Source organism: Tyto alba, unplaced genomic scaffold (assembly GCF_018691265.1).
Source record: "Tyto alba isolate M040663 unplaced genomic scaffold, T.alba_DEE_v4.0 Super-Scaffold_9, whole genome shotgun sequence".
Lineage (NCBI taxonomy): Eukaryota > Metazoa > Chordata > Aves > Strigiformes > Tytonidae > Tyto > Tyto alba.
This window is the reverse complement of record NW_024881330.1, coordinates 43,641,689-43,713,777: the sequence shown is the minus strand read 5'-3', so window position 1 is coordinate 43,713,777 and position 72,089 is coordinate 43,641,689. Positions and strand designations below refer to the sequence as shown.

Sequence of the window (72,089 nt, the reverse complement as noted above, 5' to 3'; positions counted from 1 at the left end):
CAACTGGGATCATACTGGGAGCAACTGGAATCATACTGGAAGTAGCTGGGACCATTCTGGGAGCAACTGGGAGTGATTGGGGGGCATGCTGGGGCAACTGGGATATACTAGGAGCAACTGGAACTGCGCTATGGGCAACTGAGATCATGCTGGGGCAACTGAAATCATACTGGGAGTGAGTGGAAGTGCTTAGGAGCATGTTAGGTGTAACTGGAATCATATTGGGAGCAACTGGGACTATGCTGGGGGCAACTGTGGTCACACTGGGAGCAGCTGGGCTCATGCTGGGAGCAACTGGAATTACATGGAACCAGACTGGGGGGAACTGGGATCACACTGAGGGAACTGGGAGCGACTAGGAGCACACTGGGGGCAACTGGGATACAGTGGGAGGAGCTGGGAGCACACTGCTGGCTGCCAGGATCGTACTGGGAGTGACTGGGAGCAACTGGGGTCACACTGGGGGCAAGTAGGAGTGACTGGAAGCACGCTAGGGGTGACTGAGAGCAACTGGGGTCACACCGGGAGCAACTGGGAGTGAGCAGGACCATGCTGGGAGCAACTGGGAGTGACTGGGGAAGAGTGAGTCCATTCAGGAGGTGACTGGGATCGTACTGGGAGCAAGTGGGACCACAGCGGGGGCAAACAGATGCGGCTGGGGAATCACACTGGTAATGACTGGGAGCATGTTGGGTGTAACTGGGGTCATACTGGGAACAAGTGCCTCCCCCCTTCCCCCGGGAAACGCTGAGCCAGCGCTCACCGTGGTGGGGGCGCGGATATGCAAATTTATGCTAATGTCCCCTCTGTCTCTTCCCGCTCCGCGGCCGCCGAGTCACCATCGAGACGCGGCCTCCGACAGCGCAGAACGGCCGAGCGGCCGCCTATTGGTCGGGCCGTGGGAGCGGCGGGCGGAAGTGGCGTCAGGGGCCGGGAAGTTTGAATCCATCCGAGCGGCAGCGACAGGTTTAGGGGGAGGCTCGGGGGGGGGGCTCGGCCGTGACGTCACGGCGCGGGGATGTCATAGAGGGGGCAGGAAGGGGGAGCGGTGGGGAGTGACGTAGGCTGGGGGGGGGGGGGCTTAGGGGCGGTTGGGAGGGGGGCACCGCGGGCCGGACCCCTCATTCTCCCCACCCCTCCCCCCCAAGGTGGGTGGAGCCTCGCCATGCCCCGCTCCAAGCCCGCCGCGCCCCGGCGCCGCCGCGTCCCCGAGACCCCGCCTCCGGCCCCGCCTCCGGCCCCGACCCCGGCCCGCCGGCCCCGTCGTGAGTGGAAGGGGAGGGGTTGGGACCCCCCCTATGGAACCCCCCTGTAGATCGCCCTGATCCTTCCCTGACCCCCTCCCCGGCCCTATAGAACCCCCCCAACCCCTATAGAACCCCCCTGACCCTATAGACCCTTCCCTGACATCCCCCCCAGCCCTATAGAGCCCCCCCCGACCCTATAGACCCTTTCCTGACCACCCCCCCCGGCCCTATAGAACCGCCCCCCCACCCGGCCAATAAACCCTTCCCTGACCGCCCACCCACCCCAGCCCTATAGAACCTTCCCTGATCACACCCCCCCGCCCTATAGACTCCCTCTGGACCCTATAGATCCTTCCCTAACCCCCCCCACCCTCCGGGCCCTATAGACCCCCCCCTGGACCTTATACATCCCTCTCTAAATCCCCCCTGGACACTACAGACCCTTCCCTGACCCCCCTCCACGGCCTTATAGACCCCTCTTGGACCCAATGGATCACTCCCTACCACCAGACCCTATAGATCTCCACACACCCTATAGATCCCTCCCCCTATAGATCCCCCCAACCCTATAAATTCCCCGATCCCCAGCCCTATAGATCCCTCCTACACCCTATGGGTCCCTCCCTACCACCCTGCATCCTATAGACTCCCCCAAACCCTATAGGTCCCTCCCAGACCCTATAGGTCCCTCCCTTTCCACCCTGGACCCTGTAGGTTCCCCCCCCGACCTTATAGTTCTCTCTCTTTCCCCAAACCCAGCCCCTATAGATTCCCCCGGGCCCCGTTGATCCCACCACCCCCTCCAGACCCTATAGATCTCTCCCAGCCCCTATAGAACTCCCGGGGAGAGGGACCCTATGGATCCCTGCCTCCCCCCAACCCTGGACTGGATGGATCCCTCTGTTATTCCCTGCCCTGGGCCATATAGATCTCTTTGGATCCTATAGTTCCCCCTGTCATCCTCCCTGGCCCTATGGATCCCTCCCAGACCCTATAGGTTCCCCCGTCCTCCCCCCCCAGCCCCTACAGATCCCTCTGTATCCCCCATGCAGCCCCTATAGATCCCTCCCAGCCGCGTCCCCTCACGCTGAGACCTAGAGATCCCCCGGCCCTGTGCCCTGAGTCCCCCCTGCCCCCCCCCTCCGTGTCCCCTTGGTGTCACCCCCTGTCATAGCCCTCCCCCAGTGCCAGCCCCACTGACGCTGTCCCTGTCCCCCCCCCATACCCCATTGGTGTCCCCCCCAACACTGTCCCTGTCACACCTGTCCCCCTCCATGTCCCACTGTTGTGACCCCCCCAACACTGTCCCTGTCCCCCCCCGTCCCACCCGCCCTGTCACCCCCCAATGCTGTCCCTGTTCCCCCATGTCCCCCCTGTCCCCCCCGACGCTGTCCCTGTCTCCCCCTGTCCCCCCCGTCCCCCCTCCATCCCCCCCGCCCCCCCCGAAGCTGTCCCTGTCCCCCCATGTCCTCCCCCTCCCCCCAACACTGTCCCTGTCCACCCATGTCCCCCCATTTCCCCTCCCATCCCCCCTGACCCTGTCCCTGTCCCCCCATTTCCCCTCCCCATCCCCCCTGACCCTGTCCCTGTCCCCCCATTTCCCCTCCCCATCCCCCTGACCCTGTCCCTGTCCCCCATGTCCCGAGGGCTTCGCCCCAGCCAGCGGGTGCTGCAGGAGATCCGCAGGTACCAGAGCAGCACCCACCTGCTCCTGCGCCCCGGGCCCTTCGCCCGCCTGGTGAGCCCCAACACCCACCCCGGGGGGGACGTGGCTTCATTGGGGCGGGGCTTGGGGTGCCCCCCCAATATAGGGGCTCCTCCGGGGTGCACACACCCACCCCCCCTCCCAGCGATGGCGGCCGCGCTGGTGCTGGCGGGGCTGGGGGCGGGGCGAGGCGCGGGAGGCGGGGCCGAGGGGCAGGGCCTGGCGCATGGGGCTGCTGCACCTCGCGCTCCAGCGCGGGCCCGTCCTGCGCATGCGCATGGGGGGCGCGGTGAGGTTGGGGGGGGGGGGGGACACGACGACACCACCCCAAAACGGCCCCCCACCCCCCTGCCAGACCCTGACACCTCCCCCGAACCCCCAAAACCTCCCGTTGGGAGACCCCAAAATCCGCCCCCAGACCCTTCAAGAAACACTCCATCCATCCGCTTCCCTCCATCCATCCACCCACTGAGCCAGCCAACCAGTCAAACCTCTGCCCATCCATCCGCAGCTCCATTCGTTCAACCAAAGAGTCCCTTGATCAAACCCTCCTGCCACCAATCTGTCCTTCCAATCCTCCAAACGCTCCCACGCAAACATCTGGCCAGCCCCCACTCAGCACACAAGAGGAACCCATTTCACAACCGTCCCAAGCACCAGCACAGGCCCGGTCCCAGCTCCTGCCGTGACCCAAACCCAGAGCCCAAAGGGGACGGGGATGGGATGGGACCTGCAGGTGCCCCCTCACCTGTGACGGCGTCAGTGGAGACGGGGCCCAGACGTTTCCGACCCCACGCCCCGTACAGGTTGAACTTGTAGCGGCGCGACGGGGACAGCCCCGGCACGGTCACCGTGCGGGAACCCCCATCCACGGGCAGCACCTGCGGCTGGCCTTGGGCATCCCGGTACTGCACCGTGAAGGAGTCAAAGGTGCCCTTGGGGATGCTCCACTCCAGCTCCACGGACTCAGGGGGGACGTGGGAGGCCTTGAGCTCACCCAGGGTTGGCTGCAATGGTGGTTCCTCTGGCTCGGCTGGAGCTGTAATAGAGAGGTGACAAAGCAGGAGATAAACATCCATCCATCCATCCCTCCGTCCATCCACCCATCCATCTGTCCAACCATCCATCCGTCCATCTGTCCAACCATCCATCAATCCAGCCAGTCACCAAGTCACCCAGCCTTCAACCAATCCAACCAACCATCAAATCACACATCCATCTCTCCGGCTCTTTCTCCACTCATCCACGCAGGCCAACATCCCTTCACCATACATTTTGCATGAACAATCTTCCACCCCTGAGGCAACGCATTCAGCCAGCCAACCAACCATTAAGAAGGCCAGATCCCAGCACAACATTCTGTCCAGTCATCCATGTATTTATCAACCCATTCATCCCTCCACCAAATTCTCTAGTCATTCATGTGTCTGTCTGTCTGTCCATCCATCCATCCATCCATCCATCCATCCATCCATCCATCCATCCATCCATCCATCCATCCATCCATCCATCCATCCATCCATCCATCCATCCATCCATCCATCCATCCATCCATCCATCCATCCATCCACCTCATCATCCCTCTTTCCACATTTCTGGACCATTCATTCCTGCACCCTCCACCCAGTCATCTCTCCATCACTCTGCGAAAGCAGTCATCTGCCCATTTCACCATCGTCTATCCAGCATTCCATTCTTTCGGTGAGAAGTTTTTGCTGTGGGCCTAAAAGTGCTATTCTGGCTCTGCTGAAGATTTGTGTGTTCCCAGTGAAAGGAAGCAGCTAGACAGGGATTGCCATGTGCAGCATGGTAGTTTGGAGGAAACAGTGCTGCACAGCGACGATCGTCCATGTAGGTGCTTTCTGTGAGAAGTTTTCGCTGTGGGCCTAAAAACGCTTATTCTGGCTCTGATTAGTGTTTTTGTGTTCCCAGTGAAAGGAAGCAGAGATAGGCGGATTGATATACCAGTGGAAAGGTAATATTTTTATTGAAACCCTTTCTGCTGCTTTTGGGGGGAATTTGGAAGGGAGTATTAGAAGGAAAAGTAGCCTTTTTTTTTTTTTTTTTTTTGTATTTCAAATGAGAGATTGTTATCTATGCAGGTAACATTTTTAAAGAACTTTTTGTTTAAAAGAAAGCTATTAATAAAGAGGACTTTTCTTCCTCTTGGAAGACAAAAGAAATAAAAGGTTTATTATTTCATAGCGCCCAGACATCTGGAGAGGAATGTGAATAGCGTTAAAAGTACCTGGTGCAGTCTGCAGTGTGCGTAGTGTTTCTTTATACAGTATTAGGCCTGGCAGGATGAGAAACTGCTAATTGTCCTGGGCATATGACCTGTGTTTTGATATATTTTCAAAAGCAGACACATCAGGAAGCACACACCTTTTTATACTTGAAAAGGTGGCATGAACTGGAACTTGAAGCACTGGAGTTTCATGGGCTTTTTAGGTATGTGATGGGGTAATGAGATGGTTATTATGTGACAGAAATTACTGCTGAAGAGTTAAGTAAAAAGCAAGATTTTGTGCAGAATTTTTTTAAAAATAAGAATGGATGAAGAACAGTTTTCTCTGGTGCATCGAAATATTTTTTGTCCTCTTCTAGAAGAGAGTGTCTTTGGGTGCGGAATTACGAACAATCCCCCAGGAAGAAGCATTCAATTGAAGAGCTAAAATAGCCTTTCCACACATGTTAATTCCCTCTTCGGTAGGGAATGCAGGACAGGGATCACTTTAGAAGAAACTTCTATTTACAAGCTCTAACAGCTTTGTACATGATGATTTCTTTCATGAGATATCTCAACCACTTATAATGTATTCTTACATTTTCAAATATCAAACAAACGTAGTGACAGATGCTGCAGAGCAGCTGAGGAGATAGCTCTCTCCCTGTGATTGAGTTATTACGTATTCCATTAGATAGTGCTGCTCAGCTGAGCTTTTGAAGGCGGAAGGTATGATTAACAGAGGAGGAAAGGCTTCTTATTAGTTACAGTAATGCACTGCCAATTGTAGGGGTGATCAAATATTGGTTCAGTCTTACCGCTGTTGCTTACTTTTAATTGGTATGAGTATATTTGATAAAGATGACGGAACTGCCCAGCAGAACAGAGGCCGTATGCAAAGTCACAGCCTCACTGCTCCTCTCGTTTAAGATCAGATTTATGCAGACGGACAAGACAAAGACGTATGAGAAAAACAGTTCAACAAGTGCCACGAGGTCATGATATTGAACCTGAAAAATGAATCTGTTCATTACTTGAACAATGTAACAAGGCAGTTTATAAGGAATATGCTTATTTATTGTAAATGCTACAGCTAAGCAAATGATTTTTGGTTTAGCTGGATTTCAAATTCTCACTTTCATCAGCATTATCTTGCCAAATATGCTCCCAAGCATATTTTAAATTAGGATTTCACACTAGTGATTGCCTTTTTTTTCCCCTCAAAGGATGAATTAGTTCACAATAAAAGATGCATATTAAGCAATTTATTATGCTAATGACTGTCCTGGGTTGAATGAGTGGTGGAGTTTTTTGGTGGCAGGGGAGGGGGCTATCGGGGCAGCCCCCTGTGAGAAGCTTCTTGAAGCTCCCCCAGCTCCACGTCAGCTCCACTTCTGTTTGGGAAATTGAGCCCATCAGCTGCGCCTCTGCGATAACGTATTTAAGAAGGAATGTGGTGACGGGCAGTCAGACTTGTGAGGAGGAGTTGCTGCAGCTGCATGAACACCAAGGTCAGTGGAGGAACGGAGGAAGAAAGGAGGGGGGAGGTGTGCCGGAGCAGAGACCCCCCTGTATCCTGTGGTGAGACGGCAGGGTGGCCCCCCCCGCCACCCATGGAGATCTACGGTGGAGCAGACACTGATTTATGGCCTGTGGCTTCTGCTTGGTATAATCAAGGTGCTGTGCCCGAAGAAGGCCGGGGTCTCATGGGAAAAGGCAGCCCCGCTGCTGTAATTCAGTGCTGGGAGGATTGCAGCATGCGGGGGAGTCCCACACTGGAGCAGCTCGGGAAGGGCTGCAGCCGTGGGAGGGAATCCAGTCGGAGGTAGTTAGTGACCCATGATGGAGCAGTGTGGGGAACGCTGCGGCCCATGGGAGGAGCTCATGTTGGAGAAAGTTTGTGGAGGACTGTCTCCTGTGAGAGGGGGGGACCACGATGGAGCAGGAGGAACAAGTTTCGGACACTCCCCTCACTGAAGTGGCATCCCTGCCTGCACCCCCCATTCCCTGCCCCTGAGCCACTGGGGGAGGACGTAGAGATATTGGGAGCAGAGCTGAGCCCGGGGAGAAGGGAGGGGTGGGGGGAAGGTGTTCTCAAGATGTGGCAATGCTTCTACTATCCTACTCTGTTATGTGTTGTTAGTGTCTGTAATAAATGTCTGTTCTTTTTTTCCTCTCCTAACGAGTCTGCCTTTTGCTCGTGATCATAAAGGGGAATTTTCCCCCATCCCAGTCCTATCTCGAACCCCAAGCCTGGCTCTCTGCCCCTTCCCATTGCTGGAGGAGAAGGGAGAGAGAGCTGTTGCGTTGTGGTTGGCTGCCAACCAGGCCCAAACCACGACAATGACTTGCAGAAAAAAAGCCAAATTACCTTGATGGTAGATTATATTGAACAATCGAAAAACACACTCATCGGAATTCTCAGTGAATGCATAGTTTAGCTGTAGTTTGCTACAGGAAGTTTCCTGTTAATAGTATCCACATTATAGACAAATAGTCGTGCATTAGCAGTAACCACCTTCATAGTGAAACAGTGCAGACAGCTCTCACTCAGATTTGTAATTATGTCTCATTATCCTTCAGCAGTCATTTTTAGCTCAGTTTGGAAGCAAAGCTTGTGTGATCATGGCGTATGGTGCATGCCCTGGCATTTCCTACCTGCTTATCTTAAAATCTGTCATCTGATTCCAACCAGACTGAAAGAGAAGTTGAGACTCAAATGATGCTAAAGTTTGTACAAATTTTACACTAACAGGGAGTCAGGTAGAAGAAAAAGCTGACAATAATGGATACAGAAGCTTTGCCTAAAAATATGAATTCATAGGAAACAAAGTGTCCTGACTTGCTCCCAGAACGGTTTCTCCCTCTGAGCTGTGAAACATTTCCTATGGCATGCTGTGTGCCCGGCCACTTTTGCTGACCTCCCTGGCACCTGGGGACATCCGCAGTTTGGGGCACGGGGCTATTAGTCAACTGGAAAAGTAGGAGAGAGAGTTGCTGCAGTGTAGTAGCTACACATCATTAAGGTTACATAGGGATAAGGATATAGGTGGAGAGAAACACTTTCAATGCAATCTTGAAATGACACATGGATTAACATTCCTAACTTCAGTCAAAGAAAGATTATACAAAATACATAGACTATCAAAATTATTCTTTCAAGTTGGATCAATAACAAGATTCAGTCAGAGAAAAAGCTGTTCTGTGATAATGGCAGGAGATAAAATAATCAGTCTTAAGTGAGCAAGAAAATAACGAAATCAGTGTAATTGGAGGAGAAACAGTTGCCTGAACACTCATCCTGCACCAACTCTATCAAACATCTTGTTATAATTGACTGAAGTCCAATCTCATAACAAGCATACAATTTTATTTGGGTTCAATCAACTTAGGGTGAGAAGCAATAAGCAAAGCAGCGCTGGGCGCGTGGGGAGTCTCAGCTCTGCCACACGCACCCCGAGTTCTAACAGCAGTGCCTTTTATACTCCTGTACCTGCGTCTTGACCAATCCCCATTTACCAGACAGTCGTCCTGCTCTTCCTCCGTTGGATCATTCGAGTTGCTGGGGTACATGTCCGTCCCTTGTTGGGTCCTTTGAAAGTCTGGAGGTCTCTGCCTCTTGGCGCGCTGTTGTACTATTGGATCTTTTGGAAGTGGCGGGATTTTGTCTTTCAGCGGGCTGTTCTCAGCAGAGGTTGCATCAGCTCAAGGCGGAGTTTCTAAGAAGTGGTTACATTGTTCCGAGCAAGAAGCACACTCATCTATATTTTATTCTTGCATATTCTCGATTTGATTCCAACATTCATCACAATTATTATACAGGTTATAGTGATCACACATCATTTCAGACCCACACAGGGTACAATAATTACATTTATCACACCGTATTTTATTTTGGCACGAATCATGCCTATGTTTTCCACAATCTGAACAACCTAAATCAGAGGGAAGCAGCTCAAACACAGAGAATCTTCCAGATTCTCCAGCTCTAAGAAAAGTCAGCAGTAGTGTCAAAAAGCTACAGTGTAATGAGTTTTGACCACACACAAAATGAAAACAAGTCATTTTTAGCAGATGATTATTACCAATACGAATAAAAGCAAATGCCACTTCAGAATCTGGTCAGTTGAGACTTCTCAGTGCACATAATCATGGATTTTTCTTCTCCAATCACTGCAACTGTTACCTAGTACCTCTGAGTTAATGGCCCTGGCATAAACATTGTGCTTATTTTCAAGTGCCTAATTACAACTCACTTTGTCTTTGCACTTAAGTAATCTGCACAACTGAAATTAAGCTTTTATATATTTAATTGGTATTCATTTCCCTTTTTGTGAAAAAAAAACAAAACAAAACAAAACAAACCCAAAAGATTGGTTAAAGCCTGCAACTTCCTCCACTGGTTATCGTGCACACACAGACCTTATATCTATGAGTGGAAAGGCAATGCCATCACGCAAAAACCAAGGACAGTGCCCTGGAGTTGAGTTAGTGACAAAGGTTTGTGTTAGCAGTGAAAGTTCAGCATCACTGTAATAACATCAAAAGATGGAGCTGCAACTTATTGGTTCTGAATTATCATATTATGAAAATGAGCATTTTCAATGTGTTCTGTAGCAGGAAATATTTTATCTGCTATAAACCCAACAGCTTTTGTAAATGATTAAACTCTCAAGCTTCTTTTCAGCATTTAACAAGCTGTGAAAGTTGTTTGCAGTGTTGGACATACAGCACCACTGCTTTTATCCTCCAAAGTAGTGACAAAGGTACAACATAAATGAAACACTATCTGCTTTTCCTCTGTATCATTGTTCTGTGCTTTGTTAAAGCATGCCATATGAAAAAAACCCTGTTATATAAATAACTACTCAGGACCAATTTAGTGTTCAACATCAGTTTGTAGGAAGAACTACCTCTTGCTTTCACGACTATCATTAGTTGAAGCTGAAACCACTTAGAAAGCAGCTGCAGCACCAGAGCGAGCAGCATCTGGGGAAAGCTGCTCCAAAATGCAGTCTCTGTATAAAGCTAAGGCCCGGCCTGCACGGGGTAGGTGCATTTTCCAACACAGCATATGAGTTAAGAGGGATGACTTTTTCGCTGCCTGAACATGAGTACGAACCTTTTGACACCAACACAGCAGCGCTGGCGTGGAAGGAACCTGCCCAGCTAGCACACGTACTCCGTATTAGCAAAGTACTCTTTGGCCATGTGAGGGATTTATGCATGGAGATTTTGCCTTTATGGGCAAACACATCCAGTTTGCGTACACTCAAAGAAATATTTTCCAGTCCAGAAAGGATGACATCGTTGAAAAAACTTCGTTTTCTGCTTCATGATAAAAAACAGCAACTGATAAATTCCTGATTTCCCTAAATCCTATTCCATCCCCCTGTTTCAATACCTGATCTAGTTACTTATGAAACGATGAGTAATTTTATTATTCATGGATGTGTGCATATCATTCACATGAAAAACCACAACATAGGCTGAAGCAATACTGCAAAGAAAAAAACCACTAATGTTTAAAAAATTCAAACAAAACCCACAAAATTACTAAGAAGAAGCTGTGACTAAGACAACAGGCATAGATTCAAGTCCTCAGCTTCCTGCTATTAATACTGCATGACACCAAGCATGTCATTTGAGCATGCTGTGCCTGGTTTCCGATCTCTAAAACAAACACAACAGGCACTAAGATGCTGCAAGTGTATGTGGAGAGATTATTTTGAACCCAACTTCATTTTCCACTCGTTTCCATGGAAAATTAGCATCTCCCCCTGCTCATGGTGCTCATTTTGGTTAGAGCAGGCAAGCCCAGTGAAAAACACAAGGAAGTTTAGGCAATGGTCATTTTTCTGTGTACAAAAATCATAGTGTGTGGGGTACAGAGGAAAAAGGCAACAGTAAGTTTGACAGGGCAGCCTAGGGGAGGGGAAAGACATTTGGCTGCGGCCTGCGAGGGGTGGAAAGCCTCTCTCACGCTTCCCTGCTCATCTGCATTTCAACACTGGCACTCAGCTCTTCCTCACCTTGGGTGAGCTGCTTGCTGCCCACAGCTCCGACCACTGCCATGCACCCCTGCGCCCAGCAGTGGAGGAGGAGGAGGTTCTGTTTCCATGCTGAAGTGATGCCAGTGGGACTTTCCTTTTTTTACTGGTTCCTGAAACAGAAAAGGCCCAAACAATAGGCCTCAAACCAAGGTTGACTTCTGAGTGAATTCCCCGACCAGCAATCAGCATCTTATCATCAGAATGAAGCAACCAGCATCTTACCAGCATGAAAATGCTGCAACCCTGGGAACAATCCCTGGGAACTATAAGTAAACAATAGGAAGTAACTATAAATCCCAAATGTAAAGAAAAACAGAAACTCCTCAGACGTGCCCGGATCCTGGCCAGATCCGGACATGCCTGACTGAGGCATATCAATCTACCAGCTATCTCCCGTGCGTTTTGTTTAGACTTGTTAGTTAAACTGTACAAAAGCCAGGCCCCCTCTCAGCACAGACGCAGACCTCCCCTACGAGCAGACGCCCTGCGTGGGACTTCCCAGCTGCCGGGAAAGGCTCTGCGACCCTTCGCTGGGACGGGGCTCCCCAGCTGGTGCACAGGGCGGGGGGATGGTAAAGTAGGAGGGCAACTGGTGATGGATCTTTCTTAATCACTATAGCTAGCTTTATGCAGTAATGACGAGGTGCGTTACCTTGCTTATTCTTTCTGCTGCTTTAAACTAAAGTAAAATAAGCCCATTTCTTTAGCTTGGTGTCTGTGTCCTTTGTGTTAACCCCGTCGATTGGCAAAACAGTTCCCCAGTCACTATCAAGGGTCAACATTTGCCCAGAAAGAGGTGTTCAAGGATTCAATTGCATACTCTTATGAATTTCACTCCTTTCCATAAGCAGATCCATTCTGTCTTACTTTAGCCATCTATGGATTAAACCATCAGTCAAAACCACTCACTCGGACTTGCTCACTTCTGGATGGAAAGGGCAACTTGACTCACCTGACTTAGAGAGAACAATTTTAATGTGGGATAAATTGTCCTTTAGAACAGCTATCCTTCCACCACCTAGGGAGGCTGCCTAGAGACTAATTTAAGACTGTATGTTTAATGCAGGTGATGTGGAGTACCAAACGATTTTCTGGCCCTGTATTTATTGCCCTTTTGTGTCAGAGATACAACATATTTACCTTAGGCAACTAGGGAAAAGATTATTCAATTAAATGTACAAAACTTGGTTATTTAGAAAGTTAAATTATGACGGCACACCACGGCAGCCGCACAGTGCTATTGTCAACAATGGTCCTCAGTTTTGGTAAAAGAGTGCTGAAGCTGTGCTTAAATGTACCTGTAAGGAAGAAGGAGCAGAAATACAATTACTATACAACATCTGTTAAGAAAGTAAGAACACAAGAGCAGCTGTATTTAGTGAGGCTGTGGGCTATCTGACCCAGTGACACATTCAGAGGGAACTTGGGAGGTCTTTGTATTTTAAGAAAACATGCCTGTCTCATCTGCCCATCTGTATTTCCTCTCAGATCTTGCTTCATTCTCTTCCAAAGGACTCGTCATTCAATTTAGGAACACCCATTAATAGTCTGATAGGAGTAGATCCCTGTTAAGAAGTTCTAACTACAGCTAAAAATAGTAACATGCTACACTGTTCATTTAGTGTGAAGTGTATGCCATGATGACCACTGATGAATTTGCATTTTAATATAAAACAAGCCCTTTATTTCACGCATGCAGGCAGACTTTCTCAGGGCGACATGCAGAACAACCAAGCACTTTAGAGGTGAAAGGCCTCAAAGACAGCCAAAATCCAAGCATTTAGCTGACAATTTAGATCATGACAACTATGAATGGTTTGAACTTTCTGAGCTTTTCCTCTGTCACCACTAGGACCAGGGAAACAGGGAGCTACCAACAGGAGACATGAAGGCTTTGCAAAGTGTCCACTTCGGTAGCATTGGTTGGTGTGGCATGTATTGCCACATGGCAGGACGCTGCCACATCCCCATGGCTGCACAGCACGCTTTCCCTCCCTGGCATTTAATTCAGAGCAGTATCCACCTGAATCAGAGAGGCCCGTCTGCTTAAAAAGAAAGTTGACGTTTTCATGAAACCAAATACACCCAGGAATGGCAGATGGTGTGTGTGTGCAGGGAGGGAGGTGGAGGAAGGAGAGCGTGGTTTAAAAAAAGTACCTGCCCCAAATACAGTGCAAACTACAATCAAATTACAAGTATTGGTAAAGTGAAGGGAAGAGAAAGGAAGGAAATAATCATCTGACAAAGGTATAGGGAGAATGCTGGAATGTAACCAATGTGATTGGTGTGTAACTCTGTGGATCCAGCAAGCAAAAAAGAAGGAGAGCACCAGGTCAAAGGGAGTACCCGGGGATTACGCACTTCATGGTTCATATCCATCAGAGAAAACGTGCATGAGCTGCACTCGCCAAAAAAATCTCCATGCAGATTTGTAGCAGAGCCTTCAGCAGGACAAGTTACAGTTGATAAGCCCAGAGGCAGCAGTCACCAGATGACATGTATGCCTGGTGAAAGCCTACCTCAGAGAGATCGCCTTCCTCTCTCTCTATTTACATACCCACACCATTAAGCAGACAAAACCCTTTGGCTGTCATGATGTCCAGGATACACTCAAAAATACTGACAGTGTTCATAGATCCTGGTAGTTAAGCTGATTTTTTTTTTTGGAACATGTTATATAACCACAGCAAATCCCTCAGTGTCTTGGAGATCACCACAGAAACAGGCTGACAACTCTCCGTGCAGGAGGAAGAAGCCCTGATCTCAGCTTGGAAAAGATGCTGATGTGCCTGGTCCAGCACACGGGCCGCCCTCCCTCCTTCCCAGCATCGCGGGCTCCTGGTGCTCGCTCGCTGTCGGCCTTTTGGCTGCAGGATTGCGTGAAGGGTTTCCCACTCCACGGAGCAACACATAAGACATTGAATCATTTTCTACCAAAGAGAATAAGACATTGAGGCTCTATTCCAAATTAAAGATCACAAAGCAACAATAGCAAATTTGATAATTCAGTAAGAAAAAAAGACTGCTTTAACTGTCTGAATTGCTGAACACTGGGGTTTCTGTGCACATGAAGGTGCAGTGGTTGGTGCCATTAGCCCTTTTTTGGAGCTGCCTCGTCCATCTTCTCGATGACCTGGGCCGCAAGAGTAGAGAGAAATCACATAATCTATGAGGTCTCAAGGTAGAATTACTCTGCTGAAGGGTGAAAAAGGGGGTAAAAGGAAAGCTTAATATTATTCAAGGGGACAGGTACTAGGGTCTTCTCTCAGCTCCTCCATTTCTTTATTTGTGGTCTTGAACTAGAAAAGTTTCCATGGGCTTTGTTCCTTGCTGAAGTATTTTCCTTGACAAGTACACACTCTTCAGTGGCCTTCGCATCATGGGAAGTAAGAAATGTGTGTGTTTCCACATAATTCTTCAAATTAATACACAACAAATGAATTGATTGAATTAATAATTCATAAATACTAACTGTACTTGAATGGAGAAGTATCCAACCATTTCCCTGTTCATTGGCCTGAAGATATATTCCTCAACTTAAAATATTTCTCTAAATTTTGATGACAGCAAATCTTTTAATCACTCTCTCATAATTTTACGACTTCAACTTAAAACCATTCCAATCCTTCAAAAAGAATTGACATTTAGTCAAACAAAATGACGAATTTCTTTGCACTGCAGTAAGCACTCATATGCTCAATTTATCTCAAGCTTGAAGATTTCTTAGCCAAAGCTTGTCCCAAAGTTAATTCAGCTTAAATATGCATTTACACAGTAATTATGTCTCAGTACAATTTAAACTCTAGTGAAAAACACAAAATGGGTGGTACTAAATGCTACAAAAAAAAAAAAAAAATTTCCTTTTGTTTCATGTTAATGTCCATGTTTCAATGTGTGGTCACAAGCTCAGTTTAACTGTATTTCAAACCGCTATACTTGAAATGTTTATTTTCTGTACATTTAGTTCTGTAATCTCAAATTTAAGCATGTTTTAGAACAGTTACTAATCCATGATGTTAACTATAGCAGAAGTCCACAGAATTCTTCAGCATTCTTTTATTGTCATTCTATTCTATCCTACGATTATGCTTATTGTGCTTAATGATATATTAATATTACAATGCAAACACAGTGGTATTTTTTACTTAAGTATTTTGCTATGTTTGATTTCTTTTAGTGAATTAAAGTCATTCAGGAAGGCATGCAGAGGCCTAGAGTTGAAAAACCTAGTTTCTGTGGAAATGTTTACTTAAACTATCGGTTTATCTGGAGAAACCTTTGGGGAAATTACAACATAAGCAGATGACTTTCAGTATTTATATAATAATTCATTACTACGAAATAAGAACTCTGATTCCTTCTCAGTGAAGCTGTATGGTGTCCAGTGCTCACAGACACAAACGCTCCTACTTCCCTTGGAAAGGAAGGTCGCTGGTCAGTGACCAGCTGAGACACCAGGCTTGCCCATTCAGTATGTTACTAGTTACCATCCCTTTATTCAGTTGAATATTTTATTCTGTTAGCACCTGGAATTTTGAGAAGAGGGACTGGGTGATTAGGTGGGGGAATCTGGTAGGAGTTTGAATCCTGGTATGGAATGTGAAGCAGTGTCAGTTACAATCGTGGAGATTTAGGGTTATCACGCACTTCTTACTGTGCAAGTTAATCCCTCCAAGCCTCATATAGCCTGGGACCAGAATGTCTGTCTGAGCTTACTGACTGACTGAAAGAGTAACCAAGTTTACCTTTCACCTAGATCAGACATTCTGGTTTCACCTCAGCATTAGGGTTTACTACTGATATGTAATACAGAGTCAGTGGGTAGTTTGCTAATGAATTCACTGTTCGTTATTCCTAACTGCTCTGGAAATATGAAGCAAGCTGAAGTAGGAAAAAATTATCTCCCTACATGAACCATTCCTACCTATGTCCATGTTGAATGACAGCTAATACTACTGATTCTTCATTTCATACTGCAAAGATTAGGTAGAAGTTAACAGTCTACTAAAAACAGGTCTAGCCCCCTGGATCTCTGAGCAAGCCTGCACAGGGCTCCACGCTGCATGGGAAGAGAAAATAAGTACAAGATCTGCAGGTCTACAGACATGGTGGGCTAAGAAGGGGTTATTTATGAAAGCCACTCGATCTTCACACGTTTTAAACCCCAGCAAGCCCAAAGTTCGGCAGTTTAGAATCATCAGGTTTAATAACTGAACATACATGTTTCACTGCTGAAAAGATTATTCCTTAAGAAGGTGCAAAAGCTAATCTATACTCCAGTAATTTAGAATACTTATGAGAACAGCAATGGTAAAATCCAACAAGCAGATAAATCTTACTGCAGCAAAAGCCCCACCTCCCTAAACGCATTCAGGAAGATGATTTTGCTTTTTGCCTTTCAACATTTTTGATGTGAAGTGCCGCAGCCGGAGACGGGGAAGCAAGACACATCAATATGATGAGTAAATAAGCTTCGGTTTATTCCGTGAAATGTTCTCTTTTTATAATGTCCTAATGCAAGCACGCGCCTTGTCAAGCAAGCTCATTGGCTTATTACTACTGTTCACGCGATAAACACAAGCATAACATACATTCTGCTTGGATAACAATGTTTTGCATACTTTGCAATACTTCAGCATTTTTGCGGTAAGCACATCCCTGTTCAGCGTCCTGTTTTTCATAACTTTAACCAACTTCCCTGCTTCAAGGACAGTGTGTCCTTCATATCTTCTGATAAACATTTCTTACTGTTAACACTCTGGCCCCAGCATCTCCCCCTCTTTTTTCAAACATCGCATGGGCGATATCCGACATCCGCTGAGTTAAGCAACTGACTAAGCATGGCCCGAACAGGAGGCAGAACCCTATGAGCAATAAGGGTCCCAGACAGGTTTTGATCAGATCCCTTAGCCAACTTCCCAATCCCCATGAGGCTAACCATCCATCTAGACCATCAGTCTCCTTCAAAGCATGCAATCCGTCTTTCAATTGTTGCAGTTTCCTATGTAAAGACTCTCCAGGTCCTGTCAAATTCATACAACACATTCCTTCAAACTCTTCACATCCGTGACCATGGGCTAATAATAAAAAGTCAATTGCGGCTCTATTCTGCAGAACTGCGTGGTTTACACTTTGTACATCTTTAGTTAGTTCGTCTAAAATACTAGATGTTATGTTTATTTCATCACGAGCCCAGCAACCTAGCTGTGTGGCTAAGTTTAGCGCTTTTGCTGCCGCCAGGCCAGGCAGGAGAGTAGCTGCGACCACTTGTTCAAATCTTCCCCCAAATTTAGGCTCTCCCACCCCATCACATGAGAGTTCGTGTAGGGCTCTTTTTTGTCTACTGCTATTATTCCTGGCCCACCTCATCAGCATTGATATGTTAGGATGAAACAATGCCAATTGACCTAAATAACAAGGACCTCCTGTTGGCCTCCTCGGAATACCGTTCCATGCTCTGTCTCCACAGATCAAAAAGATTCCTTCAGGTAATCTACGAGGCTCGGTTATGTTACTACCATTGCATCGCGTATAGACAAACAAGTGGATCTCACCAATATCAAGGCTCGAATCTAAGGTTGCCCATAGCTTCCTGTTTACATTCAACTCTCTCTCAGTTAATGGTTCAAACGATAACCATCCACCGTTATCATAACACTAGGTTTCTCAGACCGCTATTCCTAATTCCCCTTAGCCTGCTTTCAACACACCACGGTACACAGGGCTGAAGCGTCCTTGACATTCCTCCTGTATCAGCAGCTGCGAGCAGCTGCAGGCAAACCCTAGTGAGGCCCAGCATCAGCAGCTAGAGCAGGCTCTAATCATACAATTGCTCGGTGGGCTCAGGACCCTTGTCTCTGAGCCATTCTCCAACAATTCCCCCTTTTTCTTTTTGTATGAGCAGAGCCTGCGCCAACGTTCGTTCAAAGATTTTCTTAATACATGACAAGGCACAACTTTAGCATGCAAGCTTACAATGTGTTGGCTAAAGGCACTTATCACGCACCTGGAAGTGCTGTGATAGGTCTGCATCGTTAGCACGCGTGAACAAACTAAATCTACTTTGTGGTTAGTGCATCCAGGCATTCAAACAGGAAGGAAGCAGTAGATTGACTTCCTCCTTCTTGCCCTTCCAGGTGACCTCAAGGGCAGGATTACCACGTGGCAGTTTTCTGATCAGAGACCCAGCCTGGATTGTCCAAACCCTGTAGGATCAGTGCATAACCCTGATCCCCCCCAAAAAAATTCCTACCAGGTTTTCCCCCTTTTTCTTTTTTGGACAATCCAGACTCCTTTTAACATTTGAATCATAGCATTCATAAAGCATTTCCACACAGACCACAATAGCATCATGACTATCATAATGACAATCAGCATTACCAGTCTATGCATCAACAAAGCTTTCAGCCACTCAGTAATTTCCAAGTTTTGTAGATTTGCAACCATCATCAGTCCATTTTCCAAATTCCCAAGTCTTGTAACCATTCTGTCAGTCCATGTTCCAATCTTATGCAGTCTTATGTAGCAAGAAAACCATCCTTACAGTTTTAAAAGTGTCCGCAATTGTAACAACAGAGTATGCAATACAGAATGTAATACAGGTTTCACCATGCTATGTTCAAAACATTGCAATGAACCCACAACATACAATGAATCTGATACTACACGAACAATTTTTTGATACCAGTGTCGATGTTGAAACACCATACAATGAACCTGATACTACATGAACAAGTTTTTGATACCAGTGTTGATGTTGAAACACCCAGATGACAGTTCAGAGTTGTAAAGTTTGTAAGGAGTCTCCAGACCCCCCGAGGAGAATCTTGTGATCTTGAGTTTCCAGGTGTCCCCCATTTGTTGTCACTACCAGGCAGGCCAACGCTCCAGCAGCATGCCAGTCCACTTTTAACAAGGCATCACGAATCACCCCACTCCATCGGGACTGAGCTAAAAGCGGAGGTGGTTCTGATAAGGGTGATGGGAGTGGTTGTGGTGGGGGCTGCCGGCAGCGCTTCCTCTTCTTGTAATTGTAAATGCAGAGTTCTGTTCTGTAGCTCAACTTCTGTAATTTTCTTTCAAGTTCTTGGACTTTGTCACTGTCCCTTACCGATGTGCGACCCTGGTGCTTTAATTTGGACAGAGCCGCCGCTTTTCTCTCTGAGCCAGACGCTGACGCGCTGTCAGGGGCGGAACCATCCGAAGGGTGGGGGGGCGGGCAGAGTTTATGGTGGCACGCTGCTCCCCCCTGTCCCCCCGCGCCGCCTGATTGCCGCTTCTTGCGCGGTGGAGCAAACAGGAACACTTGGTGACATGTCCTTAATAGAGCAGAGCTGTTGATTATACCCGAAGAAGGTGGCTAATCGTGATGGACGATTGGTTTCGGCAGGGACCGGTGGAGATGGTACAGCGCCGATAGCTGCCATAGCAGCAGCAGCTACTTTCTTTTCTGCTGGCATGTCCCTCAGGGCTTTTACGATCGTTCGCCAGACCACCCCGTGCTGTCGTGCTTCACTGCCTTTATTGCCTCCAGTGATAGGTCTCGTCCCACAATAAATCACCTACTTCGCGCCACTCCTGTTGGCTAAATATTAGCGAGGGGCCATCGTCCCTCTGCCCCTCCGCCTCTGAGGTAGGGGGGGGTGGGGGGGGGCATGACTCTAAAGATACTGGGGGGGGGCTGGCCTCCGGACTTTCCCTATTCACATTAACTGTAACTGGCCCTCCTGTTGATGGTACAGGAATACGATCACTGTCAAAAAGCATAGATCCGGATGCCTCACTATCTGGGGTAACAGTGGAACTTTCCCCCCCCAACTTTGCAGTTGCCACAGCTGCAAGTTTCTTTTCAAGCTGACATCGCCCACTATTATTCACCACCTCCCGCCATGGTTTCATCATTTTCCTTGCAGCTTTATCCTCATCGATTGCCATATCCCACAAAACATCACCTAATCGTCTCCACTCCTCGACATCAAAAAGAGAATTAGGATCCTGAAAACATCCTTTGACCTGTCCTAATGCTACTAAACCCACGAGTGATTTTATACAATCCACTCCCCGCTTTTCTAAAAAGCGCTGTAATAAATCCAGGGCTACCTCCTGTCCCATCTCATCAACCTGGTGCTCCTTGGTTAAGGTACCTCCGGTCCTGTGCTCCCTGGATAAGGCACAGTACTGTTACTGCTGACCCGCCCCTGATTAAGGCACCGTCGGCCCTTTGCTCCCTGCTTAAGGCAAAAAAAATACTCCCGCCGGCTTGTGCTCCCTGTTTAAGGCACTAAAAAATACTCCCACCGGCCTGTGCTCCCTGTTTAAGGCACTAAAAATACTCCCGCCGGCTTGTGCTCCCTGTTTAAGGCACTAAAAATACTCCCGCCGGCCTGTGCTCCCTGTTTAAGGCACTAAAAATACTCCCGCCGGCCTGTGCTCCCTGTTTAAGGCACTAAAAAATACTCCCGCCGGCCTGTGCTCCCTGTTTAAGGCACTAAAAATACTCCCGCCGGCTTGTGCTCCCTGTTTAAGGCACTAAAAATACTCCCGCCGGCCTGTGCTCCCTGTTTAAGGCACTAAAAATACTCCCGCCGGCCTGTGCTCCCTGTTTAAGGCACTAAAAAATTACCCCCTTTGATATGTTGCTGATGCTCCGTGACTAAGGCACCAGGTGCAGCTCTTGCCAGCAGCCCTTGCAGAGAGCGACCCTCTATCTTGGTTCAGGACCTCGGAACGACCTGTCGGAGGCCCACTGTCCGATCGTTCTTCATTCGGCTAGGCGCTGCTGTCTCTGATATTTCCCAGCGTTTGTTTCTGCCGCCGCTGTATGCAGCACCTTTCTGTGTCAGCTTCCGTCGCCCCTCTGCGTCAGTTCTGGTGCCCCCCCCCGCTTCCACTTCCGGGGCCACCCTGCGCTCGCCTCCAGCGCCCCCTCGCATCCGCCCCCGGGGCCGCTCAGTGTCCGCCTGTGGCGTCCCTTCGCGTCCGCCCCCGGGGCTGCCGCAGTCGGCTCCTTACCACGTCAGCTCCGGTGTCTTTCTGCTTCCGTTCGTGGGGCCACTCACTTCTGGTCTCGGGGCCGCTCCGCCTCTGCTCTCCAGGGCCGGTCACCTCCGCTCTCCGGGGCCGGTCTGCCTCTGCTCTCCGGGGCCGGTCACCTCCGTTCTGCAGGGCTGGTCTGCCTCTGCTCTCCGGGGCTGGTCACCTCCACTCTCGGGGCCGCTCCACCTCCGTTTCTCGGGGACGGTCCACCTTGGCTCTCGGGGGCCGGTCCCGCCGGCTTCTCTTCGCGTACTCCCCCGGGGCTGCTGGGGCCGGCACCTCTCCGTCTCAGCTCGTGGACCCCGGACGCTGCTGTATTTGGTGTTTCTCTGGGTCTGTTCTCAAATTCCTCGGTCGTTGCTGTTTTTTTTTTTTTTTTTCCTGGGTCCGCTGCTCCGTCTGTGTTATTCTTCTATGCAGGTCCCTGTTCGGGCGCCATCTTGCGGAGCCGCGGAGGAACGACACACCAAGACGGGTTCAGTGTGGGTGATAGAGCATCAATCACCTGCGCATGTTTATTGGTCCAGGGTACATATATTTATACAGACAATGATAATTATTATGCCTACTAGTCACTAGCTGATTGGCTTAAGCTCTAAATGTCGTATTCGCATGGTCCACCTACTTGCAGTTAGTTTACAGCACAAGCTTCTCATAACACTAAGTTTCTCATGCTACTTGTTTTCGATACACGACAGTACCGTAACACAATGTTTCTCAGACCACCGTTATCATAACACTAGGTTTCTCAGACCACTATTCCTAATTCCCCTTAACCTGTTTTCGACACACCACGGTACACAGGGCTGAAGCGTCCTTGACATTCCTCCTGTATCAGCAGCTGCGAGCAGCTGCAGGCAAACCCTAGTGAGGCCCAGCATCAGCAGCTAGAGCAGGCTCTGATCATACAATTGCTCGGTGGGCTCAGGACCCTTGTCTCTGAGCCATTCTCCAACAATATAAAATTGATAACAAAGAATAAACAGGTCTGGAAAAGTCAATTATGCTTCTTGAATTAGTGAAAATGACACTTACTGAAAAAATGTAATGTGTCTTTAGAGTCTCTTTTTGTTTATACTTTGACTATTTTCTTTATACAGAATGATGACAATTGCATGTGCTAGGGTACAAAAAGCTTCCTGGATCTGACTTCTGGAGAAGTTCTTCATTAGCATTTTCTGCTTCTACTCCAGTGAGGCAAAGGATAAATGTGATGAACATTGGCCATGAAAGCATGAAGTCTTGTCTTGTTTCCACCTGCGTACAGAAGTGAACTGCAGGAGGCTGAAATTTGTTTTGGTTTGTTAGTAATTTTTGGAATTAGATTTTTTTTATTTTTCAACAGGGAAAGACAAATGTTCAGATAATTAAATGCACCTTAAGATGTCATTCATAAATTTATTTATATTTGAGAGCGGGGAAAAAAAGAATTATTTAGACTGTCTGTTTTCCTCCTTTTTAAAATCAATCCCCTTTGAAGTTCACATGTTTACCTGTACCGGTGCTCTTCTTCAGCCAGGATGACTGTATCTGCCATGGGATTTCCTTTCCTAATGTTATGGAAAAGAAAAAGTAGTCAATGTGGAAAAAAATATAGTCACTATCAGTTGAAATTTTGGTCCTTGGTGAAAGTTGAGGGAATTATGTTTTGAAAAGGTGGGCCCTTCCACATCGTTTCACATGGGATACGTTGCCAGCAAAACAGTCTTAAATCAGGGAATCCTCTACAGTCCCCACAGATGTGCCTCCTCCTTCCCAGAGCCACCACCATCCATGTCCCCTTCCCCACACTCCTGATCCCCTTCCTGTACCCCTGCCAGCACCTGCCATTTTGTACCTCAGCAGCAACACCACAAGCTCCTCTGATTGGCTGGAGCACAGAGGTGCCCTTCTCTGATTGGCTGCAGTGCCTCAGGTTGGCACCCTCTGGCAGATCATGGCAAACTTCCTCACAACTCACACTGTCATTGAGGTCTCTCTGTTCATGCCCAGCACAGGATGAGATATGCTTTGAAATAGGCTCTTCCCTCTTCAGTTCCCCTCAGCGGGGTCATGTCTGTTTGCAGAAATGGCCGTGGAGACGGGGATAGCACGTGTGGGCCATAGTCATCTGGTACATCAAAAGGCAGATCTTGCGCCTTGTTACTCCTCTCTTACCTGAGGTTGGAAGGAGACTTTGTTTTTATTACATGGATTTTGTCATATGGAAAGTGCATTTCTTCCAGCAGAATGATGTTTCTAATCACATCAGTTCTGTATTAAAAGTTTCTAAATTGCATTTCTTTTTCTTTTATTTAGTGGCCTGGAGTCACAAAGTTTATGTGGACAGGCATGAAACGTAAGGAGGTATCAGAATATTTTGCCTCTTATAGGTCTGTGATGTTATATTCATTACAGGTTTTATAAATCACTGAGTTCAGAAATGAGATTAATCTGATATTCAGTCCATTTTCACAAATAACATTTGGCTCTTTCTGCCATAATGTCACATTTGTATTGATTTTAGTATTGAGTAACTGAAAAACAGGACAATCTGAATTGCATCATCTTCATACAGGCAAAGTGATGATAATAGTAAGATAGTCTTTAAGAACAAAAATATTCACAGGGAAGATGTATGCTGTGAAACAGAGTATCTTTTTAGACACTTACCAATGCATATATGCATTAATGACTTGGTGATGGTCACAGACTGTGCAAATAAGTGAGAAAAAGCAGATAATTAAAATTACTACCTCAGCAGGAAAAAGTCACAGACCTAGCTGAAAATAACTTAATCCATAAACAGGAGCCCAGCTGGACATTTTACAGAGAAAGGACTACAAAGAGACAAGCAGTAGGATGAGAACAGAAAGGAGAGCAATTGGAACTGTCTCAGAAAGCAAGAAGAAAGATGAGGAAACTGTGGTGAGGGTTGTGTGGTTGGGGGGGGTTTTCTCCATTTCCATTCTGATTTTCTGTAGTGAGGGCCTTTCATTAGGACATAGAGCCCTCTGAAGGGAAGAGGAGAGTGAGAATGGTAGTATTTTGTAAAAGATACTTTAGAAAGGAGTAAATGAAGTGCTGAGAACATGAGATCTCAGGTAGAAGGGGGTGAATATTTTGGACAGTTTGTCAATTTGTGATGAAAATGCTGTAGTTAGACATGGTACCCAGTTTACACTGAAGCCTGGATTTTAATTATTAAAGATGCTAGATCATGCAGCTGTATAATGAAACACAACTCTTTTCAGAATAATATTGAGACCATGTTGTAGATGTGATTCATTGGGATGAGCTGAATAGTCTGGCTCCTACGTCGAGTTTGACTAGTATGAGGTGCAGCAGGAAAGACGAGGAGCTCCCAGAAAGTGTGTGAATGTTGATCTGAATCACTAATTTACCCAATGTCAGGTCTAGACATGGAAGCATGCCTGTGAAAAAACATAGTGAGCGTGTTCCAGAAGGTGTTAGTGAGGGGTTAACTAATTTTCTAATGAACAGACAGGAACCTCAGAGAATCATGTTCCAAGTTATGATCTGAAACTCTTTCTCTCCCTTTGTATTACAGAATGTTTTGCTCTAAGTCTGTGAGAATGAGGGAGACAGTGGAAGGGGAAGTAGTTTTTGCTTTCTGTTATTTGTAAAATACTAATTGGACCTTTGCCTTCAGATGTAACAGGTGACAGTGGCATCTGTACAGCCTGCCAGGATTGCCTCCTGCAGTTAGTTTCTATGCCAGTGAGCACTTTGTGTGTTGGAAAAGGCACTGTGACAGCCTAGTTCCCTGCCTCAGAGAAGCTATGCCTCTTCCATGCCCACCTCAAGTACATCCTGTTAAAAACAGTGCAAATCAAGAATATTTGAGGGGGTTGGTCATACTTTATTTTTCTTGAGCAATAACTTAAAATCCTTGAAAGTTATCATAAGCCTGGCTGATTTACAAGTAGATTTTCAAAAAGGTGTACATTCTAGTGTTTTTATTGGATCATCCAAGACAGGTCTAGGGGAATTACAAGCAGAGGAGTCTAAGACACTTTTTTCTTTTTTTTTTTTTTTTCTTATTGGCTTTCTCAAGAGCATTAATTAGTTTTATGACATTTTCAATCCTTCTTTCATCTTTGTCACATGAATAGATTGGATGTTCCTTCTTCAGTAGATTTTCCTTTTTCTTGGAGTGTATTTTCACAGACTCTTTCAGTTCTCATTGGACATTCCCTTGCTTCCCCCACAGCTGGTGAGATACTAAATGGGGGAAGCTGGTACATTGCTGAAAGGGTGAGTCCTTCAAAATGTAGAATATTGAAAAGGTCAAAACAATTCTATACAGTACTGTGGTTCAGTATATACTGCGAGTATTAACATTCAGATACCTTCCACTATAGCAAAATTAAAACAAGAGATGAAAACAATACCTTCTCATGACAAGTATTGCAAGTGGGATGGAGGAGGGAAATAAACACTTAACTGGTTCCTGTAACTATTTTCACATTTTCATCATTTTGTGCTTCTCTTAAAAGACAAAATCTTATTTACAAAGTTTTTATTTTACTAAGTTTCTAAGTTTTATTTTGCTACTTAATATCTGAAATCTACTTTTTGATCTACTAGTGATCAAAAATCAAACTTTAAATTGAGCTCTTTTTTTTTTCTACTTTTCTGATGGAACCAGAAAAATAAACTCAAAAATTTATATTCCTAACTACCACCCAACCATTTTTGTCTTCTCCTTCTCCTTCATCCAAAAAAAAATCCATGAAAAATTGTTTTGATGTGATTTCTTTTGATTGGTTTAGTCTTCAAAAACTAAATAAACTTTAATTTAAAATTTTCTATCTGAAACTAGTTTTTGAGACAAGATGCTTGATATTGAAAAACTAAAATGTTTTGCTTATTTCAGACTTTTTTCAAGAATTGTTTTCTAAATGTAAAGTATTCACAAATACTTTTGATCCACCTGAAACTGCTTTTTTGGTGCTCGAGAGCCTGGTTCTGGGCTATAGCCTGCCTGGCCTATAAAGCATGATATTAATAAAGCTTAGTCAGGTGTGTTGCTGTGCTGAGTTTGGGCATGTGCATCAGCTATATATTGTGTCCAGGTAGCCATGGGAACGTGAATTATGAACTGCTTAGAGTGGGAGGGAAAAAAAAACCTCAGTGACATGTTCAGTCTCACTAAAATGATTTCTCGTGCTCCAGCTTACCCTAGTCATTCTTTTCTGTAAATCTGTAACAGTCACAGACTTGTGGTTGATCCAGTACTTTATTAAAAACAAAACAAAACAAAACAAAGCACAAACCCACGACTATTTTACCATGTCTCACTTTATCAATGCAAGTTTAATTAAAACCTTTCACCAAGTGGATTCTTGTTCAGCCAAGTAACCCTTTTCCATTCATCACAGCTGCTTGAATAAATACAAATTGGGATTAAATTACTAAGGATTTTATGTTAGAGTATTGACTGCTGAATGTTTTTTCTTCAGCCAAGTGTTTATTTTGCAGTCCCAGCTGGATCTGTTTGGGGCAATAGTCAGTGTTGTTTGAGGCAGCTAACTTAGTCGCTTTCAGCATCCTCCTCACGAACAGAGAAAGGCAGCATCTCGCATGCAGTGTGCTCTGACCCATCGAGTTAGGTGACATGAGCATGTTTAGAGCTGCACTCACAGCACAGATTGCATTCAGATAAATTGTACAGAGGTATCCAAAAAATCCTGGGTTTTGGCAATCTTGCATGGGAACCTGATGCACACGTTGCTCCAGCATGCACTGACTGAGCAATGGTCTGCAAGTAGTAGCTGTTGTCACAGGCTGATGGCTGGCTCTGCATGAGAGATAATGCACAGGTACTTGGTACTCTTACTATCCCCCACCCTGCATTAGCTGTATGATTGACTTCACAGGGACTGTTGTGAGGCAGCGGCTGTGGCGGGAGCACAACAGGCAAGGTTTTCTATCAAGCTTCTTAGCAGCTGAAGTGTTAATTTTCACTTGAGTGTTTTGCTGAGCTATTAGGTGCATTATGGCTAATTTGCAGCTATCTCTTATGCTTATTTTAAAACTCTAAGAGACTGGGCTTTATATTAGTGTCTGCAATTGACAGCTTGTGAAGTTGGAGAGCAGAATGAGTTGCTGTTTAGGATAAATAGGAAACATTATTTATAAATAGGAAGGAAGAAAATTGACAGCTGCAGTAACATGAAGAAACCCAAGAAGGATATATTTAATAACCTAGTGTTAGACTAACCCATTCTGACAGAATAAAATAAAGCAGGGAAAAACTTGTCAAGAGGTGCTGCTTTTCTGTGGAAGCATCAGGTTTTGAAATTCAGGCAGGACATAGTGCACCTCCTCCTGTACCTGAACTGTCAAAATGCAACCATCTCAGGCCTTAAATCCCTGAATTTAGGTATGCTACACTGTTCTAATATGTTAGCCAAAGGCTTTCTAAATGTGCTTCCACCAGGTTTGGTGTAGCAGGACTTTGCAGAGAGAAGGGAGCCCTGGTGTTCATTGCTTGTGCCTTGAGAAGGAATGGTTGAGTGCCATAACTCTGTGTCGTGGTTTCAGCTCAGAGGGCAACTGAGCACCACACAGCTGCTCACTCCTCCCTTCTCCCCCCAGCACTGAGAAGGAGATAAACATGGGCTCAGGATTTGAGATAAGGTCAGGGAGGGGTGACTCACCCATTACAGCCACGGGCAAAAGACAGAGTCATTAGGAGAATAAAAAAAAAAAACCATAATTTTAATAGAGACACTAACAACAACACTTAACAGACAGAGTAAGACAGTGAGAACCATTGCCACATCTTGAGAACACCTTCCCCCCACCCCTCCCTTCTTCCCCGGCTCAGCTCTGCTCCCGATATCTCTACCTCCTCCCCCAGCAACGCAGGGGCAGAGAATGGAGGGTGCAGTCAGTGCTGCCGCTTCTGCCATCTGCGGTGGGAAGAGCTTCTGGAACTTCTTCCCCCTGTTCTAGCATGGTCGCCCTCTCAAAGCAGACAGTCTTCCACAACTTTTCTCCGACTGGAGTCCATCCCATGGTCTGCAGCCCTTCCCGAGCTGCTCCGGCGTGGGACACCCCTGCATGCTGCAATCCTCCTAGTGCCAAACTACAACAGCGGGGGCTGCTTCTCCCCCCAGGATCCTGGTCTCCTTTGGGTGCATTCACCTGAGGCCATGCAGGGCCCCCCAACAGACTGCACTACCGTACCCCTTCTTGGGTAGCAGGGGGGGACGCCCTGTCATCTCACCACAGGACATGGGGGTCTCTGCTCTGGCATACCTCCCCCCTCCTTCTCTATTCTTCCACTAACCTCAGTGTTCACATAGGTGACACAATTCTTCCCCACAACTCCCACTCCACTTCCCTTTTTAAATACATCATCACAGGGGCGCAGCCACTGTCACTAATTGGCTCAGCCTTGGTGCAGAGGCAGGTCTGACTTGGAGCAGGGGGAACTTCAAGAAACCTCTCACAGAGGCCACTGCTATAGCCCCTTCCCCTGAGGAGGTTGATGACACAGACTCCAATATTAAGATCGAAGACCCTTTGTTATTCAGAAAGATGCATTTTTATCCCCCTACAAAGTTGTCAATCCCCTCAACATAAGTGCTTATTAGTTAACATACATTACTCACACACCTGTTCCAACATTTGATTGGCTAGCTTAACTATGCATGTCTTTTTTTTCCTTTGTCACAATAATTCTTTTGCTCCGGGCATTCTTCCAAAGTCCTCTGTTGTTCACTGATAATGTTCTTACTTTTCTGTTATTCCAAAACCCTGTTTTTCTGTTATTCACAAACCTTCAAGGTCTGTTGTTACCTTGTTCTTCTGTTATTCAAAGCCCTTATTTTTCTGTTATTCAAAAGCCTTCAAGAGCATCATGGCCTTCACTGATGTAAAATGTCTCCACAATTCCCCCTTTTATGTTTTCAACAACCAAGGCATGCAGTTGTTGATATTGTCATTGAATCATCCCTTGAATACACTGCAAAAAAAAAAAAAAAGGTAATATCATAACAACAATTAAAATCACCAATAAAACCATTCCTTCCCGGAGAATTACTTTTTGTAACCATCCCGTGATCCTCCATCCAGATAACAACCCTCTTAACCATTCTGGGTCCTTTTTACTCTTCAAATATTTGGTCAAATCATTTAATTGTCTTAATTGGTTGTGAATGGACTCCAAATGATCTGACAAGTTCATACAACACATTCCTTCAAAATCCTTACATCCATGCCCTTGAGCTAACAATAAAAAAATCTATGGCTGCTCTATTCTGAAGCGTTGCGTGCCTTACTGAATTTACATCTACTGCTAATTCTGATATTAAAGCTGAGGTTGAATTCGTTTGCTTCACCACCCAACATGACAACTTATCTATGCTACCTAAAGCTTTACCTATACCTACATTTGGAGCAAACAAATACTCTTACTCTTACTGCTTTTCCCCAATTAACCACCTTCGAATTACAACCTTGCTGATATCCTAAATCTCTTTTTTGCCTTTGTTTTGTTTGTTTTAATAACTGCATCATGGATGGGGCTAACATAGTTAATCTTCCTAACATACAAGGTCCTCCCGTTGGTTTGGCTGGGACTCCAGGCCATGCTTTATCACCACAAATCAAAAATATTCCTGGTGGTCACATCCTTGGTTTGTCAATTAACTTTGATTCAACTATTTCAATTTGTCCTCCGCACCACCAAGATGTGTTCTGATATATAGGATTACGTGGGCCTACAACTTGCATGTCTGAATCGTCCAACCATGCCCTAACTCTTTCTGTCCCGATCCTTGTGCTGAGAAATTGAGTCACTAACCCCAATGATTCCGCTGTGACTTTGCCTCTTCCTCTCTTACTAAATCTCACACAACTATTATTTCCTCCTGATGCAAGAATGTTTAATTCTTCAGGGTCTAGCCCAATGCGATTGAATGCCTGAATGATCTGTTGAATGTCGCTAGCATATCGCACGTTATTTAAGACTCTAGCGTCATTCACATACTCCCAAAAATCTTTAAAGTCCTTCACCGCCTTCCCAATAAGACATGTTCTGAATTGATCTCCGGGTGTGGCTAATGACAGACACAATGTTTGCCCTGTTAAGTTTGCAAAAGACACCCATAAGCTTTGTCTTGTTTGGATGGTCCATGGTCCTGCTGTCGCTGTCGCGGTGATTGCTGCTCCAAAGATGATCCATCTGACGAAGGTTCCTTTTCTACTGCCGGTTTCACCCATTTTGCCTGGATCCACGTAGGTCCACTATCTGTAATGACACAAGCATAACCTCTTCCCCCTGTTACTAATTGAAACGGTCCTTCCCATATTCCTTCCTTGTTTTTCACTAACACCTTAATTTGTTCTTTATATGTTGACATTCCTGTTGACATAGCTTGCATATGTTTCACAATGGGAGGAATAGTGTCTTTCCCTGCTAATCGTAAAAAGTTCATGACATACTGTACTTTCATTAATCTGCTTCCTGGTGTCTCTCCAAATTCCCCTTGGTTTTGTTTTTGCAAATAATGTTTTAACGTTTGATGTGTACGTTCTATAATTGCCTGGCCTGTCAGAGATTGTGGAATGCCAGTAATATGTTGTAATCCCCTGTCTTAGTTTGGGCTGAAATAAAGTTAATATTCCTTTTCAGGGACTAGATGAGTGCTGTGTTTTGGATTTAGCTTTGGGTTTGGTATGGGAAGAATGCTGATAGCACACTGATGTTTTCAGCTGCTGCTGAGACTTCAAGGACTCTCCGACTCCCCATGTCCTGCCCGTGCGCAAGGGCACAGGGAGCAGGGAGGGAGCACGGCCACAGCACCTGACCCTAATTGGCCGGTGAAATATTCCATATCATGGAACGTCATGCTCACTATATAAAGGAGGGGTGGTTGGGAAGGAGCTCTATCGCTTCTGGGATTGTGATTGTGGGATCTTGGTATCTCGGGGTCGCTGGCCGGGAACGGGCTGGATATTGGTTAGTGGGTGGTGAGCAATTACGCTATACATTGCCTGTTTATATATTTCTTTTTTTTTGTTTTCCCCCATCATCGTTATTGTTTTCATTTTATTGCCATTATTAAACTGTTCTTATCTCAGCCTGCGAGTCTCCCTTCACCCCTCTAATCCCCTCCCCCATTCCCAGGTGGGGAGGGGGAAGGGAGGGTGATTAGCTGCGGTGGTTGGTTGCCGATCAGGCCCAAACCACAACATCCCCATTTGCTAAAAAATTGTTCTGTCGATGGTGAAACATATGCTGGGCCGTTATCTGTTTTTATCTTTTGGGGGATGCCTAATGTGGCAAAAGCATGTCTAAAATGGTTCTGTACATGCCGAGATGTTTCACCACTCGATGCTGTCATACAGACTGCCATTGAATATGTTTCAATGGATACATGCACATATTTTAATTTCCCAAATTCTGGGATATGTGTCACATCTGTTTGCCACAATTGTAGTGACTGCAATCGTCTTGGATTAATTGCTACTGTTGGTCCTTTTGTCATTTGCTGACAGTCTGGGCATGCTTGTATGATTGCCTTTCCTTCTGAAATTGGTAAATTAAATTGTCTTTTTAAAACGTTCACTGACTGATGGAAAAATTCATGTGATATGCAAGCTTGTCGCCATGTATCAGGTACAGGTATCATAAAGGCTGGTTGTGTAAGCTTGTCTACCCTCGCATTTCCTTCCGCACAAAATCCTGATAGGTTGGTATGACTACGGTGATGACACACATAATATTCATTGTCTCGTTGATGTAATAACAACCATAATTCCTTCATTTGAGTAAATAACAATTCATGATTAATTTGTTTTAAAAATGACCTTTCCAAGCGCTGCACCACTCCAGCTATGTAGGCTGAGTCTGTGATAATATTAACTGGTTCTTTCATCCATTTTTTAAATACTTCGATTACTGCTCACCATTCTACAATTTGTGGAGAGGCCTGTAAAATCACCACGGGTGATTTCCACTGTCCATTCTCGAGCCACGTCAGGGCTGCCTTCCCAGTTTTTCCACTACCATCTGTAAAAACTCTCGGCCCACTTACTGGAGTGGTACTACACTTAGACTTCTGTTCCAAACACTGTTGCTCCATAAAAGTAATTAGCTTGGATGATGCACCTTTATGTGTCCACTAAAAGCTGCTATAGCAATCTGCAAAAACTGACTATTCTGTAAACACCATTGCAAATATTGCTCTGTCATAGGAATGATAATAGTTTTGGGTTCTTTTCCACTTAACTCCACAATTCGGTTCCTACCCTTCATAATTAACTGCGGGAACATTTCTGGTCTGGTTGTAATTGTTTTTTGAGGCTGGTGAGATAAAAACTGCCATTCCAAAATTGTTAATTTTTCTGTTTCTGGCTCTTTATCTACCCATTGCATTATCATTCCTATGGGTTGAAAGTCATTATTAATGATTAATAATTCTATAGGATGTCCATACACAATACGATGTGCTTGTCTCTGGCTTAAAATTTGGTCTATCTTTTGTGAGGCCTGTTCTGCTTCTTTGCTAATGATCTGGGTGCTGTCAATTCTGTATTTCCTTTTAGCAATTCAAACAATGGTTGTAAGGTCTGATTATCAATACCCAACGAATTCCTTACCCAATTAATGTTTCCTAACAATATTTGCACATCGTTAAGTGTTTGAACATTCACCCTTATTGACACCTTTTGAGGTTTGATAGTGTGGTCTAATATCTTCCAACCCAAATATTTCCATGGTGCAACGCTTTGCACTTTTTCAGGTGCAATTTGTAATTGACAATCTTTCAACGTGTAACCCAATTTCCTGTTTAATTTGGTCAGTGTTATCTTTCCCTGCTATTAGTATATCATCCATATAATGATACACTAATAGCTGTGGATATTTTTCTCTAAATGGTCTCAATGCTATATCCACATAGATTTGACACATTGTTGATGAATTTTTCATTCCTTGAGGCAAGACCACCCATTGATACCGTTGCACTGGTCCTTGTGCATTTGTTGTAGGCACTGAGAATGCAAACCTAACACTATCATCAGGATGGATTGGTATGGTAAAGAATCAGTCCTTTAGATCAATGACTAAAATGTTCCACCCCTCAGGTATCATAGTTGGTGACAGTAATCCTGATTGCAAAGGTCCCGTATCTTCCTTGACTTCATTGATTCGTCGTAAATCATGTAACAATCTCCATTTTCCTGACTTTTTTGGTATTACAAAAACAGGTATATTTCAAGGACTAGTTGATGGCTGAACATGTCCTGCTTGAAGCTGTTCCTGTACTAACTGTTGTAAAATGGCAGCCTTTTCTGCTGTTAAAGGCCACTGATCCACCCAAACCGGTTTGTCAGTTTTCCATTTCAGTTTGAGTATAGGTCGCTGATCAGCAGCCATTGCTAAAAAGGCTTCACTGATTTTGTTGATAACACACATTTAAACTGAGCTAACAAGTCTCTTCCCATAAGGTTCACTGGAATTTGTGCCACATAAGGTTTTGTCCAGCATGTGAATCCATCAGGGATGATAAATGCAACTGTAAATTTACTCACTTTTGTCGTGGCGTTACCTCCAACTCCTGCCTCTTGTCTTTCTAGCCCCTTGAATGTATTCCGCTTCACTGCTGCCGTCATCATTCATTCTTCGCAAAGAACGCCTGATACCCCTTTTCGACCTTGGTGACTTGTTACTTTGTCATGAAGCCACAGTCCCACAGTCAGATTCTTTATCCGACCGCGACTCCTTGTGGCCATCATCGCTAGGATCGGTCTGAGTGCCTGCTGTTACGAGGCTGGCCGCGGTCGTCTCTGCAGGCGGATCGTTACAGACGATCCCTGGCAAGCGTTCTTCAGGCGGTACGCTTGCGTCAAAAAGAATTTTCTGAGTGGTGCTGCCTACTTGTTTCTCTGCACGCAAATCTTTTGAGGTCTCATAAACCAAGCGCCAAGTTGTTAATACACAATTTACATTTGAATCACCCTTTGAAGCATGCTCAAAAAGTAATTCTCCTGCTTCTTTCCAAGTTACAATATCAAAAGCACGTGGTGATTCCACAGGTACTCCCTTACTTTTGAGCCAGGCTAATAACAGCTCTAAAGTTCGTTCTTCATATTTAATTCCTCTTTTCTTTAAAATATGCTTTCACATTTAAAAACTGCTCTCTCGTCAGCTGACACATTCGCTCCCACCGCGTTTCTCGGCTGCTCACCTGCTCCTGGTAATGGCAAAGGTGATGATATGGCCCCGGGGTGTTTGTCCGCTCAGTCCAGCCGGCAAGACGATCGTTCTGCCAAGACGTCTCCCCCGGACGCTGCTACTTCGGAGCACACTTTGTCTGATCCCTTAGTCCGTCCTGGGTCCTGGATAGCGTCCTGGACGTCGGGGTCAACATTTGAGGAGACTGACAACACGGACTCCAATATTAAGATCGAAGACCCCCTACAAAGTTGTCAATCCCCTCAACATAAGTGCTTATTGGTTAACATACATTACTCACACCCCTATTCTAACATTTGATTGGCTAGCTTAACTATGCATGTCTTTTTTTTCCTTTGTCACAATAACTCTTTTGCTCCGGGCGTTCTTCCAAAGTCCTCTGTTGTTCACTGAAAACGTTCTTATTTTTCTGTTATTCCAAAACCTTCAAGGTCTGTTGTTACCTTATTTTTCTGTTATTCATGGTCCGTTGTTACCTGATTTTTCTGTTATTCAGAAACCCTGTTTTTCTGTTATTCAAAAGCCTTCAAGAGCATCATGGCCTTCACTGATGTAAAATGTCTCCACAGGAATATATTCAAAGACTTTGCTTTTCTCCCCTCATCCCCTTCTCCTCCTCTGCTGAGCTTCATTACTATCAAATAACTACATCAGGCTCACAGGTTTTTCTGTTTCACCTGTAATCCTTCTGGTACAGTTTGTTTTTTTTTTTTTTTTTTTTTTTTTTTTCCCCACTATTTTTGATCTTCCTACAAACAAAATTTACACTAAAACTCAACAACAGGTTCTCAGCATGAAGGACCACCCAGGTCAGTACACTCACATAGCACTGTTACATGTTCCTTTGCCACCAGAATGACAATAAAATAAGCAAAATCAAGTAACAAGAATGTTTGAGGAAGAACCTGAAATGAACATCCAGGGAATAAAGTTAGCTTATTATTTAATGTAAATACACAGCATAATACCGCAAACTCTCCCATCCTCTTGTATGAATACTCTGTTGTTATCATTCTTGTCTATTTAATGCCCTTACAACACTGTATTAAATACTCACTATGTACAGCTCTACTAGAGGCTGACAAAGTCTGCTTGGAAAGAACCAAATCTGTCAGCATTCTGGACCTGAGGTTGGAATAGTAGGAATCAGTCCAAGCTGTAGTCTTGGACTACATAAGGGACTGGAACTTACTACAAGTAAGCGTTGAATACAGCACTCAAAGGAAGATCTGTAACTTCCCCATCTCCCTAGGGGCTGTGGGGATATCTCAGTGGTAGCGCCCTGGCCAGAAGGAAGGGGAGCGGCTGCGATGGGGCCATGCACAGCGGGCGCACCATGTGCGTGTAGGCACCCCGGGTGGAGAAGGGAGACCGCCCTCCTGTGAGAAGCTGAGGACCCAGCTGAAGTTTCATTTGATGAGTATCTGCCACACAAACTGAATCCAAGAGGTTCTTTGGATACTCAGCCCATCAGAACACCAGGACATACACAGTGTACCCAGCAATCTACAGTTCTATCAATATTTCATCCCAATATGTATTTTTAATCAAAAGATCTTAAAATCCAGCAGAATTTCCAGTTTATATATTCCAGTCCTTAGATGCTTTCATTACTAAATAGTTTATTGGGTACAGATCTTACACAGAAAATTCGGGATTTTAATGATTTACATGGAATTCTAGGATGATGAAGATTCACAAAGATAAGCTGTGTAACTTCTAACTCAGTACCAAAATGCAATTCACCATCTTAGAGAGACAATTGCAAGTAAAAAAGTTTCCACAAACAGGAGTCATACTGACATTTTAATAAGTTATATCAATCAGACCATTCTAGTGTTCCCCTTCTATTCAAATCCAGACTGGAATGAAGAAAAAGAGTGGAAAAGAAAGGAAAACGTTTAGGGTCTCTCTGATATACAGATACTTTTAGAGGGATATTTCCCAGGCTGTCATCAAAGAGAAACTTTGACTTTCAGACCACCAACCTGCCTAAGGGAATATGTACAGCTGATCACTTTGGAAAGAAAAGTCACAGCATCAGCTTGACATACCAACAGTGAAACCACACTTAACTCTCCCTAATATAGTTCAGTATTATTCACCCGTTGATTCAGACTGAGTACTTTACAACTCAGAACTCCAGTTTCCAGGACAATTACATCAAACAAATTAAAAGAGAATTCCACAGGACTGCTGTATTAATCTTAAAAAAAAAAAAAAAAAAAAAGTTAAAAAGGGCTACTCTGTGTAGTGACAAATCAATTTAAACTCTAGTATGGAAGGAGGAAAGTATTCCAAAGTGAAAAATTAAATGCTGAAGGCAGAATCATTGATAAAGATTAGGAAATATTTTTGTTTTGTTTTATTTGTTTTGTCTGTTTTTTACTAGTTGTATCTGAAATAGGCTCAGGAGACCAATTTTTAAGGTAGTGTCCCTTGCCATATTGGGAATAAAGCTTCAGATTCCACGATTTGGTTATCTTCTCTGTGTGACTATGAGACATTTAGCAACAAACATCTACAGCAGATTAAATTAGCTGGAAATTACTCTGGGAGGAAAAAAAAAAAAAAAAAAGAATTACATTTCCTAAAGGTCCTTTAGATGTTTTCAAACCTTTTTTCTCTTAGATGATCAAATAAATAATTTAAATTAACTGATAATTAACTGACAACTCTGGAACCTTGTGGTTAAGGGCTTAGAAAAAATGAAAATACATACTTTGACTTTAAAGACCGCAATGCCTCTCTTGTCTTGTATAATAGGTGAGACGGTCTTAACATAGCTTCTGAAAGCTCTGCTCCCTGTCTGACTCCCTTGGAGTTAGATTTGGTCCTTTTCACTGAAGGTCTTTTTCACATTTGGTCTTTTTCACTTAAGGTAAAGTGCACTATGCTTGAAGAGAAGTATATTGTAAAATCCCCACAGGTAGATATTTAACCCTATGGGAGTTACTGTGTTGAAACTATTTGGATTAAATATTTCAATGAATAATATTCACACTGAAAATTAAACTGGCCCATAGCAGTCTATGCATTCATGACTAACAGACACACTAGTTGTTAATTTTTATCCTAGACTGAGTATGACAACTGTTTTCATTCTGGTTGTCAATATCTACTACATATAAGGGAGGCAATAATTAATTCAATTAAATCAAAAAGGTTTATAAAGCCATGTGAACTTGATTTATCAGGTTACTTTAGTGCATTTTTGTTATGCTTGACAGAATTGGTCAGTACATTGTAAAACATAATTCTTACTTAATAGCAATCTATTGCATACTGTGGTGAAAGAAGTAAAGCATTTTTTGTAAAAAAAACCCAACCCTACAAGCTCTACCAAGTTGCATTAAGGCACTTAGAGGCTGAAAAGAACATCCGTGCAGTAGCTCTACAGTTAGTGGCTTGTAAAACCCATCCAAAACTGAGCCCAGAATAATAAATTTCAAATGCAACTGATATGTCAAAACTGGCAGAAAAGTGAAAACAGACACTTGTGGGTCTGGACAACAGACTATGAACAGGAACGAGACAAAAAGTTACAGATTTGGGCTTTTGCAAATACGTACATGCTCAGCAGACAGAAATATAAACTACTCAAAAAAAAAATAATCTTTGAAATACACTATCAAATTAACAAGTCTTTACTTTCTAATAAGCATTTGTCTTCTAATAGCTTCTTTGAAGCCTGTCTGGACTGTCAGAAGACAAGACACAGCACTGGAGAGGCATCTCACTGCACACTACTGCTGTACTACCAATCTCTCCCCGGGAGCTCTGTGGCTGGGAAAGTCCCTCTAGTATTACTATCTACCATGTTAGCATAGAGAAAAAAAAGCAAATTCATTGCTTTTATAAAAAAAACAAAAACAAAAACAAAAACAAACAAACAAACAAAAAGCAAAAAGACAAACAAACAAAACCAAACACAACAAAAAACAACAAACAAAGAGTTATTTTTCCCTTCGAGATTTTTCCTTGTGGGACGTATGCTACCTGTAATCCTGAGTCTTCACAGCATGTATTCTCTCAAAGAATAGATTAAGTTAGTAACTACTGTTGAGTACATGAGGCATGTTTGCTGGCATATGAAAGATGAATATTTGAGTTCCTGCTCCATTCCCTTCAGTATTTCACATCCCAAGGATGCACCCTGCCAAGTGAGCCAGGGGCTATTGCTCTCATACATGGATTCTTTATTCTTAGAATTTGTTTCAAACAGTTTTGGTTTGGGTTGGGGTTTTTTTTTGGGGGGGGGAGGGGGGAGGATTTTTTGTTTCTTTATTTTTTTCCACGAAGAAGCAATTTATTTGGAAATCTAATTAATATTGATTTAAAAAATAAGACAATTCATCAGACTTATTTAGTTGACCCCATACACCCAAAACTATTCCAATAAGACCCAGATTTTAAGCCACAAATCTGAGTATCAATATCCATTTTACCACCAACTTACATGGCAGGCATTGCTCCTCCTGTTCTCTGCAGGCAGTTACTGCCTCATCCCAGGGACAGACAGGCACTGGTTTGCTACTTGTAGATTTCCAAAGTCTTCATTTCAGTGCATTTTCTTGTTTAGATTTTCTACCTCACCTCCCTGGAAAGCACATAGGTGAAAACAAACAGCTAGGAAGAACCAGAGGGTGCGGAGCCGCGGACGAACGACACGCCGAGACGGGTTCAGTGTCAAGATAGAGCATAATCAACGTGTCCCTTTATTGGTCCAGGGTACATATATTTATACAGACAATGATAATTATTATGCCTACTAGTCACTAGCTGATTAGCTTAAGCTCTAAAGGTTGTATTCGCACGGTCCACCTACTTGCAGTTAGCTTACAGCACAAGCTTCTCATAACACTAAGTTTCTCATGCTACTATTTCTGATTCCTGTTGACTTGTTTTCGATACACGACAGTACCGTAACACAATGTTTCTCAGACCACCGTTACCATAACACTAGGTTTCTCAGACCACTATTCCTAATTCCCCTTAACCTGTTTTCGACACACCACGGTACACAGGGCTGAAGCGTCCTTGACATTCTTCATGTATCAGCAGCTGCGAGCAGCTGCAGGCAAACCCTGGTGAGGCCCAGCATCAGCAGCTAGAGCAGGCTCTGATCATACAATTGCTCGGTGGGCTCAGGACCCTTGTCTCTGAGCCATTCTCCAACAATTCCCCCTTTTTCTTTTTGTATGAGAAGAGCCTGCGCTAACGTTCATTCAAAGATTTTCTTAATACATGAGAAGGCACAACTTAAGCATGCAAGCTTACAATCTATTGGCTAAAGGCACTTATCATGCACCCGGGAATGCTGTGATAGGTCTGCATCGTTAGCACGCGTGAACAAACTAAATCTACTTTGTGGTTAGTGCATCCAGGCATTCAAACAGGAAGGAAGCACTCGCTTGACTTCCTCCTTCTTGCCCTTCCAGGTGATCCCAAGGGCAGGATTACCACGTGGCAGTTTTCTGATCAGAGACCCAGCCTGGATTGTCCAAACCCTGTAGGATCAGTGCATAACCCTGATCCCCCCGCAAAAAAAAAAATTCCTACCAGCTTTTTCCCCTTTTTCTTTTTTGGACAATCCAGACTCCTGTTAACGTTTGAATCATAGCATTCACAAAGCATTTCCACACAGACCCCAATACCATCATGACAATCATAATGACAATCAGCATTGCCAGTCTATGCATCAACAAAGCTTTCAGCCACCCAGTAATTTCCAAGTTTTGTAGATTTGCAACCATCATCAGTCCATTTTCCAAATTCTCAAGTCTCGTAACCAGTCTGTCAGTCCATGTTCCAATCTTATGCAGTCTTATGTAGCAAGAAAACCACCCTTACAGTTTTAAAAGTGTCAGCAATTGTAACAACAGAGTATGCAATACAGAATGTAATACAGGTTTCACCATGCTGACGTGCGGAAAACAGACTCCACAATCTGATAGATTGTAAAGTAGGTATGTTTATTCAGCGCTGGGCACACAGGGGATCACTCCTCCAAATATGTGCTACCATGTGGCACCGTTGCCTTAGATTTATAGAGCAAATGATTACATATTCATAATATTTCGCAATACGCCTATACATATGCATCACCTATCCCCGCTTCGTATTAAAATTAGCATTTCCATGATCTCCTCCCAGTTGAGTCTGCGCAGTGAGTTCCTTTGGTCCTGGGCAGGGGTCGTGAAGGACTGGGTGGTGGTCGTGGGAGGAAGTATCTCCTCTTCCTCAGTGCTGAACTTTTCACCCCGAATTCCTGCGCAGTCTCTGTCACCCCCTGGACCCACAGAGCAGGTTTGTGCCCTTGTGGGGTAATCTTCGCTTACTCGGGGGTGGAGGAGGCTTTTTACTTAAACAGGAGATAGTGGTCCATCAACACAAACATCTTCACTTACTCAGGGGTGGAGGAGGCTTTTTACTTAAACAGGAGATAGTGGTCGAGCAACACAAACACCTCGTACAAGCTAGGCAAACTCTTATCTCGACTATTTCCCTCCTCATCCCCTTCTTGCTATTCCCACATTAACCCTTACATCCCCTGTTCCTATCTAGGCCCTGTATCAATGCTATGTTCAAAACATTGCAATGAACCCACAACATACAATGAATCCGATACTACATGAACAAGTTTTTGATACCAGTGTCGATGTTGAAACACCATACAATGAACCTGATACTACATGAACAAGTTTTTGATACCAGTGTTGATGTTGAAACACCCAGATGACAGTTCAGAGTTCTAAAGTTCGTAAGGAGTGTCCAAACGCCCCGAGGAGAATCTTGTGATCTTGAGTTTCCAGGTGTCCCCCATTCGTTGTCACTACTGCGCAGGCCAACGCCCCAGCAGCATGCCAGTCCCCTTTTAACAAGGCATCATGAATCACCCCACTCCATCGGGACTGAGCTAAAAGCGGAGGTGGTTCTGATAAGGGTGATGGGAGTGGGTGTGGTGGGGGCTGCCGGCAGCGCTTCCTCTTCTTGTAATTGTAAATGCAGAGTTCTGTTCTGTAGCTTAACTTCTGTAATTTTCTTTCAAGTTCTCGGACTTTGTCACTGTCCTCTACCGATGTGTGACCCTGGTGCTTTAATTCGGACACAGCCGCCGCTTTTCTCTCCGAGCCAGATGCTGACGCGCTGTCAGGGGCGGAACCATCCGAAGGGGGGGGGGGGCGGGCAGAGTTTATGGTGGCACGCCGCTCCCCCCGGTGCCCCCGCGCCGCCTGATTTCTCTGCGGCTTCTTGCGCGGTGGAGCAAACAGGAATACTTGGTGACATGCCCTTAATAGAGCGGAGCTGCTGATTAACCCCGAAGAAGGTGGCTAATCGTGACGGACGATTGGTTTCGGCAGGGACCGGCGGGGATGGTACAGCGCCGACAGCCGCCATGGCAGCAGCAGCTACTTTCTTTTCTGCTGGCATCTCCCTCAGGGCTTTTACGATCGTTCGCCAGACCACCCCTTGCTGTCGTGCTTCACTGACTTTATTGCCTCCAGTGATGGTCTCGTCCCACAATAAATCACCTACTTCGCACCACTCCTGTTGGCTAAATATTAGCGAGGGGCCATCGTCCCTCTGCCCCTCCGCCTCTGAGGTAGGGGGGGTGGGGGGGGGCATGACTCTAAAGATACTGGGGGGGGGCTGGCCTCCAGACTTTCCCTATTCACATTAACTGTAACTGGCCCTCCTGTTGATGGTACAGGAATATGATCACTGTCAAAAAGCATAGATCCAGATGCCGCACTATCTGGGGTAACAGTGGAACTTTCCTCCCCCAACTTTGTAGTTGCCACAGCTGCAAGGTTCTTTTCAAGCTGATACCGCTTACTATTATTCACCACCTCCCGCCATGGTTTCATCATTTTCCTTGCAGCTTCATCCTCGTCTATTACCATATCCCATAAAATATCACCTAATCGTCTCCACTCCTTGACATCAAAAAGAGAATTAGGATCTTGAAAACATCCTTTGACCCGTCCTAATGCTACTAAACCCGCGAGTGATTTTATGCAATCCACTCCCTGCTTTTCTAAAAAGTGCTGTAATAAATCCAGGGCTACCTCCTGTTCCATCTTGTCAACCTGGTGCTCCTTGATTAAGGCACCTCCGGTCCTGTGCTCCCTGGATAAGGCACAGTACCGTTACTGCTGACCCACCCCTGATTAAGGCACTGTCGGCCCTTTGCTCCCTGCTTAAGGCAAAAAAAATACTCCCACCGGCTTGTGCTCCCTGTTTAAGGCACAAAAATATACTCCCGCCGGCTTGTGCTCCCTGTTTAAGGCACTAAAAATACTCCCGCCAGCCTGTGCTCCCTGTTTAAGGCACAAAAAAATTACTCCCTTACTGTGATATGTTGCTGATGCTCCGTGATTAAGGCACCAGGTGCAGCTCTTGCCAGCAGCCCTTGCGGAGAGCGACCCTCTATCTTGGTTCAGGACCTCGGAACGACCTGTCGGAGGCCCACTGTCCGATCGTTCTTCATTCGGCTAGGCGCTGCTGTCTCTGATGTTTCCCCGTGTTTGTTTCTGCCGCCGCTGTATGCAGCACCTTTCCGCGTCAGCTTCCGTCGCCCCTCTGCGTCAGTTCCAGCGCCTCCCTGCTTCCACTGCCGGGGCCACCCTGCGCTCGCCTCCAGCGCCCCCTCACGTCCGCCCCCGGGGCCGCTCAGCGTCTGCCTGTGGCGTCCCTTCGCATCCGCTCCCGTGGCTGCCGCAGTCGGCTCCTTACCACATCAGTTCCGGCGCCTTTCCGCTTCCGCTCGCGGGTCCACTCACTTCCCGTCTCGGGGCCGGTCCGTCTCCGCTCTCCGGGGCCGGTCCCTTCCGTTCTTTGGGTCCGCTCCGCCTCCACTCTCGGGGCCGCTCCGCCTCTGCTCTTTGGGGCCGCTCCGCCTCCGCTCTCGGGGCCGGTCCAGCCGGCTTCTCTCCGCGTACTCTCCCTGGGCTGCCGGGGCCGGCGCCTCTCCATCTCAGCTCGTGGACCCTGGACGCTGCTGGATTTGATGTTTCTCCGGGTCCGTTCTCGAATTCCTCGGTCGTTGCTGTTTTCTCCGGGTCCGTCACCCCGTCTGTGTTATTCTTCTATTCAGGTCCCTGTTCGGGCGCCATCTTCCGGAGCCGCGGACGAACGACACACCAAGACGGGTTCAGTGTGAAAGATAGAGCATCAATCACCGCGCGTGTTTATTGGTCCAGGGTACATATATTTATACAGACAATGATAATTATTATGCCTACTAGTCACTAGCTGATTAGCTTAAGCTCTAAAGGTTGTATTTGCACGGTCCACCTACTTGCAGTTAGCTTACAGCACAAGCTTCTCATAACACTAAGTTTCTCATGCTACTATTTCTGATTCCTGTTGACTTGTTTTCGATACACGACAGTACCGTAACACAATGTTTCTCAGACCACCGTTACCATAACACTGGGTTTCTCAGACCACTATTCCTAATTCCCCTTAACCTGTTTTCGACACACCACGGTACACAGGGCTGAAGCGTCCTTGACATTCCTCCTGTATCAGCAGCTGTGAGCAGCTGCAGGCAAACCCTGGTGAGGCCCAGCATCAGCAGCTAGAGCAGGCTCTGATCATACAATTGCTCGGTGGGCTCAGGACCCTTGTCTCTGAGCCATTCTCCAACTATTCTTCTCTTGTTCGGCACTTTACCTGTCTCACGTTAATAGTAATGGCTGATTTAAAAATGTTACCAGTTCACAAGCAATTAGGGCAAAGATAGATCAACAAAAGCAACTTTTTTGTGTGTTAAAATTTAGTTACAATTCAACCCAAATAGTATTAAAGAGAACGGAAAGTGTTGAGAACATGACTTTTGGTTGCTTTTCTTCAAAACTATTATACAGTCTGATTTATTTCAACTGTTGAGTGTAGTAGGACTGTCTACAAATGGCAGAATCACAAACAAAATGAACTTCTAAAAATGCTGATTTTAGTTGCATGCACTAATTAGGAGAACAGTGAACTCTCGGGCAGATAACAAATCATGGCACATCCATCATTTTACACCTATTTGGTGAGGTACTAATGAAATTTGAACACTACACAGGTCTGGTTCTGGCCTCTCCAGCAAACCAGACAAACACTTCAGAAACATTTATTCAGTAGCTATATTAATTATATGTGATATCAGTTACTCCTTTAATAATGCAGCTTTATGTTTATTGTACTGGATCGCAGACCTGCTTCTGTATGCAGAATCTTTTCTCTTGCCATTTTTTCTGTTGGCAGGACAACTTATCCGGTGCTAGTACATCGCCAACCACCTGCTGTGGGCTATGTATCTGTTTTCGTAATTGCAATGAAATCATTTATGCCAAATAATGCCACATTACAACAGCATAATTTAATTTGGAGCTGTTCATTATAGTTTTATTACCCTTCAGCTTTGGCACCCTCCCAGAAAAGGACCCATGAGTAGCAGGTTAGACAGTTTCCTGAAGTGATAAAAATGCACCCCACACAGCTCGCTGCCAGGTCTTTTCTGCTGCAGAATTCTGGCACAATTACATTTCTTGGGTGCTGCTTGTGTCATGCTAAAAAATAATAATATTAACAGTGGGTTTTTTTCTTTACGGTGTGCTGTAAATTTGAAGGAATGTCCTTGGGTATTGAAGGACTACAGGCTAATGACATGTACCCATTCTAGGACATGGCATTTACTCCAACGTGCTGGGATTTCTTGGTGGGGTTTCCTGGGCAGTGCCAGTAGCAAGAACAGGTCAACTCTATCCAAATACTTGCGCTTCTGCTCTTGTGATCAAGTTCTTCTTGGGTTTTTTTTGTTTGTTTGTTTTGTTTTTTTTTTTTCAAAATGGTAAGAGCTAGCATTTATTTTAATTTGCATAAAGAAGTAACTCTGCTAGAGGTAGTTCTTTATGTAAGATTTCCATCGGCAACAGTCAATCCTACCCTGAACTACATGGCAGAGTTCTAAGTGGACGGTTAGTTACTGGCTTTTCTTATACGGGGCATGGCCAAATCCTTTATTGCTGAAACAACCTGAAGAGAGCAATTCTTAATTTACCAATATGGGACACTGGGTGTGTAAACATTGAATTCAGAAGCCTTTAAACGTTCTTCTAACCTAAACTGATGCTAAGCACAATTGTTTTAACATCCTAGGGGAACCCATGAAACAGATAGCGTGTAATGCCAATCCTCCCCCCCGCCAGGCCTCAGCAGAACTCTGCAGGCAAGGTATCAGTCTCAATGCGAGCAGTAGTGGTAGAGGAGTTCAAACGTGGTAAAGTTCTTCCCGTGCTTATTAACTGATTAAAAAGTGTAATTGTTGCTAGATGAAACCACATTATCTGAATCGGTACCTCAGCGCAATTCACAAGTGAAGCGCTCCTGTCAGCATAGCACTTTCTGCCATCAAAATACTTGGTCAGCAGCAGTTCAGTCCTTCAGTCAAGAGGACATCAGGGCAATTAAAATATGAAAAGGGAACATGTATCCTGAAAGACAATGCCTGAAGAGGCAGTTAATTGGAAGGAAGGAGAGGTTGGAAGAGATCTCCAGGCCCATCATACACTTACTGAACTCCATAGGAAGCAATAAGGGGCTGGCTGGTTGCTTTCTACTTTTCTTTGTTTCCAGGGAGGCTGTTTCAGAACCAAAATCATCCAAGTATTAGGAGATTTCTTCCAGTTTTCAGCTTAAATTTACTCAGGGCCAGGCCATACACATTTTTTCTGGTGCCCACACCTTGAAGCTTAGTAACTGTTCCCCCTAAAGGATACTTTCCTCTTCTGCATTTAAAGGAGTCACCCCACTCTTCTTCCACTTGCTTTTCTAGCCCAAGCATTACTAAACATAGTACAACACTCTATGAAAGAGAAAAAGAATGCAGAGAATCAGCATTTTGCTTTTTGACTAGAAAATGAAAATCTCTAACAGCAGATAAGTCTGAAGTAAAAATCAATCAAATCCGTTCCCCAGGTGGGGTGTGGGTTATGATATACCACATATCTGGAGTCGACTCCTGAATGAAATCATGCACTAAGGTTGTTCTGCAGAGGTTTAACTAGAGTCTTGGCAACTTCATTTGGGACATGAAAGGTGTTGGCACTAGAGTACCATGGGCAGTAAAGAAGACTGCTCTTGCAGTTCGATTCCAACGCTGCATCCTCAAACAGAACGGGGCTGCTACGTTGGAGGAGCACTGATGGAAATCTCACCCGCCATCCCGAATGACGCTCTGGCATTTCTTCACTGTCACTTTCCTTGGGCTTGGTAAATCTTTTGCAGAGTCTGAAGCAAACGCCCACAGCTTTTCCCTGTTTGTAACAGTGGATGTCTGAATTTTCACAGCCTTGTTTGTGGTGGGGCACCACTGGATTTGCCTTCAAAATGCGTCCTTGTACGAGAAGAGAAGAGGAAAATTACCAGTCATGGTGTTATACTATCCACAGGGCAATAGAGAGCGCTGCTTGTGGGAGACATTAATACAGTAAATAATCTTTAAATGTCTTGATTTTTTAAGTTTAATCACATGCTTAGAGTCTGACTGCTAACAGAATCTAACAAAAAGAAATAGGAAGATAGGTGGAGCTGTATTTGAAAAAGTGGGGTTTCTCTTTCCTCTCTGGAGGGTTTATTGCCCAGAGCAGGCTGACAGTCTCATCCTGCCAACTGCTCCCCGCTGCTTGTACGCTCACTCTGGGAAACAAAGACAGCTGTTCAAGTTCTTCTGCAGGTACAATCTTTGTTTACTTTCTTGTTTGAATGAAATGAAAACGTACCTTTAGCAGTAAGTGCAGCATGGTGCTCTTTACCTTGCACTCATTTTTCTCTAATAGATGTGTATTTTAGAAAATCTGAGTGTATTCTGTCCCAAACCAGGCACTGAAAATAAACCACTACTGTATCACCTCATTTTCAGTAACTTCTGATACATTCATTATCCCAGCGTTCCTTCCAAAATGTACCATGCTGCACGGCTGCATAAAATAAACTGGCACCACTTAACACTTTCCTTGGCCTGTAGCACACAGCACACATCTCATGTGTTGGCTGTGTTCTTGGTAGGAGGCAGCAAAACGGAGGAAGCCAGGCTGCACACAGCAGGGCCGGGGGAATAGGGCTGGATCCTACACAGTTTGGGAAGGAGGGGGAACGATGGGAACCTATTTGATTCTCAAAATCCAGGAGCGATGTTTCCCCGATACCTTGCTGCCCAGGCCAAACCAACATGTTTGAACACTGAGAGCAACGAAGAGAGCCCATTTTAGTATTTGAAACGTGTTGCTAGGCAACAGACTAGATCTGAAGGTCAGTAGGATGGGAAATACAGAAATGAAAGATGTAAACAGGAGGCAATAAGTTGGGGGATTGCATACAGGATGGCAGCATTGCCTCTTGGCAGTGCTCCCCCTTCACAAACTGAAGAGAATTTGTCATTATTCAGCGCGTCGCCCTGATCCCGGCTGGACCGAGACCACCGAGAGTGTGCTCGGCGTCACCTCCTTGGTGAAGCAGTTCCCCGGGCACTGGTGACTCGAAGCTTTGCTCGGACCTGCTAGGCTTCCCCTTTTTAACTTAATAAAGACCATTAAACCATTACAGCCCACCTTTCCTTCCTGATACCGGCATGCCTGCACCCACAGAGCGTTCGTTCTCCCTAGTCATGCTGAAACTCCTGCAGCTCTCTCTGGTAAGAGGCATCACTGAAGAATCTGTTTTAGTGGCTCATGTCTTGCTGAGGTTCAGCCTGAAGTGCTCGTTCTCTTCTGCAGTGTGCTGAGCCCACCCAATTGACTTCATTTTTCGTGTTCACAGAGGCAGGTGACAGCTGCTCAGCCTTGAGTGAGACCAGCAGCTAATTTAGCGAGGTCTTGCATTCAGCATTTTCAACAAGGTGAGAGTGCATTTCCCAAAGGGAGTTCTGTCTTTCCCCACCCTTGTTCAGCACGGGATAGAGGTGCTATGTAACGCACATGACTGCTGTTCCTGAGAGCACCTTGGCTGGATTTGCTTGAATTGCGTATTATGTCACTGCAGCCTTAAAACCAGGGTTAGCAAGAATGTCCCAATCCCCAGCCACAAGCTTTACAGAAATACTGATAACTGATAGAAATGAACAACATCTGGGCAGCGAGTCACGTCTTTTAAATCCTCAATTTCTCTCTTTCTTTGTTGCTTTATTTTGTTGTTTGTTTTTTTTTTTTTTTTTCTTTAATCACTTTAAGACTTTAATTACATCCAATCCAGTTTCTCATCTGTTGTGTCATTCTTGTGTTCTGCTATATAACAGAAGGGATAGGAAATGAATTAAAGATATTCTTAAAGACAAACTCATGGAATTCAACTTGTTTAGCCTGGTCCTTTTTGCACAGCAGAACCAAGGCCTGCTTTGGAGCATCCACATGGACACCTGCGCCAGTGGAAGCCGTGGGGGCTGCTCCTCTTGAAGGAGGGGCAGGAGGACCCCTGGTAGCACCTGCCTGAGCTGTACGGCTGTTGAAGCAGGGACTCCTTTCTCCTCTGGAGTTTAGTGCAAAGGGGATTGTGGGTGCAGCATGTGTATGATTTCCTCCAAGTTAGGTTTTATGTCAGCTTGGATAATAATCCATAAAGAAGTCAGTTAAATGCTTTCTCCTGCCAGTGTCCACCAAGACTGCTAGAGAATCAAGAAGAAGCTCTTCCCTTCAACGCCCACCCACCACCCCACTCCTGAAAAAATACTCGTTCACTGTTCACCCTTAATCCTTCGTCCTTCAAAGCTGTATGGCAGCAATGTTATGATGAAGTCATAAAAAGCTTACTTTGGAGCTGAAGGAGGAAAAAAACCATAGAGGCCTTTCAAGACTCATTACAAAGACTGAGAAACCTGAAAACATGGAGAAGGAATATACTTGCTGTATCCTGAGTTTGTCAGCCACCTTCTGCTCTTTCTTCAGCAAAGATGCCGATTTTCTTAGGTTTATGTCTTTACTAACAATCGCCTCTTTTTATTTTTACCTTTCAAGCCATTTTCCTTAATTTCTTGAGCTTTTTGATGCATCCAATACGAGAAAGAAAACAAACATAAAAGGGAGCTGTCCACTGGACTGACCAATCAAGTCATCTTCCAGTGACCTGTCATGGCTTGTAATATACAACACATCTAATTAAAGACATACCGAATCAGGTTTCTTTCTATCACATGTTGTTTATTGTTTGAAGTCATGTCTTCATATTTGTATTAAACGTAACAACAAAAACACCAAGACTTGTATTAGGAAGATTAAAGCCATTATAAACTCAAATCAAACTAGAACCAAAACAGCACTGACCAAGTGCTATCTAATTAGAGCAATTCCCCAAGTCAGAATTAACAAACACGTTGGACTACCCAAACCACTACATGAATACATAATCAGTGCTTATGAATTCACAAATAAGAAATCTAGAGAGCAAGCTGCCCATTTAATTATCCGTTCCAATTAAGATTTTGGTCTGAGGGCAGTAAGCTTATGTGAACATCTATTAGCCCAGCTGAGTTACTTGAAAGTCACGTTTGCAGATCATTACCATTTCTTCTTAATGTGACTGTTACAGGGCAGATCTTTTCCTGAGATTGCTCTTGCTCTCCTCACAAAAAAAAAAAAAGTTTTACAGCATAACTCTGCTCTGGAAAGGTTGGCAGCTGTAGCTAAATACCAAGAAAAGAGAAATGATGCTGTGTGCTTCTCTTCAAAATAAAGAGCATGCACAAGTTCAAAAATGCCTGACAAGAGATCATATGAAGATGAATTAAGAACATAAAGGAATTAAAGTTGTCTACTCCTCCACTTTTTTCACAGGAGGTTCCTGTCAAGGAGATTTTTCATGATCGGTGTCCACCTGCTTTGGGAACTGGAGCTGGAGTTACTATGTTGTCTTTCTTGGGAGGAACGGCCACTTCTACTTTCTCCTCTGTCGCTTCAATTTTTGGGTTTGGCTTATTCTTCTCTTTTGGCTTATTCTTCTCTTTTTTCTCCTTTTCAGAGGTTGGTCTGAAAGCAACAGCATCTGCTTCTATAACTTATCTCTCACAGGGGTGGCATCATATCTGCTTGGGAACAGAGAGTTCGTTTTAACATCTGCTGCTGTAACTGGTTCCCTTGGTTGTCTCCCACCTCCCATACCACTCAGGACTGGGAAATCCTTAATTCTCCTCCACTTGTCCTCTCTTCTGGTAATTTTTATGTTTCTTTCCTTCGTCATCTTCCAGTGGCTTTTCCACCACCTTCTCTTTGGATTTTGTAGGGTCTTTGATGCCATCGCTCTCTCTTCCAGAAGGTTTTTCAGCGTAATTTCCAGCTCTATTATGACTTTGGTAGCTCTGTCCACCAGAATAATTCTCCCTACATTCCCGAGCATTTGGTGAGGCCTCCCATCTCATCCCAGGTGGACCAAACCTAGCTGGAGAAAAGTCCTCTCTGTTTACTGGAGGTCAAGGTTGAGCGCCAACAGCACAGCCCTTGTAAAATTTTTCGCTATAGTTCATTTCCCATTCTCTGCATCAGTCCTTTGTCAAATGGATTGCTAAAGCCAACAGATCTGCCATAAGAAGCTTTCATATCATATGGTGGAGCTCTGTATATCTGTTAAAATGCTCCCTCTCTCCTTCTAAGTTTAGGGGGAGGCTGGCCTTTAAATACTGGAGACCTTGACCGTGAATGGGACCTTCTGGATGTGGGTGATCTTGACCTTGAACCTTGATCATAACCACGTGGCCTTGACCTAGAACGATGGTTGTGCCTCCTCCCTTTGCCTCTTCCTGGGTAGGGTGGCGATCGCGAGTAGGAACGAGAACGGGAACGACGAAATGATCGAGAGTAGGAGCGAGTGCGGGAAGAACCCGATCTTGCCTCGGAGTAGCTATACAAACTTCTACTGTAAGATGAAGCACTACAGGGAAACTTGGACCTTAAGAAAGACACAACACAAGTAAAAATACATGAAATTAACTCAGAAGAGTAACTCTCCCCAATTTTTCCCTCCCAAATTTGGTTTGGCTTTTTTTCCTCTCCATAGGCTCATGTCAAAGCTTCTTTCAGATGCTGACATAATGCTACTTCACACAGAAGAATTTGGCAACACGCAAAGGTTTCCGCTTGCAAGACAGAACTGCTGCTTTGTTAGTGTGAAAATATACAGGAAGGGTACATCTATTTCCACTTACTTCTATCACAGTGAACTACCAGAGCTATTGACTGATTTAAGGGGGTGTTACTGGCTTCTACTGCTACGTGTACATTTTCACTACTCCGCAACCACCTGCGGTGCAAATCATTTTTGTTGCAGTAAGATGCAGAAAGAGCAAGTTTTAATGGCTACAGCACAGTATCAAATATCAAGAAAACACGATTTCACCTGAAGACAGTAAAGCTCCATTTTACAGTGCCAGCTTAGTCTGTTTAACTTCCCTACTTATTTATTTGGGACCTTGTACAGGATGCAAAGTACTTGTGCTGCAATCTTACATACAGGACTTCTAGACAGATGCCCTAGCAAATTTTTGCACGTAGCTCTAGCTCTAACCAAGGATAGTGCCCGCATTTCAAGAAAAGGCATATCTAAAAGCTGTTAAACTCAGAATCTAGTAATATGCCATGAGGCCATTATTCAAGGAAAGATACTGACAGCAGTACTAAGAGAGAGCTATTCAGACTCCTGCCTAAGTGAATTCTGGGGATAAAAAACATCAGCTACCCTGAGTTTCTTCTTCACAAGTTTTGTTATTTTTTAAAGAGCCATTTCACATTATTCCACATATGTTCATGAGCATCATGCCTCCTCTCAAAGTCCTTTACCAATTTAAGATTTCTCTACAAACAGCTCTGACCTTTCAGTTCCTAAGAAAAAATTAAAATGTCAACAAATTACTAGTGAAAGCCACCAGCTGGCAGTCCAGGTTAAAATCTCTCCATGTATCCACATGAGATAAACAGAAGTGGAAATGAAGACAATTTCTCTCCCATATCTCCTCCGAAGTGCTTTGTGGTAATGGTTACAATCAGAGCAGGGAGACACACAAAATCCAGCAGCTGCACCTATTCAGTTTCTGGCCTCCTCACGGCTGTCAGGAGGTGAAGGACGTCACTGCAGAGAAGCTTTACCGAAAGACACACCTGCTCTGGAAGAACTGCTGCCAAATTATCGCTGTCGGTCAACTGTAATCTCTACCATATTGGAGCTAGTAACCTACGTATGGAACTCCTATCACTGCTAATCCCTTGAATCATCCAGTCCACCTAACGAGAGAGAGGTGGAGTGGATCTCCTCCTGATTCTTCTAGCCAATCTGCTGCTCCATTGCAGACAGGGAAGGCAGTTACCTGGAAAATGAACGCCTATGCTCCTTCTGAATCTTTTTATATTCCATCAGTTCCTTTGCAGAATGATTTGTAAATTCATAGAGTTTGGACTTTTTCTTTTCCCTGTTAAAAGAAGTTTCACCTTTATTCCAATTCTAATTTGACCTTTTTTACCAAAAGACACCAAGAAACAAAACATGGCCAATATGAGAAAATGCATACTGCATGCAAATGCAAAAGGTGGACATCCTATGTAAGCAAAAGCAGTTTAGAATTCCTACAAGGCTTAGGGAAAGTTTTAGAATTACATTTGTCTTGTTTTAGTTTTGCACATTTGCCATCTGCAACGAGAAAGTATATTGGAAGGAACACGATGCCATTTTTGCTCATGTCAGATGCAGTGTAACTGCAGTGCGATACGCTATCAAAATATAAACACGAAAACCAGCAGCAACTTCATTGAGCCAAATGCCTACTCCACTTTAAGTCTCTGTTGTTCTCTGGAAAACTCCTCCCTAGGGAAGGGAGGCCGAGAGCAGCCTGGCTGGTGTCAGGAATCCCAGCAGGACCAGGGCAGTGACTGTCCCCCTGCACTCGGCCCCGGTGAGGCTGCACCTCCTATACTGGGTTCAGCTTTGGGCCCCTCACTGCCAGAAAGACATCGAGGTGCTGGAGCGTGTCCAGAGAAGGGCAATGAAGATGTGAAGGCTCTAGAGAACAAGTCTTGTGAGGAGTGGCTGAGGGAACTGGGGGTTGTTTAGCCTGGAGGAAAGGAGGCCGAGGGGAGACCTCATCACCCTCTACAACTACCTGAAAGGAGGTTGCAGCGAGATGAGTGTCAGTGTCTTTTCCCAGCTAACAAGGGATAGGACAAGAGGAAATGGCCTCAAGTTGCTCCAGGGGAGATTTGGATTGCATATTAAGAAAAATTTCTTCAACGAAAGGGTTGTTGAGCATTGGAGCAGGCTGCCCAGGGAAGTGGTGGAGTCACCATCCCTGGAGATATTTAAGAGACGTGTAGATGTGGTGCTTGGGGATGTGGTTTAGTGGTGGGCTTGGCAGTGTTGGGCTAACGGTTGGACTTGATGATCTTAAAGGCCTTTTCCAATCTCAGTGATTCTGTGATTCTGTAAAGGAGGTGCTCGTGTCGTTGGGGTGGGATTTGAACGAGCCGCTGGTGCTGCTGTTGGCACCCAAGCTGATGACATGTTTACAGGAGCTGGGGGATATCCTGGAGGGGGGACAGTGCACTCAGCAGATGGGGGCTGACCAGGTGTGTACTGAGGAGGAAATGGTGGTGGTGGTGGTACCCGCGGTGGGAGAGGAGGTGCAGTGGGGTGGTGGAGGGTGCAAGGGAGGTGTAGGCACAGGCACAAAGACCGGTGTTGGTGCTGGTACTGTTGGGGTCTGAGTCCTTTGGCTATGTTCCCTGTGTGGCGTCCTCAGTCTGGACTTCTAAAGAAACCCCAAAACACGTATCACTGTTTGTTACACTCTGCTCTGATTTGAAAGAGTGAAGGAACGAATCAGGAGCACGGTGGCAAGCACTTCTTGTTCTCACCTTGAGCACTTTCCCTCCCTGCTTTCCGTTCATTTGAGACTACACTCACTTCTCGATCCTCATACTTCCTTCCACACCCTCACCCCCAGCAGCTCCCTCAGTCTTCTCTCCGTATACTCAGCTTTGCAACTGTGGATGGAGTCTGCCTGTGCTTAAAAGAGACTCCCATCTCCCACGAGCCAAGTGCCCACTGCTCCTCTGCCACTCCTTGATACACTTAATACTTCACACTTCTGATCTTCACCGTACTGCACAGGGATTAACTCATCTGCTCTCAGACTTCTAACCTCTTCCACACGTTTCCTGTGTTGTTGCCTCGTGATGATGTATTTGGCCTGTTCTTGTCCCTGACTTTTTATTTTCTTTCTTACTGAATTTGAGGTCTTAGACAATCTGTGAGATGGATCCTGGTTTTTGTTCTGACTGATCTTTACAATTTTATAAACACAGTGCACCCTTACAATCTCTCTACAACAAATACATACCAAAAGGAAGGAATAACTTGACATTGCAATAATGGATAAAACAGAATCCTCTCTCTCCAGGTGAGAGGAAACAGTTTGGCTATTTGAGATGACTAAACTGAAGACAGTCAAAATTGTCATAAAATAACAGCATTGCCTCCTCCAATAATTTGCTCTGTCAATATTAACTAGATTGCTAAAAAAATCTATTGGAGGCTGATTTCTATTGGGAAATCAATTTCTTCAGCCCTATTCAGCCAGCAATCAAAAGGCTGGCTTTCCATCCGATCTTTTAATTTTATTTAATTTTGATATGTAATTATGGTTTCCTCAAAAAGAGTTAATTTTTCAGAGTCCTCTTTGAGTCACGCACTGGAGTTTTATTTTAAATAACCTTAATGCAAGCACAGAACCCCTTTGTTAGGCCAAATGAAGCCATTTAAAAATTAATTACCACTTGTATTCTCCACAACTATCTGTGCATACTTATTTCATGATAATGCAGCTGTTTTATAACTTACGCGTTACCACCTCATTTAACAGGTTACAATATGTATAATATGTTTAATTTCTGTAGAATACTTACAGTTCCCAGCCTGGACTGGCACCTGCTGAGCGAATTCCACCGGCTCTCATTGGATGAACTTTTGGCGTGGGAAGAGGAAAAAGAAAAAAATCCCATTCACTTTATCTGAAGACAATTTTTTAGAAGAAATTCTAAAGTTGCAGTTACTTACCAGCTGTGGGTATTGATTGTCCTTGGGGGCCCAGAAGACTTGGTAATGCTGGCTGCTTGAGAACAGGAACCTGATAGCCCTGGTGAATAAATGCAAACAGTTGGAAAATAAGCTCCACCAAAGAATGAGAATCAACGCATATGTTGAAAGAAAACTTATGTTCTCTTCCAACAAAGTGCTGATTGTCAGAGGAAGATTTAGCAAGTTCAGAGGCCGTCACCAGAGCAGCAGGAGGTGTCGGAGCCATGAGCGCCGGCGGAGGTGGTGGCGGCTGCTGCTGCTGTTGCTGCTGAATCTGCTTACGGCGCCTTTTTGTGTAGCCAGTTCCATTTTTGAAGTTGTTCACAGCCTGAAGGCAGAAAAACATTTACAAGATGGTATTAGGAACCTCCAGGAGATATACAGACAAAAGCCTCCACAGAGTAAAATGACTCCTGTGTTCCCATAAATAGTATCAATCCTAAAATAAGCCAACATACAGATATAGTCAGATTAGACATAAGGCAGAAACTCTTCCCTGTGCGGGGGGGCCCAGGGTGCCCAGAGGAGCTGTGGCTGCCCCCTCCCTGGAAGGGTTCAAGGCCAGGTTGGACAGGGCTGGTGGAAGGGGTTGGGACTGGATGATCTTTAAAGGTCTCTTCCAGCCCAAAGCGTTCTGTGCTGTATGAACACATCACATTAAACACTGATACTAATGACTGGTAACTCAGAGTATCTGTATTTAAAGTACTTCAGTGTTAACACCAAACTGAGGCAATCATGTTAAACAAAAATGTGACCTGAATTTGCCAGATTGTCTCTAAAGAGTTGTATGCTTCTGTAACAACAGATAATGTACTTGAGAAATAAATCTAGTTTTATTCAGTCAGCCTTGCTTAAGGAGATGTAAATTAGTATCTTCTTCCCTTTCAGATTTTTACAAACAGACTTTTCTTACAAACAGTTGATGTAAAAATCTTCCTGTTACCTGGCGTAGGCACTTGTTGGCAATTAAAGAATCAGGAGAAACATCTGTCTGGTGACATGTTGGGCATGTATGTTCCTCAGATTCCAGTAATGCTGTTCTAATACCTGTGAATAATTAGAATCATCAGAATAGTTCATGGGCAAACTAAGGAAATTTTGTTGGTTCTAATCGATTATAAAACACAGAAATGATTGATGGTGAATATGGTCTTGAATTGAGAGCCTGAATCTATAAATGTTCAGTAGTGTAAAAAATTGATAGTGCGCAGCAAAACACTATGCAGTTTTGACAGCTCACTCTTGTAATATTTGAAGATGTAGAGTAGGCTGTGTCTTGATGTTCTGACTAGTCTTTTTTCCACTATCTAGTACAGTGCGAAGTCACCAACCTCAGGGTTAATGAGTAAAGTGCATCTCAGTCATTAGTATGTTCAAGTCCTGAAGGCTTTAACCAGCTCTCCCATGGAGGAGAATGTGGATCACATGCTTAACTAGCCATTTGTTGCAGATCACAGGAAGTCACCCGAGGTGGCCATAGAGTTTTGCATGAGAGAAAAGGCTGTGGACAAGCTAAATGCATTTGATATCCAATACTGTAATCACCTGCACAAAAAAAAAAAAAAAAAAAAAGAAGCTTTCTGCTTCTTTTTTTTCTTCATTTCTATGAGCAGGGTTCTTCCCCAATCAGGGTATAGTTAAGTATTAAATAGAGCTGTTAGCAAAGTTAATTTTGTTATCTCCTTTTTCTGCTTTCAGAAGATCAGATGTGGTGCTTTGAGCTAACAAACATGGGAGGAACACTTACATTCATCACAATAACTGTTTCCACAGCAGGGAATAACAGCGGCGTCAGTCAAGATATCTCTACAAATGAGACATATCAACTCCTCTGGAAGAGGATCACCGTCTGAGGAGGAAGAGGATGGCTCCTCTGGTAAGAAGGGAGGCTTCTCCTTCTTTCCTCTAGCATAAGCTTCCCTGGAGGGTGGGTGGGGAAGGAAAAAGAAAAAAGTTAAAGATGGATAAAGGAAAACTTCTCCAAGCTTTGGCTTTTATGAAAGGAGGATGATCGATGGAATTCTCACTCCACATTAGCCTTCACAAACACAGGCATTTAGTTTAAACTACTCTTCTAGAGTCACAACACTGGAAGAGGGAGGGGGGGAAACAACCTTCCTTCTGCAGAACTTTCCCATTTGTTGGATCATCTAAGAAATTAGCTCAGACTGGAAAAATCATTTTTGACAGCTAGAAATCAGGTGACATGAATCCCACCTCTCCTTTGCCAGAGGGTGAATGTAAATTGCAGGCTCGGGGTAAAGTTAGTCTCTGAGTAATTATGTTTTATAAATGGAAGTCCTGTGTCACAGCTTCTATGAAAGGAGATCCATGACAGAAAATCAGAAGTGCTTCCAAGTGCATTTTAAAACAGCCACTCTTGTCAGCACACAGGAGTATTCTCTTCATTTATAGCAACAGGAAATTGTCAGTCTGTTTCACACGTGGGCTTTGGTAAAAGCCAGAGGGGAAGGACATCTCAGTCCAACAGCTCTATGGTAAATTTTTCAAAAAGCTTTTGAAACGTAAACCAGAAGCAAAAGGAGCTTTCAAAGGGAACGACTCCACTGTAAACACTACTGAAATGCTTTGTAGAAGTACAGGTTCTGAGCATACCAGCAGCTTAACCAATTTCCAGGGACACAAACAGCAGGAGCGCCCTGTTTTAATATTAGAAAGTGTCACAGATTTCAAGGTTAAGATCCGATGACAGTGCTTCCTCCCCCGTAATTACAGACGATGGCCAACTTGGTTGCACTGTCACTCAGGCATTTACACACGGCTTCTCTCGTTCACTTTTTGGTCAGTCCCAGTAATTCCATACTTACGCATTAATAGTTGGTATCACATATTTTCCTGTCTTGGTCAGCATAGCACCCTTCGTATTGGGATCTTTCACCTCCACCATGAAACTCCTTGGAATTCCTGTGCTCTTTTTAATTCTGGGAACAGACTCAAATTTTTTGTCCTGATAAGAAAAGAGATACGGACATATCTCATCTTAAGACCCACACTTACAATGACATTTCATTGATTATTTTGAGCAGCAAAAGCCTCTAATCCTCCCCTTTAACTTAGCCTAAGGGTTGCTTGATGAATATAGCCAGGATGCTCCAAAGGCTTGAGCAGTGTTTTGAACTTTCTAACAGAAAAATTCCAGCAATATTGAAATATATAAAGATATGCATTCAAGTTCACAGCGGAAGATCTGTGGGCACATGTAATGTCTATGACGTAGAAAAAAAGAAAATTTCATGTTGAGAATTCCATCTTTCCCTTGGATTTTGAAGGGCTTTGCACCATTGCCATATAACCTCTGTATTTCACCCCAAGAGGAACAATTGTCAAGATGAATATTCATGTATTTGTCACATAACTGCCAAGGCACAACAATTAAAAACAAAGTAACACCAGAAGTCCCCCACAATCTTACCCCATTTGTTGGGCAGTTCTTTATATAGTGGCCAGGATTTCCGCAACGAAAACAAGTATATGATGGTGGAGGTAGACCCAAGGATTTCTTCATGTAACTAAAATTTTTTGGGGAAAAAAAAGAAAAAGGTATGCATGTGTCACTCTTGTTCAAACAAACATCTCTACAATTTTTCCATAGCCTTTAGAGAACAGATTTGACATTGTCAACACTTACTTGATTGGATCATACTGTCGGCAAGACTGTATCATCACAGCTTTTATCTTGTCTTCTTCGGAAGCGTTGGCTTCAGCCAGATTGGCAGTCTGTTTAACAGGCAGTTATTTGACACACACATTAGGAACACATCTAAGCCCGCACAGCTGAAGACAACACCACTCACCTAATCCTGTAAAGAGCAGCACCACCCTAGCTGAGGTTGCATGAAAACAGCTGCTTATATAAAATATAGTTCTCCTGAAGGTGTTCTGGGGAGTCCTTATGCCATGACGGGGTGTTTATGTGCCTCTTAACCTACTTGAAAAGAGCATTCTTGGGCACTCAAAACCTTAGGCTCTGTTTGTACCTTACATAAAGTCTTGCGTAAGCAGTCCAATTTTCTTCCAAGTGGATTGAAGTTATGTGTAGAAAAAAAATTATTATCCAGTAGTTTTAAACTGATTCTCAAGCTCCAGACTATTTGAAGGGGAAGGTCTTCGCTGTACATTTAGTTGAGAGAGTTCTATGCAAGTATCATTATTTACATTTTCCAGCATTAAAGGGACACACAACTTAAGAGTTGGGGAAGATGTTGCTTGCTGAAATTTGGCTTCAGACACAGAAGCTTTAAAAGGAATCAAGCTTCTTATAATGCCTCAGGAAAAATTCTTTTCGGTAGAAATTTGACCGTCACGTGCTGTCGGCAGCCAAACGGCACGTCCCCTGCCTACTAACTTCTTCATATGAAGGGATTTAACTACAGTCAGCACAACCTGCAGTTCTTCTCCAGTTGACTGTGTCTTTTTAACATGCAAATTGTAACAGAAACCTTACACAGAACGAGATCGTCACATTGTTGAAGCCAGCTGATTATTTTTTCAGTAGTGTTTGTTCAAATGTTTTTATTACACACTAGTGCAGACACAAGCAGGGCCTAAGGGAGCGACTGTAAATGATTTGGACCTTCAGGAACCTGTCACTCAGATCAACCACTGGTGTGTCTGTTTTTATATGCATTCATCCACAAAAGTAACCAGCTAGTTTCAACGGTTCATTAAATGGCCGTTTCATAGACACAGTTTTTTCTCATCTGTAACATAATCCAGGTTGACATCCATGAAATAACTTTCATTAACATTTACAGAAAACTTTACAGACACTCGACTGATTTGTTTGAACCCAAACCATTTACAAAACACGTCCCAAAATGACTAAGCATTACTAGGAATAGACCAAAATTCAAATAAAGCATTTCATACATAGTAATAATAATGCAGAAAACTTTTTTGCAACACGTTGCCTCCACGCTAAACCAGCCTGCACTGAAGAGGTTAGAATAAGTAACAGTTTTGAGCTGCTTTATGCCATGTTCCTGCATTTTTCTGAAACACTTAAATTTTCTCGAAAGCTTCAATGCGTACACCACTTTGACAGCATTTCACATTTTAGAGTAAAACTTCACATGAGTTTACAGAACCAAGGGTACGTTTAGGGACAGCACTAATGGAGACCAATTTCTTTTGGTGGCTACCTTCCAAACTAATTGGGTGTGTTTGTTTGTTTGTTTGTTTGTTTGTTTTTTGTCTTCCCAAATATACACAATTTAATTCTGCATTGGGAGGGAGAGGAGATTTCTCTTTCTTGGTAATGAACTCCAGCCTTTATTTTCAGAAGAAAGAACTAGCTCCTCTGCACTGGGCCCTACCTTCTCTAATCCTTGTCACTTTAAAGACTAGTATTTTCCCTGGCTAGCACTCCTCCTTTTCACACAGTGCAATCACTAGTGCTTTCCCAGACAAAGTTACACAGCGTTGAGCAAATAATGCAAGCAGTTCCATAGCAAAACATGGCTTTACAACAGCTTCAGAAAGTCACATCTGCTAATATGCCACACGTACACGTGGTATGTTCCTACAAACAATTAGGTACATTTACACAATTTCCACAGCCTGCATTCAAACAAATCAGATTGTGTTGTCCACTGTCTACATGAAACTGTGCAGCGTTCCACAAATGGATCTATACAGTGACTAGAAATTAGAAAATAGCCATGCAGTTGTGCATGGTACAGGAACGCTTCTCTTTTGGCTGTTCACAACTTACAGCAAATTAAATTATTCTGTGAAAATTCTGTTAGTTTCCAGTGCAAAATTAAGGAAAAATCTGAGAAACAGCAAAACAGCTTCTGAAGTGTTGTGTTCTGAAGGTAATACTGCAACAGTACGTTGTGGCTGAGAAGTTACTCCCCTTCTATCTTCCCAAACTGGGAACTAATCTTTACAAGACAGTAACAAAATATGCACACATTTTAAAGTTAAAACAAGTACTGTAAATTATTAAAAATTAAGTTTTGTTCACATTACAACAGTTATCCAGCTACAGATCACAGTATAAGATTTAAAAATACAAAGCAAACACTTGTTATTTTTTAAGTATTTGACAAGAATATACCTTAATAAGCTGCGCCAGAGAAATTGATGCAGAAGACTCATCAATCTGTTCGCAAAAAATCAAGCACATATTCAAGTTCTACCATCAAAATATTGCAATAGTTAACCTCTACTGTATCCTGAAAGTCTGAACTATATCCTCCGAGTGCCACTGAAAAAGGCATTTCCAACCTAGTGTGATGGTATTTGTTCAAAACAAAATCCAAACCTATGACAGCTTAAGAGTGCCTGTGTGGTTAATGAGAAGAAACAAAAACAACCAAACCCACTTGAGATCAACTTACTGCTCCAGAATATCTCAGAGAGGGACCCTTGTCAGATGCTCACAAGTGCTTAAAAGTTGAAGGGGGAAGCTGTCAGTTTTCGGCTAACAGGGAATTTTTAAAAAGTTATGCTTATCTGAGAGGGAAGCATCACTACAGGAAGCTTCTTTTCAGTGTAGTTTGCAAAGTAATCAGTTAATGTCTAATCGCGTATAAATGCACATGGTTATGCTTTTGCGAACAAAGTATAGTTGTCTGTCAAAATGGAGCACGGGCATATGAGCCCTGAAACATGAACTCTGCCCCTCCTGTCAAGGAGCTGAAAAATGCCAAACTCACCACACCCCACAAAACCCAGAGAAAAACACCAATCTGAACCATCAGCCGTAAATGTAACCCACTACTTTGTCTAGAAAAAAACAAACTGCTCAAATTAGTGAAACAAAAGTTTTTACCATGACAAAGTGGACGATAAAAACTGAGAAAACTGGTTACTTGTATTATCTGAAACCACAGGACATAGTATCCAAATTAGTTTGGGAAGGGTGAGATTTTAATACTATTCTCCCTGTTGTCAGACCAAACCCAATTTTTAATGATGATGAAAACATGGATTCAGAGCACAGTCCTGTGGTTTTCTTCTCCACTGCGACCACACTCCTCCCTCCCAGCCACCTGTGGGAGCAGCTCGCAGGAATGAAGTCCCCAGGCCGCAGGTCAGTAATGGACTGCAGGGTTTATTGAGAACTAATACTGAAGTGCAGGCTTTCCACAAGGAATGGGGAACTCCTGTCTTTTTCCTTTTCCGGTCTATTGAATTCTATCATGCCACAGGCAGCAGTTAAGCCTACACTAGTAAAACATTCTCAGAAAGACCCTCGAACCAGTGCCTGTTATGTCTTCAGTTGTTCAAAAACATAGACTAAAATTTCACAATGTAACACGAACAGCTCCCACAGACCCCACTTCAGGGATGCCCCCCGAGCCCATGCAGCTCCTGGGGACGCTCTCCAGCCCCCGCTGTGCTCTCCGTCCTGGCGCAGAGGAGAAGCACTTGCCCGGGAGTGAAGCCAGTGAGGAGTCAGGACGGGGCCCCCCGTCCCCCCTGGGGGTCCCCTCTCCTCGGCCCCAGGCAGCACCTTCCCCCCCTCCAAACTGGCCGCAGGCACGGCAGTGACAGAGGATTTGTGGCCTCCTCACTGGCATGAGCGAGCCTGGGCCTCAGCTTCCTCCTGCGTGGGCTGCTGCAAGGGCAGCTGGGGCCTCCCCCCGGGGAGCTCCCTATCCAGGCTAAATAATATTAATGAGCTGCGGGGGCATCCCAGGGCTGGTTTTGCCCAGAGCAGCCCCCAGCAGGGTGCAGGCACAGGGTGGGTGTCACCTGGGCTGTGGCTGAGCGAAGGCTGAGGGCGGCCATGGAGCGAGGGGGCCGGGGGGACCAGGACCCCATTGCCCGTGGAGGGGCTCACAGCTGGTCCCGGTCCCGGCCCCTGCGTGTGTGATGTCGTTAGGAGGTGATGCCATAATGGGGCACGTTCCAACCCCCCGGCAGACAGGGTTGCAGAGCTTCAGTGTTCCGGCCATGCCGCCACCGGTCCCTGCCGGCACGCTGCTCTCCGTCCCAGGGCTGCCGGTGTCCTCCCAGCCCGCCCAGCTCCACCCCGTCACCTCCCAGCTGCCACAGGCCAGCGTCTGGCAGGGGGTGCCAGGGCCCATGGGGGCCCTGGGGCAACTCCCCCCCGGGGTGCTGCTTCCCCCCGGGGTGCAGCTCCCCACCATTGTACAGCTCCCCCCCGGGGTGCAGCTCCCCCCTGGGGTGCCACTTCCCCCCGTGGTGCAGCTCCCCCCTGGGGTGCAGCTCCCCCCTGGGGTGCAGCTCCCCCACGGTTGTACAGCTCCCCCCTGGGGTGCAGCTCCCCCCTGGGGTGCAGTTCTCCCCCGTGGCTGCTCCCTGTCCCCCTGCCTACAGATGGGGACAGCGGCTGGTGCTGGGGACGCTGGTGCCCCACCAGCCGATGGGGCTGGGGCCAGGGGCTGTGCTCCAGGGGGGGCCCCTGTACCCCACAGGCTGCTGCCTGCGGAACATCCCTTCCCGACTCGGCCCCCCGCCACCCCGCCACCCCACAACTCAGCATTGGGTGCAGGGCCCCCCTGTGCCCCACACCCTCCCCTGGCAGCGCCCAGAAGCCATCAGAGGCCTCCAACAAGGACGTGGTGGCCACTGAGGACAGCGTCCCTGCTGTCACCCCCCACCCCCCCTGCCCTTGCTCCTGCCGACCAGCGGAACCACCACACAGCCCAAGGGTGAGTTTTAGGGGGTGGCAGGAGCCGCAGGTGGGCGGCCAAGCCGAGGAGAGCTTGCATCACCAGGGGCTGGTTGTCTTTGCTTGCTTTTTCAGCAGTGGTGACCACTCCAGCAGCCCCCGGGGAAGGCACAGACCTGCCCGAGCAGGGGCCAGCCGCCTTCGCTGAGGCCGTTCCTGAGCAGGCAGAGGACACCACCGCCTGGCTCCACACCGAGGACAGTGAGGACACTGTCCCCGATGGCCCCGACAGCCCCAGCTTGGCCGCCTTCCTCCGAGAGCTGCCCGACCTCTCGGACCATGTGGCAGAGGGCAGCTGCCCCAAGGAGCAGACAGCGGTGGCGGGGCTGGGGGGCAGCGAGGACACCGGCCCCGATGACCCTGGCTTGGCTGCCTTCCTCAGTGAGCTCCCCGACCTCTCCGAGTACGTGGGGGCAGGCGGCTGCCCCAAGGAGCAACGGGTGGTGGCGGGGCTGAGGGACAGCGAGGACACCGTCCCCGATGTCCTTGATTTCCCCTACAGCCTGGCCAGCTCCGCCTTCCTCAATGAGCTCCCGGACCTCTCCATGTACATGGTGGATGGCGACGGCCCCCGGGACCAAGCGGTGGTGGCACAGCCAGGGGACAGCATGGACAACCGCTTGACCACCGATGTCCCCCGCTTGACTGCTGAGGTCCCTGATGAGCTTCCCCACCTCTCCGAGTATGTGGGAGGGGGCAGCTGCCCCAAGGAGCGAGCGGTGGTGGCGGGGCTGGGGGATGGTGAGGACACTGTCCCCAGTGTCCCCAACCTGACCACCTCCCTCAACGAGCTCCCCCACCTCTCGGAGCACAGGGCAGAGGGCGGCTGCAAGGAGCAGGCGGCGACAGTGGAGATGGTGGCCGGCGAGAACACCTTCCCCGATGTCCCCCACGGCCTCGCCAGCACCGCCTCCGTCGGCGAAGTCCCCTGACTTCTTGGAGGATGGGGTGCAGGACAACGGCCCCAAGGTCGGCCTGGCAGCGGCCATGCTGGGGGACGCTGACCCCTTCTGGGGGGTGGCGGCCTCCCCCTCGCAGGACCCCAAGGGGCAGCAGGGTGGGGTGGCAGCAGACCTCCCCACCCGGCTGCCCCCGAGCCCCTCGGAGGCTGCTGAGGAGGAGAGCTCCCTGGAGACTTCCGAGGAGACTTCAGAGGCCCGTCCTGCGGAGAGTCCCTGGAAGGATCCCCCGCAGGGTCTTCTGGAGAGTGCCCTGCTGAGCCCCCTGCGCATCCCGCTGCTGAGCCCCCCGGCCAGCCCCCCGGCTGCCCCCCAGTGTCATCCGCCCCTCAGGGCCCCACTGGTGGGGGAGGCGCTGCGGAGGCAGCCCCGGGGGGGTTGGACCCACTTGCCGCACAGGGACAGCGCAGCGGTGGGCAGCAGCAAGCGCAGAGCATCCGACGGCAGCAGCGTGCCCACCAAGCGAGCCAGAGCCCTGAGGGACCCCAGGGGGCAGAGTGCCCCACACCCCCCCGGCCGCTTCTGACAGCTGGGCACAGAAGCTGTGGGGCACAACCCCTGGGACATGCGACCCACACCCACCCCCTCCAGCCCCAGCCCCAGCCCTTTCCCATCTCTCTCTTTCCTTCTTCAGTCATTAAAGGTGTCCTGGATTGAGTGAGTGGTGGAGTTTTTTGGTGGCAGGGGAGGGGGCTATCGGGGCGACCCCCTTTGAGAAGCTTCTCGAAGCTCCCCCAGCTCCACGTCAGCTCCACTTCTGTTTGGGAAATTGAGCCCATCAGCTCCACCTCTGTGAAAAGGCAGCCCCGCTGCTGTAATTCAGCGCTGGGAGGATTGCAGCACGCGGGGGAGTCCCACGCCGGAGCAGCTCGGGAAGGGCTGCAGCCGTGGGAGAGGAATCCAGTCGGAGGAAGTTAGTGACCCATGACAGAGCAGTGTGGGGAACGCTGCGGCCCATGGGAGGAATTCAAGTCGGAGAAAGTTTGTGGAGGACTGTCTGCTGTGAGAGGGGGACCACGATGGAGCAGGAGGAACAAGTTCCAGAAACTCCTCTCACCGAAGATGAAGGGAAGTGGCAGCGCTGACTGCACCCCCCATTCCCTGCCCCTGCGCCACTGGGGGAGGAGGTAGAGATATCGGGAGCAGAGCTGAGCCCGGGAAGAAGGGAGGGGTGGGGGGAAGGTGTTCTCAAGATGTGGCAGTGCTTCTCACTGTCCTACTCTGTTAGGTGTTGTTAGTGTCTGTAATAAATGTATGTTCTTTTTTTTCTTCCCCTAACGAGTCTGCCTTTTGCTCGTGATCATAAAGGGGAATTTTTCCCCATCCCAGTCCTATCTCGAACCCCAAGCCTGGCTCTCTGTCCCTTCTCATTGCCGGAGGGGAAGGGAGAGAGAGCTGCTGCGTTGGGGTTGGCTGCCAACCAGGCCCAAACCACGACAAAAGGGTTGAGGATTGTTTCACAGCGCCCCTGCCAGCGGGCATTCCTGCAGCGGGAGGCGGGGGGGTAACGCAGCCCCTGCCCCACGCGTAGATCTGACCCTCCACCTCGTCACCCCACTGTCTGAGGAACCCCCCGTGATTGGAGACGGTTAGTCAAAACGTTAATGCCCACACTCAGGGTAAAGGGACTGGAAAGAGCTCTCAGGAGTCTCTCTGCTGCCGTGGAAGCCACAGGCAACCGCACAGCAGATGCCACTTCAGCCCCGCAACAGGAAAATTCTCCTTTCGCTCTGACAGCGGCACAAAATCATCCAGTACTCGCAGTGCTCCCCCTGCCCCAAGGAGGTGCCTGTGCACTGATTCACAGCACGAACCCCGCCCGGCTCCCAGCTCTTCCCTTCGGTGCCGCAGCAGCCCCGACCCCGGGCCGGGGGGGGGCGGGGGGGGCGCCCCGGCCGCTCCGGGGGAGGCCGGCCCGGCGCGGGGGGAGCGGCGGGGCGGGGCCGGGGCCGGGGCCGGGGCCGGGGCCGGTGAGTGCGTGTGGGCGGCTGCCCGCCGCGGCGGGAAGCGCCGGGGAAAGCGCGGGGAGGCCCGAGGGGAAGGTCTGGGAGCGCGCGAGGGACGAGGCGGCGGCGGCTGCCGGAGGGGCTTCGCCTCTGCCCGCCGCCTCCGCGCCGCTCGGCGTGGCCGGGGCAGAAGGCGGGCCGGCAGCCCGGCGGCGCGGGGGGAGACCCCCGGGGCTCCGCAGGGGAGGCGGCGGCGAGCGGGGCCGGGCCCGGAGCCTGGAGCCGCCGCCGCGGCGGGCGGGGCGCTGGGGCGCACGGAGTGTGCGGCGCGGCCTCTGCGGCTGCTCCGGAGCCGGTCCGGCCGGCTGGGCCCGGGCGCTGCCCCGGCCTCGGGAGGGATGGCCCGGGGCTGGGTGGGCAGCGCTGGCGGAACGGCCCGGCGGCGGGGTGCTGCCCCCCGGAACGGGAGGGGGGGTGCCGTGTGCATCTCCCTCCTAAAACGGGAGAGGAGGTGCCGTGTTCATCCCCTCCCCCCCAAAAAAAAACGGGAGGGGGGGTGCCGTGTGCATCCCCCCCCCTCCAAACGGGAGAGGAGGTGCCGTGTTCATCCCCCCCCCCCCCCCCAAAAACGGGAGTGGGGGTGCTGTGTGCATCCCCCCCCCTCCAAACGGGACAGGAGGTGCCGTGTTCATCCCCCCCCCAAACGGGAGGGGAGGTGCCGTGTTCATCCCCCCCCCCAAACAGGAGGGGAGGTGCTGTGTTCATGCCCCCCCCCCCCAACGGGAGAGGAGGTGCTGTGTTCATGCCCCCCCCCAAACAGGAGGGGAGGTGCTGTGTTCATTCCCCCCCCCCACCAAACGGGAGAGGAGGTGCTGTGTTCATGCCCCCCCCCCCCCAACGGGAGAGGAGGTGCCGTGTGCATCCCCCCACCAGAATGAGAGAGGTGCCCCCGTGTTCATCCCCCCCCAAAATAGGAGAGGTGTCCCCGTGTCATCCCCCCCCCACCCTGGAAATGGGAGAGGTGCCCCTGTGTTCATCCCCCCCCAAAACGGGAGAGGTGCCCCGTGTCCCCCCAAAATGGGAGAGGTGCCGGGCTCCCCAGGAGGTGCCTGTGCAGGGCCGTGCGCCCGCGTCCAAGGGGGCAACTTTTGGGGGAAGGAAGAGCAGCGGTGCGGCTGCCGGGCTCCCGCAGGAGTGGCCTGTATGTAATGAAGTGCCTTTTGTAAAAGGGAAAATCCCACGTTTATTAGCAGAAGTCTGGCTTTGCCTGTCTGTGCCTGCTGCCTGCCTCCACTGGCTGCATTGAATACGTACCTGCCGGGGCTGTGCCAGGTTTTCTGTCGGGCAGGTGGGAACGTTGTGATTCCATGCTCGCTGAAGAGACGGACGCGCCGTTGTGGGTAGGTTTAAGTTCACTAAAGAATAAAGGGGGAAACGGGCAATATGCTGTGTGGTGTTATCAAAGCTCATTGGTCTAAACCATGGGCATGTTCTTGTCAGGAAGGAAAAGTCTTGAAGAGGTTTGGCTGTTCTTAAAAACTTCTTGCATTAAAATGTTTGTGGACTGAAAAGCTGCAGCGCATAACGGGAAGAGTGAAATGTCTGCAGCACCATACAGCTGAGGCTAGCCAAAAAAGGGAGAGTTTTTGCTGGTCAGAAAGCCCGAGAGGCAGTTACTGGTAGGCACAGGTGAGGTAAGAACACAGACGCTGCATGAGTACGGTAACGTTCCTTTCTGGAAAGTGTCTTTTGGGTCTCAGCCTTCAACCCCTGAGTGCGTTGGTTAGATGAAACTTTTATTCTGCCGTCCCATTTCATTTCTAGGATAATGTTTTGGAAAGCTAGTCTTTGCACTGCTCCCTGAGTTGTTTCAGTACCCCGTATGATGCACTGCTGAGTAGAATTGAGTAACTGTGTGTGTGGTGCACACGTGTGTGGTTCCGCTCATGAGAGCAGAGATACTGTGGCTTCCTGGCTGTAAATAGAAGGGGAAGGTTTGCTGGAAGACCCGTGCGCTGGTGGGAGGCAGTCTAATCAACATCCCCTCGTCCCTTTTAGCCTGAAATAGTGGTGGTGCTCTGAACAGCTCTATCTGTACCGGGTGTTTTAGCACCAGCTATTAAGTAACTGTGATACGTAAGCGAGCGGTGTGAGGAGAACTGAAATTGGAATGCGTCAGCTATAGGCAGTTACATCTAGAAGTAAAAAATACATCTTTTTATATAGTCTGTGTTCACAGCAGCAGTATTAATTCCGGCTCTTAGGTATGTGAAGATCGTTGCTTGCATACACATAAGGCGTATCCGTGTTCTCCAGTAAATTCAGATGCCTGTGCGGGCCTAACTGATGATAAATGTGTAACATAAAATGAGTTAAAAATGTGAGACAGGGTATTTCAGACCACTGGTTTATGGTAATTGAAACATGACAGGCACTAAGCAGTGTTTGACTGATGAAGTTTGAATTCGGTCTTCAGCATCTTAGACTTGTTACAAGAAAACTTGTGGCAGTAGAAGGCAATTGGGATTCAGGGATTGAGGCACAGTTGTATTGAGTTGGGTGAGATTAAAGCTGCTGAACAGTAGCTTGAACCTAAGAACTTGGAACTAATCTGCCCTTTGTTATTTTTAAGTAGATAAACTGCTGTTTTCATGGGACTTTTAAGGTGAGACTTGAAAAGGTGAGTGGTTTGTTTTCTGTGCACTGAAGGTACCATGTCTTTTGGGGGAGGGTAGGGGAGAGAAGCTTTCCCACTGCTTTTCCTGACCAAAATTTCAGTTCTCTCTTTCCCAGCTGCCCTGCAGTACTCCTGTCTAGTGGCTGCTGCCCTTTCACCAAGAACTAGTTGCATTTCAGTGATGCTGTCTAAAATAATCTGGAATACTTTCAGGATATGATGTGCAAGAAGGAAATAAATGATTATTGAAATAATAGAGAGGTATCTTAAAAGTAATTGATTGGACTCCGTATAATCTCTAAGAGAAATGGAGTGTTACAAAGTGCATGCCTGCCCAACCACCCTTGCCTCAGCAGGCATGGTTGCATTTAACTTGCGAGTGGTCTTGGGAAAGTTTCTTTCTCTCTGGTTTCTAATAGTTTAAAAGAGCTCCTTGCAAGTGAGCTGTGAGTTGCGGTGCACAAATACTTCTAGGAGTTTAGGGATGAATTTTTCTGCAGGTTGGTTCTGTGGTAACGGTGAAATTCTTCAGTGGCACCAAGCTGGTCTCAGCGGTCATTCAAGGCGCTGAGGCCAAAACCGTGGTGCGTCCGTTGCTGGGAATCCAGCCCTGTCGTGAAATGATTCATCCACAGACATTTTCTTGTCTCAGTTGACAGCTATTTGTAAGAGCAGCCGTCTGGCCTAGAAGGTTGATATCTAAGCAGAGGCAGCCTAGAGAGCTAAAAATTTCTTTCCCACCAAACTTAATCTTATTTTTGCCAGACATCTAATATGTACACTAATCATTTGATTTGGCTTGATTTTAATTAATTCTTGCTAAATGTCTGGTGCTAATTGTTCATTCTAAAGGCATTGTGGTATTTTGGAGCTACTGTCAGGAAGTCAGCTATTTTGTTCACAAACCAAGAGGAAAAGTTTGAAGTAAATGTCAGTTTGAAGCAATTTCTAATACTAGTGGGTAATGATACCTAAATGATAGGATAACTTTTGAAATGAGTCGGATTCTCTAGGTATGTAAGTCTGCAGAAGGGGTCTCAGAATGAAATAATGGCATATTTGTCCAGTATACTTTTAATTTTTTCTGTGTGTGTCCTGGGTTTGAGTGAGTGGTGGGGTTTTTTGGTAGCAGGGGAGAGGGCTATAGGGGTGGCCCCCTGGAAGAAGCTTCTCGAAGCTCCATAAAGGGTGATTTTTCCCCATGCCAGTCCTATCTCGAGCCCCAAGCCTGGCTCGCTGTCCCTTCTTATTGCCAGAAGAGAAGGGGGAGAGAGCGGCTGCGTGGTGTTTGGCCTGCCGACCAGGCTCAAACCACGACAGTGTGCTGCTCAGGCAGAATATTGCAGTGAAGGAAAGCTGTCGACCTTTTTTTTCATTGTGCTCTCTGAACCTCGTATTTGAAAGAGAAATGTAAGCTCTTTATTTTAAAGAGGAGTTTTATTTGCTTACTTCTGAGACTCACTGTTGCTGTCACTCAGCTGACAGGGGGCTGCAGTAGAAAGAGTGCTTGCAGCTGAGTAAGAGTGTTCACAGCATTATAGTGTGTTCTGTGATTCATGCTGGCAAAACGCCTCTGTATTCATTATCTCTGTTTATTTCATATATGCATTTCAGTAGCATAAGCCTTCATTGAGCCTATTTGGAGTGTGTTAAATGTAGATGCATTTTACTGTTTGGTTAAGCAGTGGAAATGTGCAGCTACCCATATCACCAATCATTATCACTCGGCATAGTAATGGTTAATCTTCCTGATTAAGATTATTTTGGTCATAAGAGACAAGAGAATGAAAAGGAAACATTTTATTGATGTACTGTGTTTGTGTTGTTCACATCTGCCTTTCTCTTCTTTAAAATCCTACTGCAGACAGCACTCTGACCTTTTCAAACTGTGTTTGGCGTATCTTGCTCTACATCAAATTTTTCTTTCAGGTAGGAGACAGAGATTAATGAGAATCTAAATTTAATTTCTCTTCTTATTGCCAGTGGAGAGCTTTGCTAGGTTTGAAGTAAGTTTTCTTTGCGCCAAATGGTTGACTTTTCTAGGATAAACCCCCTTTAGGGCATGTAAAAAGTGCTCTGATTAAAATATTGGCATTCCCAGACCCCACTAAAACTTGGGCAGGCTGCCAGACCCCACTTAATGAGGATGCCCAGTGTCTGCCATGGCAATGGCAGTCAGTGATTGCCAGTGTTTGTTGACTCTATCTTTACGCAGACGTTAGGAGGAGCAATCCCCTGTGTGTCTGGCGCTGTA

General features: G+C 46.2%; 1 long non-coding RNA gene and 1 pseudogene across 1 annotated transcript; both read right to left on the bottom strand.

The window, feature by feature from the left end:
* Positions 1-29,223: 29,223 nt before the first annotated feature.
* Positions 29,224-34,611, bottom strand: LOC122152716. Its single transcript, XR_006164732.1, has 2 exons — positions 33,820-34,611; positions 29,224-30,532 (listed from the first exon to the last, which is right to left on the bottom strand). It is a non-coding gene; the product is annotated as an uncharacterized LOC122152716 (long non-coding RNA).
* Positions 34,612-50,278: 15,667 nt separating this feature from the next.
* LOC116958857 lies at positions 50,279-61,736 on the bottom strand (annotated as a pseudogene).
* Between the last annotated feature and the right edge of the window lie 10,353 nt (positions 61,737-72,089).